Source organism: Salmo trutta, chromosome 23 (assembly GCF_901001165.1).
Source record: "Salmo trutta chromosome 23, fSalTru1.1, whole genome shotgun sequence".
NCBI lineage: Eukaryota > Metazoa > Chordata > Actinopteri > Salmoniformes > Salmonidae > Salmo > Salmo trutta.
Genome location: NC_042979.1, coordinates 23,258,169 through 23,329,215, shown reverse-complemented (window position 1 = coordinate 23,329,215; position 71,047 = coordinate 23,258,169). Strand labels below are relative to the sequence as shown.

General features: G+C 42.2%; 3 protein-coding genes across 11 annotated transcripts; 2 read left to right on the top strand and 1 right to left on the bottom strand.

The window, feature by feature from the left end:
- The first annotated feature begins 11,761 nt into the window (after positions 1–11,761).
- Positions 11,762–22,092, top strand: LOC115159634 (sphingomyelin phosphodiesterase 4). Of its 4 annotated transcripts, none has more exons than XM_029709551.1 (20): positions 11,762–11,780; positions 13,085–13,175; positions 13,324–13,410; positions 13,616–13,752; positions 13,967–14,042; positions 14,168–14,276; positions 14,393–14,445; positions 14,544–14,695; positions 14,905–15,037; positions 15,137–15,208; positions 16,580–16,669; positions 17,380–17,522; positions 17,657–17,747; positions 17,913–18,010; positions 18,184–18,347; positions 18,491–18,696; positions 20,730–20,957; positions 21,047–21,178; positions 21,275–21,403; positions 21,627–22,092. In XM_029709551.1, exons 2-20 carry the CDS (start codon positions 13,137–13,139, stop codon positions 21,927–21,929), a joined length of 2,442 nt encoding a protein of 813 aa, XP_029565411.1. In that variant the 5' UTR covers positions 11,762–11,780; positions 13,085–13,136; the 3' UTR covers positions 21,930–22,092. The 4 variants fall into 4 exon arrangements, with proteins under 4 accessions (XP_029565411.1, XP_029565412.1, XP_029565410.1 ...); XM_029709552.1 differs by lacking the exon at positions 11,762–11,780 and adding an exon at positions 12,383–12,586 and having other exon boundaries at positions 15,137–15,202; XM_029709550.1 differs by lacking the exon at positions 11,762–11,780 and adding an exon at positions 12,383–12,586.
- A 14,621-nt stretch (positions 22,093–36,713) lies between these two features.
- ccdc74b (coiled-coil domain containing 74B) lies at positions 36,714–41,366 on the top strand. 3 transcript variants are annotated; one of them, XM_029709549.1, is made up of 7 exons: positions 36,714–37,679; positions 38,449–38,496; positions 38,723–38,840; positions 38,923–39,142; positions 40,560–40,660; positions 40,760–40,810; positions 40,898–41,366. In XM_029709549.1, the coding sequence occupies exons 1-7, from the start codon at positions 37,394–37,396 to the stop codon at positions 41,031–41,033; spliced, it is 960 nt and encodes a 319-aa protein (XP_029565409.1). In that variant the 5' UTR covers positions 36,714–37,393; the 3' UTR covers positions 41,034–41,366. The 3 variants fall into 3 exon arrangements, with proteins under 3 accessions (XP_029565409.1, XP_029565408.1, XP_029565406.1); XM_029709548.1 differs by having other exon boundaries at positions 38,711–38,840; positions 38,926–39,142; XM_029709546.1 differs by having other exon boundaries at positions 38,711–38,840.
- Positions 41,367–42,301: 935 nt separating this feature from the next.
- LOC115159632 (mediator of RNA polymerase II transcription subunit 15) lies at positions 42,302–69,488 on the bottom strand. Of its 4 annotated transcripts, none has more exons than XM_029709542.1 (18): positions 69,316–69,488; positions 68,238–68,325; positions 68,107–68,158; positions 67,966–67,992; positions 67,694–67,849; positions 52,434–52,756; positions 51,981–52,247; positions 51,631–51,753; positions 48,431–48,541; positions 46,703–46,827; positions 46,439–46,569; positions 44,459–44,593; positions 44,309–44,372; positions 44,158–44,224; positions 43,783–43,943; positions 43,383–43,549; positions 43,023–43,121; positions 42,302–42,773 (listed from the first exon to the last, which is right to left on the bottom strand). In XM_029709542.1, exons 1-18 carry the CDS (start codon positions 69,471–69,473, stop codon positions 42,637–42,639), a joined length of 2,391 nt encoding a protein of 796 aa, XP_029565402.1. In that variant the 5' UTR covers positions 69,474–69,488; the 3' UTR covers positions 42,302–42,636. The 4 variants fall into 4 exon arrangements, with proteins under 4 accessions (XP_029565402.1, XP_029565404.1, XP_029565403.1 ...); XM_029709544.1 differs by having other exon boundaries at positions 46,439–46,566; XM_029709543.1 differs by having other exon boundaries at positions 52,434–52,753.
- Positions 69,489–71,047: the final 1,559 nt, after the last annotated feature.

Sequence of the window (71,047 nt, the reverse complement as noted above, 5' to 3'; positions counted from 1 at the left end):
ATGTAATTTCATAATAGAGATGGGGAAAAAGCGTATTATACAATAAATACTAATGCTCTACCATGATAATGTAACCTCCACTGCCATACATAACCAACTTGGCACCCTAAATTGTTTCCCATTTTCAATGCCATTTTCAATGCCCTTACTGTGCAGGGAGAGAGAAACTACTGGAGTGAATCTCAGTCCATTATCAGGCAGGCTTCTCTCCAGGTAATTTTTCTGGCAACCAAGTAATCCCAATAGACAGAATGGAAAAGAAAAATGTCATATTTCTTTCTTCACTTTTTAATTCATGAGTCTTCTCCCTTATCAGCTCATGGGAGTCCTGACCTGTTTAACTTCCTGCAGGCATTCACATTGTGTGTGGGAGTTAACCCCCCCACTGACGTTGTACAGTACCAAGTTCCCCTCCACCCCCCAGGGGACTGATAACACGTCACATATGCAGAGATGCAGTATGGGGATTGGGGACAGGGCTTTCCAAATTGCTTTCTTAAATTTGATTAGCATTTCACCACCTCCACTCATCTCTGAGCATTATGGGGGCAGGCCACAGCCTCGTTGTTCTCTGCTGTGTTCTACGTACATTATGTCTGGATTGTTTTATGCTGGGGTGGGATAAGGTGGGGACTTGAATTTGCACCGATACGGGTTAAATACCAACACATGTGCAATCTATACTATGAGTGTGATCACTGCATCTACATACATTTGTAAAATACATTCTCATTTCCATCACTCTGTAATGGATGTAAAATCAAATAAGACACAGTCTCTGATTAGATGTGAATGGACTAATCAAATGGCAGTGGGTTAATTGCACTGTTATTGAATGTAATGCAATCAAAGCAGAGTAGTTAAAATATCATTAAGATGAGGTTTGGATTGTGGATGGACTTTTGGTCGGGACCATAACTCAGGGAATTGATCATTTGAGATGTGAGGAAGCAAGCTGCCAGGCAACGATGCCAATGAATGATAGATCATTGATCAGAGGGATCTGGTCACTGTTGTACTGTACATGTATGCACATCTGGGATCAAGACTTGTCAAAAACTTTTTTTGAATATAATATCCCCTTTGAGTCTACTGACACGCCGGTGTGTCAATTTAATTGGTAGAAATAAAAAGATCCCCATCTAAATCAGAGCTCCAGAAGTATTGGGACAGTGACACATTCTTTTTTTTTCACTCTGTACTCCAGCAAAGGATTTGAAATGATACATTGACTATGAGGATAAAGTGCAAACTGCTGTTCTTTAGGCTATGGCCTAAAATAAATTCATTAATATGGTCAGAATGTTATACTTTGTTGCATAGGCTACTGGATTTATGAAAATAAACAGTTCTAAAACATTCAGATCTGGTAAAACCTGACATTTGGTTGTTTCAATTTAAAAAATACAATTTATCACATGACAAATCACATGACATTGTGATTTTAGAGACACAAAGTAACAATAGTTTATGATTAAAGGGACCAGAGTCCATCTGTTACCATCATCATTGTCATGATTTACATCATTCAAAATCACCAAATAATGTATTTAGAAGCCCACTAGGCTACTAACTTGTTGTCATTAAATGTCCTGGATAATAGAAAGGAAATACCTTTGGGTGTTCCTACAACAGCCTAGCCTATCCTACACAGTCACGCAAAGTAGCTGACCTCGGTGTCCAATCCCATGCACAGAAACATATGAAAACATTAACGCATTGCCTTGATGCCTTCTCTGTTAAATATTTTAGACCCTGGTGGTTTCTCTGTTAAATCTTTTAGACCCTGGTGGTTTCTCTGTTAAATCTTTTAGACCCTGGTGGTTTCTCTGCTAAATCTTTTAGACCCTGGTGGTTTCTCTGCTAAATCTTTTAGACCCTGGTGGTTTCTCTGTTAAATATCTAAGACCCTGGTGGTTTCTCTGTTAAATATCTAAGACCCTGGTGGTTTCTCTGTTAAATATCTTAGACCCTGGTGGTTACTCTGTTAAATATTTTAGACCCTGGTGGTTACTCTGTTAAATATTTTAGACCCTGGTGGTTTCTCTGTTAAATATCTAAGACCCTGGTGGTTTCTCTGTTAAATATCTAAGACCCTGGTGGTTTCTCTGTTAAATATTTTAGACCCTGGTGGTTTCTCTGTTAAATATTTTAGACCCTGGTGGTTTCTCTGTTAAATATTTTAGACCCTGGTGGTTTCTCTGTTAAATATCTTAGACCCTGGTGGTTTCTCTGTTAAATATCTAAGACCCTGGTGGTTTCTCTGTTAAATCTTTTAGACCCTGGTGGTTACTCTGTTAAATCTTTTAGACCCTGGTGGTTTCTCTGTTAAATATCTAAGACCCTGGTGGTTTGTCTGTTAAATCTTTTAGACCCTGGTGGTTACTCTGTTAAATCTTTTAGACCCTGGTGGTTACTCTGTTAAATCTTTTAGACCCTGGTGGTTACTCTGTTAAATCTTTTAGACCCTGGTGGTTACTCTGTTAAATATTTTAGACCCTGGTGGTTTCTCTGTTAAATATCTAAGACCCTGGTGGTTTCTCTGTTAAATATTTTAGACTCTGGTGGTTTCTCTGTTAAATCTTTTAGACCCTGGTGGTTTCTCTGTTAAGTATTTTAGACCCTGGTGGTTTCTCTGTTAAATATTTTAGACCCTGGTGGTTTCTCTGTTAAATCTTTTAGACCCTGGTGGTTTCTCTGTTAAATCTTTTAGACCCTGGTGGTTTCTCTGTTAAATATTTTAGACCCTGGTGGTTTCTCTGTTAAATCTTTTAGACCCTGGTGGTTTCTCTGTTAAATATTTTAGACCCTGGTGGTTTCTCTGTTAAATATTTTAGACCCTGGTGGTTTCTCGGTTAAATCTTCAAGACCCTGGTGGTTTCTCTGTTAAATCTTTTAGACCCTGGTGGTTTCTCTGTTAAATCTTTTAGACCCTGGTGGTTTCTCTGTTAAATATTTTAGACCCTGGTGGTTTCTCTGTTAAATATTTTAGACCCTGGTGGTTTCTCTGTTAAATCTTTTAGACCCTGGTGGTTTCTCTGTTAAATATTTTAGACCCTGGTGGTTTCTCTGTTAAATATTTTAGACCCTGGTGGTTTCTCTGTTAAATACTTTAGACCCTGGTGGTTTCTCTGTTAAATCTTTAAGACCCTGGTGGTTTCTCTGTTAAATCTTTTAGACCCTGGTGGTTACTCTGTTAAATATCTTAGACCCTGGTGGTTTCTCTGTTAAATCTTTAAGACCCTGGTGGTTTCTCTGTTAAATCTTTAAGACCCTGGTGGTTTCTCTGTTAAATCTTTAAGACCCTACTGTAATCTGTAGACAATAGCAGATAATCAACATAAATGTAGGGGTATTGGATTGGATCTAATGTGGATCAAAACTGTCTTCACTGGTGTAACAAACAACACATTAACATATTCTGGACATTCTTTCTGAACACTGTTTTCTGGACTGGATTCTTTTGCATCAAGTGCTATATCACAACAGCTGTTTGTCACTTGACTGTAATCAGCTGATGATGGTTGACAATATCACTATGCCTAACAAACAGCTGGATACGTGCATCCAGCAAGTAGGTCTATTAGCCTAGGCATTGCCTATTGAAGAACAACGCACGTTAGGAGACTTGGTTAGAAGCATTAGATTTTGCAAGAAAATAGATTTTGCAAGTTTTCACAGGGTAACCTGAAATATCAATATTAACATTTGATAAATCGGTGCTGCCATTGATAGCACACCATCTCATGGACTCAGCAAGACTTGTTCCGCTGATAGGCCAAAAGTGGTTGTTCAGATGATTAAGATGATGATTAAGCTTTCAGAACACCTAGCCTATTGGTCAATCAGCTCACAGTCGTCTGGACACTTTGCTATGTGCAGTGCAGGTCAGTCATATTCCCGTCTCCTTTTCACAGTGGTGTAAAGTGCTTAGGTAAAAATACTTTGAAGTACTACTTAAGTCATTTTTGGGGGTATCTGTACTTTACTATTTATATTTTTGACACCTTTTACTTTTACTTCATTACATTTCTAAAGAAAATAATGTACTTTTTACTCCTTACACTTTCCCTGACACACAAAAGTACTCGTTACATTTTGAATGATTAGCAGGACAGGAAAAGGGTGCAATTCACACAATTATCAAAAGAACATCCCTAGTCATGCCTACAGCCTCTGATCTGGCGGACTCACTAAACACACATGCTTCATTAGTAAATTATGTCTGAGTGTTGGAGTGTGAACCCCTGGTTTTCTGTAAATAAAAAAAAACAATAAAATGGAGCCATCTGGTTTGCTTAATATAAGGAATTTGAAATGATTTGTACTTTTACTTTTGATACTTAAGTATATTTTAGCAATTACATGTACTTTTGATACTTAAGTATTTTTAAAATCAAATACTTTTAGACTTTTACTCAAGTAGTATTTTACTGGGTGACTCACTTTTACTTGAGTCATTTTCTATTAAGGTTATCATTACTTTTACTGAAGTATGACAATTGGGTACTTTTCCAACACTGCCTTTTCATATCGAAAAAATGCAGCTGGTAGCATACTGATATGACTTTACATAGGCTGTCGGTGCCGATCACTATAGCCTAATACTCTAATCGATGGAAAGATTTAGTGTGCTGCGGACAAACAGCGTGCAGAAGCTCTAATAATTAACCTATTCTAAAAACATGAATCACAATGTGCTTGAAATGAATGAATCAGCACTCCTTGCTAAAGCCAATCATGATGTTTGAGTAGGCTAAAGGCCTATTCAAGTAAATCATAGGCCTAGTTTTATTATATTGATAATTAGATGATATAGATCAAATTGAAAGAACATTTACTATAACAGGGTTGAAAGCTGTATACTGTGCACGTTTTTATTAATGAATTAATGAATGCGTTAGTAGGCTTGTTTTTCAAGATGTTCACCCAACCCGGATTTATTTATTCTGTCTAAAAGGAAGAATTATATATATTTTTTTATACAATATTCTGCCCATATAAACAAATGTATATACAATATTTTGCCCATATAAACAATCATGCACACGCAGGGGGCGCGCGGACAAAACAGTCGCCGACAAAGGAGTTTGCTTCTGCTGCAGCCTTCGCTCTAAACTGTAACGCATTGCGGCGGTGCTTCGCTTTTGACCTACGGGCAAATCGATCATCACGTCAATTGAGATCATACTGGAGACCATCATTTCTACATCTACAGTGATTGGACCTGCTCTAATGTTATACGGGAAAGACATTTTAAGCGCAAATATATTGCTACGGATAGCTAAAAATGTATAGCAGAGTACAATTAAGGTCAAGCATCAGAGGACCTTCATTAATTAACGGACAGCTAATTAAGGACTAGAGTAGTATTGTCGATGATAGAGAGTTCATTTATGGTCTTCCTTTTTTTATTGATTGACAAAAGAAAATAAATGTAGACAGAGAGAGGCCAAATGGTTTGGCCCCTCCAGTTTATCAAGTCTGGTGTGGGACTTGGAGACAAAAGCAGCTCAAGCAGGAAATGCACCACCGTTTTGTAGGAAACAGGTGGCTTTACATTCTCCAGATTCACACCTGAAACCAATCAGGTCACATAAGCAATTAATTCAAATGGTCTAATAAATAAAGTGTACATTTCATGACTACATTACGTTTTTATGACAACTTATCATCAAAGATGATGCTAAAAACATAGCATAGCATAGTAGAATTCAGGTCAAGCATAGAATCTTCAATCATAAAACGAGCAGCAAATTAATAATTTTAAGGACAGGGGTGGTATTGTTGACAATACAGAGTTCATTTATCCATGTCCTTTATTATGGTCTGTATTTTTCCATTCATATTGATTGACATATGAAAACAAGGCAACAGTAAACATGTCGCCCTCCACGAATGATGCAGCCCCCCCCCCCCCCGGGCCAATTGAGAGACTTTTGTAAATGCCGTATTTCTATGGCAAAGACGACTCATTCACCCAAGTGTTGTCAAAATTGGGCCAGTGCTGTCTGAGATATTGCGTGTGATGAACGGACGGAGACAGATCCACAGTCCCCTCCCTGATTTCATCTTGGGGTACAATATGGAGCTAGAGAGAAAAATAGAGGAAGGGAGAGGGGGGGTCCACACTAACCGATGGTTTGGCTCCTCTCCAGGTGATCTTGGTCACAGAGTGGTCAAGAAGGTGACATCCATCAATGGGAACAGAAAAAAACACCCCTAACTGCCCGACTCCTCCCATCGCAGCAGCAGCAGAGTGATGATAGCCTTGTCTCAAATAAAGGACGATCCATTGGTCTGATTTGTGGCCGGCGGAGTAATTTCACTACCGGTCTTTGCACTGATAGATGAGGCCCCGTTTGATAAAGGGTTGATTTGCCACAGGGGCAATAGGGATGGAATTACAGCGGTCACCTTTATTTTGTCCACCCCTCAATCCCAAGTAAAACAGGTCTGAAAAAAACTATGCGCAGACCCAAGCAGGTTAATTGCAATATAGCTCTCTTATTATCTGTGCCAGAGACAAAGCCCCCACCCCAGGTTTGTTGTCTCTTTTTATGACTTTAAAGTAACTGTCCAGTGTTTCCAGATTTCTATGAAATATTACCTATAATTAATTACAATATGAGTGAAAACATTTTCCTAACAAACATTTTTTTATTAAGTATGTGTTAAAAAGCTGCTTTTCTGTTTTGGTATTGTGTGGGCGTAACCCAACAACAGAATTGTGTGGGCGTATACTGGTCATAAAAAATATTAATGCGAGTAGACCACTAATTGGCCAACTCATCCTCATCAGGATGATGACAATAGCAAGCATTTTTGAAACCGTCTGTTTGGGCAGCTGAGAGAGCAGTGTGAGGAGGGAGTTAAATGGCGGAAGTGGATGTTGAGTTCGAATCAAGCAGCGCGTCAAGCAAAGTTGGTGAAGATGAATGTTCTGAATGGACAACAGTTGTCAAACTGGAACAAAAAGGAAACTGACTAAAATTGGAGTGGAGGATACAAGTGTATGAATCATAATGAATCGCTTCTTGTTGGAATGCGTTTGTTGAGTAAGGATGAGTATGTAGGAGACGCGTTTTAAGGTGTCAAAAATGGTGAAGTATGCGCTGGGAAAAATGGAGTCTGTCAAAGTGACCAGGAGTGGTCTAATTTTGATTCATTGTATTTCTGAAGAACAGAGGAAGATTGCAGTGGGCCTCAAAATAATCTGGACAACAGAAGTGTTGTGCTTTGAACTATGGAGTAGAGCACCCGTCAAAGGAGTCATCTTAGGGGTGATGACACCTTATGTTCAGGTTGAATACCTGAAGATAATTTATGGTGTGGTTGGTGCCCAGCATCTGACCTGCTCGGTGAATGGAGAAAAATAACAAAATGTCAGTCCTGTTATTTTTTGATAAAGAGCACCTAGCTATGCTTGTAAAACTTGGTTATTAAGTAAGATAGGCTGTAAGAGCTTTTGTCCCCAAACCACTGCAGTGTACAGATGGACATAGTATACTGAAGAACGGTGTGTGAAGGACGACAGTGTTGCAATTGTCGTGGGGATCATGATCCTGAGTTCCTGGAATGACCTGTAAGGGTGAAGGAGATTGAGATGGCAAAAGTTAGAGCGATCAATCAAATCCCTTATGCGGAGGCGATTTTAAATAATTGAGAAAACAAGTGATGCTAGTGAAGATATGGTCGTGGATGCACCACAGTCTGTAGTAATTGTTTGCTGCCAGTCAAAAGATAACATGTGTGTTAAAAATTTGGATGTTGTGGCTTTGATTGCCACAGTTATAAACTGTACAGCTCAAGTCTCAAAGAAGTCTGAGAAACTGAACATTATTGTGGCTGTGGCAGAAAAGGTTTTGGGACATAAGGATTTTACATCTGAAGCCCCTTTGAGCCTGTGTAGGGATCAGATCTGTAAACATTTTTACAGAAAAGTTGTTTGATTTAGTTTATTCAATTTAAATCCGGCACAGTAGGTGGCGGGATGCACATTAAATTGTGCGATCACCAATACACCATAGAAGAAGAACTGTCTTATTTGAGATACAAGTTTGAGGTGGGGTTTTTTGTGTTTTGTTCTCCAATTTAGGATGAGTCAAGAACATTATTTGGGTATGAGTTAACATAATATGAATAAGATTTTCACTTGACAGTTACTTTAACAAAAGAGGAGGGGGAAAAATTGATATTTTTGTTATTGGATTATAGTTTGACAGGTGAGTTAACTTCACAGTCAACACAAACGTATGTTGTTCCATCAATCCTTATGAGATTACTGTAATGAGGTTACTGTAAAATGCTGTTTGACTATCATTCCACTCCTTGCCCTTCCTGTCATGCAAAACATCATTGTCATATAACAGAGAGTACAAGGAGTGGAATGTTAGCTAAATAGACTGGTACTTAGGCTAGCCTAGATGCTAGATTTTTCACATGACACTGGAATAACCTTTTTGCTGGGCTAGTAGTAGACTAGGCCTATTTAATATTGTGTGCTGTCACATCCCACTGGGCACACACTGGTTGAATCAAGGTTGTTTCCACGTTATTTCAATGAAATGACGTTGACCCAACGTGGAATAGATGTTGAATCAACATCTGTGCCCAGTGTGGTTTAATTAAAGTTGCTTATTTATTCATGCTCAGATTAAAGCTCAGTATGTGTCAGAAATGGTGGTTCTTTACATTCATGCTTAGACCATGTCATTACGTTGCTTATTTTGCACAAAATTACCTGTTTCTTTGTAACATTTCTACCGCTACTCACTATCTTGAGAGTTTTACATTGAGTGTTCTTCTGGGGAGCGCACTAGCACGCCTGTCTCATCCATTAGTTTCCTGTGTAGTGCGTGCATTGTTGGGATAATCCATTCTGAAATGTCAGTGACACAATATTACGTTTTGTGCTTATTAAAATGTATTATACTATTTCCACATTATATTTTTTTATGTAAAATTTAAAAAATGAGAGTCTTGTTTTGGGATGTCTTTTTGTTTCATGTGTGGATCCACCTGTCGTTGGTATAGGCCTATCCTATCTAAAAAATAACATTTCCTTTTTCAGCCATTTGCTTTTTCTTGTTAGTCATCATTTGCACTGTGGGCCTACAACACTGGAAATTATTATTATTATAAAAAATCTATATTTTTGATAACACTCCGCCTGCGGTCCAACTGTGTGCTACAAAACCCAACTAACTAGGCTGTTGGGTCTTCTATCTTAACAATTACATACACAACATGAACTGCAGTGTGTGTACGTGGTGTGTGTCTAAAAACAACATTGAAATAAGCAGGTTAGTATTCATATGCAGAATACAATAATGGCATATTTGGAATGTCTCTGTCTTTGTGTGTGCCCTCTCCTCATTGATTCTCATTCCCAAAAACGTTTTTCAAACCTATGCAACTAAACCAACGCAATCAAAGTGCACAGAATTGGTTCTCATTATTCATGAATACCATGCATACATACAGCTTCATTCATCTGCTTTCATTTCACATTTAAGTGGTGCCTTCCATGAGGCCAATTAGCATTTCTGTCATAGAGGAAGCAGAGGAACCAGGCCAAGGCCTTTGTTTCTCAACACTGTTGCTAAGGAACCTGTTAAAATGTTTTATTGAAAAGGTGAAAAGGTATTGCTCACAATGCCACACGGGGTCTTTGTAGCCAAAAATTGTTCTCTCCGGGATGCCATAGGTTAATGGTGACTTGGTCACACATTAGTGGTCATGGCTAGAAGGGATAAAGCTTTTGTCAAATTAACTAAAAAGTTGCATTTATTTTGCATTGTAGCTAACCCTAATCCTTTTCCTAACCTTAACCTAATTATCCTAACCTGATAGATTAATTTTCCTAACCTGCTGCGTAAAATCCAACTGCTATAAAAAGTCAAATCTGACAAAAGCTGTATCCCATCCAGTAAAAACCCACATTAGTGGTATTATGTAAATGGAGAGAGGGGGGTTTGGAGTTGAGGGAAATTAATCTGATTATTATTATATTCATGTGCTTGCCCTCTACTGCCATATGTATTATCACTGATCATGGGCCTTTTATTTTCCTAATCGGGTTATATAGTAATAGTATATTAAATTATGCTCCAAAAGGACAGAGAGTCATTGGACCATGGGATACATACAGTACCTCATTCAACTTTTTGTGAGCATAAATACTATAGGTGATCTCTTTTTAGGGGATATTTGGTGTTTAAATGTTGTATTATCCTGAGAAATCTGGTTATTGTCCTGTAATCCTGTTTGTTTTTGCATTATCCTTATGAACAAATATAATCATTAAATGTAAAGAGTCCCTTTAATCAGAGGTATTATCAGATCAGATAAGCCCACATCGGCATCCACAGAGAAAGACAGGAGCTTATTGAACGCCGAGACCGGGATGCGCCTGCAATAACGCTCTGCAGTTTAAAGTGATGAAATTAGAATTATTAATCAGCCATTGATTAATCATTTTGACACACTGCCTAATTTCCCGGCAGGACAGGGGACTCCAAAGGGTATTTGTGAGGGATGCGTGCACTTAAATCAAAACAGGATGTAATATGATTTGTAAGGCTGTTCCGCTGGGATTTAATACTCCATTAACACAGGGGCATGTCACTATAAAATTAAAACACATAAAGATACACACAAACCAATAGTTATGCCACATACTAGGCTACACTAAGCACACTTAACTTTGCACTTGCAAAAAGCATACTTTGCACCTATCTTGATTAAGTTTAGTTTCTTTCAGTCAAGGGGTTTGAAAAAATCTACTATCCATGATGATTGATTCACCTGATTGATTGTTGATATACTTAGAAAGTTTATGTAAATGAAACAATATTTAACAGTAAGTCAGGGCTAAACTGCAGCATTTGGGGCCCAGGGGCCTTTTTTTAGGAAAACAGATTTTTTTTAAATTGGAGGGGAGACAGCTAACTTTGTGCATTTCAACACATTTTGTGTAGAAGAAATGTGCCGTTTTATAATGCTATTCTACACATTTTGTATTGAGGCTATGAGAAAATGTAGCAATTTTAAAGCTCATTTCCAGCCATTCTACACTTTTTGCCATGGGTCAGAGAAAAAAGTGTGCTGTTTTATAGCTCATCTCATGCTATTGTTCACATTTTGCCATGAGGCTAAGAGAAAATGTATCAGTTTTAAAACTAATTTCCTGCCATTCTACACATTTTGCCATGAGGCTAAGAAAGAATGTTGAGCTTTTAAAGCAAATTTTCTGCAATTCTACACATTTTGCTATCATACCTCCTGGGGGCCCACAACATTTCGGTAATCCCACCCTGCAGTAAGTAATATTACTTTATCACAATTCCATGTAGCCTATGAACCAGCTTTCATCCTCGACCTAGGTTCCTGGAGTGCCGCAGGATTTTGTCCCAACTATACACCACACCAGAGCAACTGAGCTAATTGATCAGTTCAGTGATGGCCTAATATTCAACACACCTGGTCTTCCAGGTTGGTTAAATCAAAAACATGAAGTGCCTGTGTAACCGATGTGAAATGGCTAGTTCGTTAGCGGTGGTGCGCGCTAATAGCGTTTCAATCAGTGACGTCACTCGCTCTGAGACCGCGGCTTTTGTGGTGCGATGGGTAACGATGCTTCGTGGGTCTCAGTTGTTGATGTGTCGCTGGTTCGAGCCCAAATTGGGGCGAAGAGAGGGACGGAACCTACACTGTTACATTGATGCTGTTGACCCGGATCATTGGTTGCTGCGGAAAAGGAGGAGGTCAAAAGGGGGGTGAGTGTAACCGATGTGAAATGGCTAGTTCGTTAGCGGTGGTGCGCGCTAATAGCGTTTCAATCAGCGACGTCACTCGCTCTGAGACCTGAAGTGGTTGTTCCCCTTGCAAGGGCCGCGACTTTTGTGGCGCGATGGGTAACGATGCTTTGTGGGTGTCAGTTGTTGATGTGTACAAGGGTCCCTGGTTCGAGCCCAGGTTGGGGCGAAGAGAGGGACGGAACCTACACTGTTACACCTGCAGCACTCCAGGACCAGGGTTGCCTAACCCTGATATAGAGGATAGAGGCCTCTAGTGGCCAAAAGGTTGTACTAGCATGGGCAGCGCCATTGAGGGCTTCTAACGTAGTCAACTGGGTGAGACTTCCAACTTCATTAGCTGATACCTCCGGGTGACCCTGTTGTTGGAGTCATGTCCAACCGGGTCATCAGGAGGGATCAGCCTATTGTGAAGAAGAAACTACTTTTAAAATGGAGATAGCATGGGCAGCGCCATTGAGGCTGTCACATACGCTATAATGGCACAGATACAAAGATGAGTCCTCTATCTATCTCTATGGCCTAGGTCTACTAAAACTTTTTGGAGGTGGCAACACTGCCATCTACCTACAAGATTGTACCTGGCTCTTCCTTCAGCCACGATCCACACTGGAGCGCGCGTTCCACATCCTTTAGGGAAATGACACAATTTCGCTTCGCTATGCTGTTTCTGATAGAAACGCGGTAGATTGGAACCCATAGATAGAACGAGGAGCTATACACATATTTGATGAACTGGAAAGGCTGGCCATTTTTTGTCGAGGGAGGTAAGAAACATTTTAAGTTAATCCAGTGCATGTTGAGATGAGGCTATTTTGAAAACAAATTGCTTTGTCAGCCCGTAGCATTGTTAGCTGCTGCCTGCCACACTGTCAACTGGGTTAGCCGCTAAACTAAGCCAGCTAACGTTAGCTCACAAGCTGATGGCAGTACAGAAAGCTAACTAATTACAGTTGGCTGGCTGGCTAGTTAGCTAGCTAGCTGGCAAGCAAACGTTTAGTGCTAGCCTGCTGATGTTAGGTAACGTTAGTTATCCAGCGCAAAACTATGTAATTACGGGTGGTTATAGTTTCAGCCACGTTTAAATTTGATTGGCTTATTGGCTATCTTGCTTCCGGTGTTTAAGCGTCTTTTAGCCATATGTGCTCCTCGCTGGGTAGCTAGCCGGCTAACTGTAGTTAGCTATGCTTCAAATTTGTTTGATATAGATCATCACAATATCAACAAAGCCCCCCTGAACCATTTCTGTATTGTTGTCTATCCAGGTGTCAATTGGATTCTGAATCGTGACCCCGTCTCGTCTAACTTGAATTTTCTATGGCCGGCCCAGCCATGCAACAGCCCAGTTTCCTTCTGGTTAGTTGTATTGTGTTGCTGCTCGTCATGAGCAACGTGTGAACTTCTTGTTGCCTACTTGAACAAGTCATTGTCACATAATAGCTAGCTTAGTACCGTGGCAGCAGTAACTGTTGTCAGCAGTAATGATGTTGTCTTTTCTTTACAGGCCAACCTGAAAATTGACTCGACCACCAAGCCTTTTCTCCAGTGTTGCCAGGAGCTGGTGAAGATCATTGATGACTACCCTGCGAAGGTACAGTTTGTCTGTATAAACCAGTGTTGTTTATACAGACGGGGGGCAGTGGAGGAAGAGCATGTTTCAGTCAATAGGTCAGATCATCAATATCCAACTATGTCAATGTTTAGTCAGTCAGCATGTCAGCTTTGTGCCTGAACCTGGTTCAACTCAACCATGTTACCTAATCACATTCATCCTCAGTTAATATCTCTCTCTGCAGGAGCTGCACCTGATCTTCCCCTGGCTGGTAGAGAGTGTTTTTGGCAGTCTGGATGGCGTCATCGTGGGCTGGAACTTGCGATTTCTGCAGGCATGCAGCAATCAGTACAACATCGTCATGGACTTTCTCAATCCTAGGTATTCTGTCATCCTATGTCTGTCTTTATGTTCCTATGTCTTTCGGCATCCACAGAGAAAGACAGGAGCTTATTGGTCGAGTCAATTTTCAGGTTGGCCTGTAAAGAAAAGACATCATCATTACTGCTGACAACAGTTACTGCTACCTTTATGATGTTGCATTTTAGAAAAGCAGTAATTTACTGACTTAATTATGATCTCATGTGATTTTCAGTGGTCCAATGATGAAGCTTGTGTACAAGCTTCAAGCAGAGGACTACAAATATGAAATACCAGTCAGCTTTCTGCCTGTAAGTCGCATCTCTTTTTAAACGTAACTTTTTTCTATTTTTTTTTATACATAGCAAAGTCTTCCACAACTTATTTTTTACACTAACCACTTTATTTATTTTTTCTCCCCCCCCCGCTCTTGCAGGGTCCTGTAAAGGTGTCCATACAGGAAGGCGTCCTCCCAGATTGCCCACTTTTAAACAACAAGCTGCATTTTCCTCTGTCTGGTCTGCAGACACTCAGCCTGGCACTTAGTATCCTTACCGCCCAAACTCACTCGGCCCTCGCTTTCTCAAAAACATTGTTGACAATGTATGTTTGTGATTTAGTATATTTTATAGTCTGGTGGTATGTCCTTAACCCTCTTCAGATCCCTTTGAATATTACATGTTTATGTTTGCCTCCAGTCTCATCACACCAAAGGTAACAATGCTCAACTGTCATTATAACAATATCTTATTTTGTGATGCATGAATCAGACTATTATTTGACCTCACACAAGTGTGTTGATGTGTTCTCAGAACTACTCTCTAGGACAGCATGTGAGCAGCTTGGATAGTGCATACTTTGTGCTAGTGGACACCTACCTCAAGTATTTCCTCCCTACAGAGGGCAGTGTTCCCCCCTCTCCATTCACCAACAAAAGAGGCTCTGTGTCTCCACCTGCTCCCAGGTACTCTACAGTGGGGATAGAATCCAAAGTCAGATGTGACTGAGAGCACTAACAGGGTTGTGATCAGTCTGGTGATAACATTTGAAGGATGCTACCTGAACTTGTCAAATAAGAGCAAATACTTTCTTATTCCTTTGCCTCCTTTTAGTTTCTCTTTCCTTCCTAATGCTAGGAAACTCAGTGCGCACTGTCATGTCTTTGGTGTCCAGGGCTCCCAGTGTGCCTTTTGCAGGGTATGGCACCCACAGCACCAGCCTCCTTAAGCGCCACATATCCCATCAGCCCTCAGTCACTGCTGACCCTGCAGCCCAGGAGATCTGGAGGTCAGAGGCATTACTACAGGTGAGCCTCCTTCATCCTTTGTCAGCCATGAATGGATTTGGTGTGACTGTCAGTCAGGTGTTTAGGGAATTGGGAATAAAACGTGTGTGTTATCCTCAGGTGTTTGTGGAGATGTGGCTGCATCACTACTCCCTGGAGATGTACCAGAAGCTGCAGTCCCCCCAGGTGAAGGTAAGAGCATGTCACACATGGCCCTTCCCACTACCAGGCGCAACCCCCTCACCTGCAGCACCGCACGGCTGACTGGCTGATCACTACTGCCCCCCCCCCCCCCCCCACTTGAACCACAGCAGGGCTCACCCCATCGAGTACCATGATTGGCCTTCCTCCACCCCCACTGACATTTGCCTCACATGGTGATCTGCATCAAATCAGCCTGTCCCCTGGCTTTCACAACTGGGACACAAAACGGGTCCCACTGTATTCTTTTTAACTAGAGGGGAATATTTATATCTGAATAAGATGTGCACTCTCACCTGGGCTATAGAAATGTGATTTGTAGCCATCTCCTTTTTCACTGCATAGGTATACTGTGTATTATTATTTTTTTCCGAATGCATCTTTGAGGGTAACTGGAAAATCAGACGGGGGGGTCTGGCTTTAGTTTGTCTTGACTATCCTTATTTGCATAGATTATGCAACATGAATACTATCAAAATGATCAAAGTTCAATGTCAAACCAATCAAAGGGCATGGGATCAGGCATTTCTAATTTTATCTGAAAGGCAGGCTTTTTGTTTGGAGGATTTTCTTTTGTTGCTGAATTATTGGCATATGGGCAACTGCAGTGCAAATTAACTGCACTGATTTTTGCATGTGTATCTGGTAGTAGTGCTTTTGCTTCTGTCAGACCTGTGCATGCTGTCTGTGGCTCCATTCACTGTTTCAGTACCCTTCTGTTGTTTATTTGGCTGTTGGGCTGCTCAGCTGGTTGTCATCTCTACATCAGTTCAATATAATCTAGCCAACACTTTTTCATTATTCATACACCTCTCAAATCCCCAAAGCCGTACAAGCCATATTCTTCCCATCCCTGCTATCACCTAGTAGCCTAGTACGTATACCATCTTCTGTTAGAATGTATAGTTAAAGTATGTGGTCCTCCATAGTGTAAGAGATGCAGTACTCCCTCTCCCCTCTAAAAAAAAAAAAAAAGTACCGGTCATGGCCATTGGACCGAAACAATCCTTTTACCTTTGAACTGTTTTTCCCACAAACCTCTAACAAATGTTTTTAACCATGTTTTGTGTCCCTCATTGTAGAGATGAATGGTTTTTATCCCTCCTGTGTTTGGTGTGAAAGGGCTACTACATCACTCTAGCTGCCATAGCATTGTGTTCATGTGGTCAATATATTTCTGTTTGTCTTTATCCTTTGTTGTTTCTACTTGTTTTCTCCTATTTTTGGTCTTCACCCCTTTTTCTTTGTGGATGCACCCTATCCTTTCTATTCTCATGTTCACCTCTTCACTCTCTCTCCTATTTCCCCCACTGTAATGTTGTTTCCCTCCTCTTCCTCCCCTGGTTGTGATGGGTCGTACAGCTGGCGCTGCTGCAGTATCGCCTCAGTATGTCCAGCATGCCGTGCCAACCCCTGACCACTCCTGGCTCTGGGACCCTCGACACGTACCAAGTACTTTTCCCTTTTCATTCAATCCCACTAGGCTTGCTGGAGGTAAACCTAGACCCTGAAGACAGAGTAGCGTTAAGGTCTAGGGTACTTCTCTTCAAGAAAGCATTTGAATGCTGTTACAGTGCATTCTATAAAACCAACTGCCTGAACGCAACCAGTCAAAGACCTATCCTTGGATGGGCCCCATTTTGACAGCACATCATTTTGACATGGCAGACCATCTCACAGAATATGGCCCATAGAGAAATATCCTTGAAAGGAGAATTTGAAGAGATTAACATTTTAATTTGTGCGTGTGTGCACGCACCCTTTTTTCATTTAAAGCATGTCTTGCTATGTTACTATGTGGTTAATGTGTGTACCATTTGTCTTTCTCATTTCACATTTTTCCGTTCTGCGCAAAAAATACTACAGTATTCAAAACATCATCAACCACATTGCCCTAAATCAATGAATTCATCATCAAATTGTCTACCTCATTCTAAGAATAATGGGCCTGAATCTCAATTTAAATTATGTGCCTGTTTCTGAGCTAGACACATTGAATGCCTTTTCCAGATAGGCTTTTTCAACAGCAGGGTCATTTGAGAAACAGTACCAGGAATAGGGGTTATGTTCCAAGCCTGCAGTGTGATTGGTTATTGTTATCCGAGAACCTTATGATTGGCTGCTGTCCCTGTGGATTTGTGTATGACTGGCTGCTGTTTCAGGAGCCATTCACCCCGACAGAGGAGCACGTTCTGGTGGTTCGTCTCCTAGTGAAGCACCTCCATGCCTTCTCCTGCAGCCTGAAACCTGAGCAGGTCTCCTCCTCGGCTCACTCCCACACCAGCCCCCTGGAGGAGTTGAAGAGGTGAGCTGAGCAGTGAGCACCACCAGGGTCAGACATTAGGGTCGACATTCTCTCAAACTTTACTGTAACTTTAAATGGTCTGGATCTAGTTTGGCCTATAATTCACTATGGCCATGTCGTTGGTCTGTCTCTAGGGTGGTGGTCCATCGTTTTGTCCAGCAGAAGCTATATGTGTTCCTCCAGCACTGCTTTGGTCACTGGCCTTTAGATGCCTCCTTCAGAGTGGTAGGTATCACAGCTCAATCCTCAACCTTCCCACCTTGGGTGAGGTGTTGGTGTCAATCACAACTTCTCATTGGGTCCAACCAATACAACTCACCACCTCTATAATGGAGATAAGAGCACACAAACATTTTTATCTCTAAAGCACCACTGTATCTCTACGTTTAGGTGTTGGAGACGTGGCTTAGCTACATCCAGCCATGGAGGTACACAGGAGAGAAGACCAATCCTCAGACAGACCAGAACAAAGGTGTACCTGAGAAATGGTGAGTTATTTGTTGGATCACCAGATGGGTCAGGCTGAATAAATGTTTGCAGTGCTTCCTTCCTTCAAGTCTTTGACTCTGAGGTACTGACAAGGAATTGGCTGTTTGTCTTATTGCTTCCTCAAATTTTTATATTTGTCTTCCTAACCAGTTTTTCTCAACAAAAAATTCAGGAGCTTGTTTGTTCAGGAGAACCTGCTCATGTACACCAAGCTCTTTCAGGGCTTCCTAAACAGGGTGGTACGCACAGACCTGGTCAACGTCAAAAATGCACTAATGGTCTTCAGGGTGGCCAAAGTCTTCGCTCAGCCAAACCTATCAGAGATGATTCAGAAAGGTAAGGACAAAAACAGTCACCCAGCCTTATAATACTTGTGATGTATATGCACTAATAGTAATGGTCCAGCTACAGTAGTCTGAGCTGTCACTGCCCTGTCCTAATGTAATTCTCCTGTCCTTCCACTTCCTGTCCCTCCCCAGGAGAGCAGCTGTTTCTGGAGCCGGAGCATGTCCTCCACCACCGGCAGCACCGGTGCTTCCTCTCGCCGGGCCACGGTGGCAGCTTTTTATCGGCCCGGCAGCCTGTGGTGACAGACAGGGTGTTCAGGGTGAAGAGCCACGTGTATGGTCTGGAGGGCCAGGACTGTCAGTATAAACAGATGTTCGGCACGGAGCTGAGGGGCACGGTGAGTGGAGCAGAGGGGACCATACTAGCGATCGAGTTAATTTAAATTCCAGATAGTTTGCAAATCCCAGTTCTGAAATTGAGCCCAACTTTGGGAGAAAAGATCTGAGATTTCTAAGCACGCCACTAGTAGGCTAACATTAGCCACCAGCTATCAGCACAATCTGTGGATTTGATTGAATTAGCTTGGCTTACTCTTCGCTGAGCGAATATTTATTTTATTTTTTAAATCTTTTTTTAATATATTGTATTTTTATTTATTTTTTTAAACCGCAATGTCTTATTTTTCCGCTTTTAAACAACTAATTGACCAACGTCAGTTAAATTATTTGAATTCCATTTCCTTTTTTTATTTTGTGAGCTCAATGCGCACATTGCACAGTTTCTCTAGAGATCAATCAAATCCAGCCTGAACTGTGTGACGTAGGGAGTTGTACTTTCAAACAGGCCAATATTCTACATAGTTTTGTGCATTAAAACATGATAATTAACTACAATGACCATAATCCATTGTGCATCTACTTGTCCAGTCTGTTTCTTTTATGCCTGCTATGGAAGAGACAAAGAATGTGCGATTGTAAGGTGATCTAGAGTGCAGCTGTTTCGTCGAGGTATCTCTACCTGAAAATACATGATCTAAGTGATTGATAGTTGGTATTCAGCAGTCATAAAAGTATACCTTATTTACTTTGAAGAAGTACAAAATTGTGATTTGTCAGACAGCATAGGCAGCAGCTCTATAGAGATGACTTGGAATTAAATAATAAAGTCATCAAAAAATGTAATACACCTGAAATATTTGAGTAATGTGAATAAATGATGGTTAAGTGATGAGCAGTAATGGTCAGTCACTACCGTCATGGGACTTTTAATTGTTTTATTATGTGTTACTGCATTCAACCCAAATTATCTAAATGGAAAACCAAGATCATCTTTTTTAAATAATCTAACTGAACTGACTTCAAAAAGCACTAATCACTCAGCACTATTTACTGTTCACTAATTGTATTAGTTAACTAGTCTCAGTTGGGTAAAATGGAAGGTTGGGGGGGGTATTATATTGATATGACAAGTATCAATATGCTAGTCGGCTGTACCTGCAGCAAAACGTCAGTATTTATCCTCTATAGCTCGAGCCAACATGTGTTCAGCACTTTCATTTCCATGACTCAAAACAAATTTTTATTATGGATGTCTTGTCCCTCTGTAGCAGACATATGAGTGTACAAAACATTAGGAACATGCTTTTTCCATTACTGACTGACCAGGTGAAAGTTATGATCCCTTATTGATGTCACTTGTTAAATCCACTTCAGTGTTGATGAGAGACAGGCTAAAGAACCATTATTTTTTTTAAGCGTTGAGACAATTGAGAAATGGATTGTCTGTGTGCCATTCAAAGGGTGAATGGCCAAGAAAATTATTTAAGTGCCTTTGAACAGGGTATGGTGGCAGACACACTGGTTTGAGTGTCAAGAACTGCAACGCTGCTGGATTTTTCAAGCTCAACATTTTCCCATGTGTATCAAGAATGGTCCACTGCCCAAAGGAAGTCCAGCCAACTTGACCCAATTGTGGGAAGCATTGAAGTCAACATGGGCCAGCATCCTTGTGGAACGCTTTTGACACCTTGTAAAGTCAATGTCTCGACGAACTGAGGCTGATCAGAGGACAAAGGGGGGTGCAACACAATATTAGGAAGGTGGTCCTAGTGCTTTGTATAGTGCGCAATATATTTGGAACATAGAATCACAAAATTGCAGTATCAAATCGCAATACATATAGAATCGCAATACATATCGTATCTGCACCTAAGTATCAAGATAGTATCGTGAGGTCCCTGGAAATTCCCAGTGCTAGTAAAATGAGCTAGCTACATTCTGCGAGATTAGATCTCTCTGTGCTGCACTCTGTGTTGCTTGCTGACTGTCTTGGTAAGACTACGTTCTTGTTTATCACAAGACCCAACCGTCTAGGCGTGCCCTTTGTCTTAGATGGACCAAATATAAACGTTGTCATCCTCCTTTGGTGTAGGTCTTGAAGCTCATTCAGATCATCGACCAGGCGAGGCAGACCGCCAAGAAGATATCAGATCAGTCAGCTGAGGTGGCGGCCAACAACTCCTTCATGTCCTGGTTTGGAATGGGCTCCCCTGACCTCAACTACACCTTCAATGGAGGAGAGGTGGATGACACCGGGGCGTGTGTTAAGACCCATGAGTTTCTGGAGAGGTCACTGGACTACCTCTGTCAGATATTTCGGGTAGGTTTACACATCACTTTTCCTGAACATTTAGCATGAGCTAATGCAGACTTAATTCCTCAACTCATGCTGTGTTTTGTCGTCTACAGCTGAATGCAGGACAACTGTCTCAGCTGATGGCTACCCTAGGCTCTGGTCAGGACGATGGGAACTCCAAGCAGCTACCAGACTCTGTTCAAGGGGAGAAAGGACTCATCCTCACAGACCTGGGCCGGATGCAGGTCAGACTACTTATTCAACTTTAATAACCCAACATCACATATCATAAGGGATGTATGCATCTCTCACACACTGTTAAATATGTGATGTTTTTGCAGGTCATCAATGGACTGCGTAGATTTGAGATAGAGTACCAAGGGGACCCGGAGCTTCAGCCCATCAGGAGCTATGAGAACGCCATCCTGGTCAGACTGTTCTTCAAGATCTCATCTCTGGTGAATGAGAGGGTATGTGACATGCCAATTCTTTGCGATTTGCAAAACTGATAACCTGTCATTTCTATTTGACTGTGAGACCTCAGCAGTGCTGTTAAGTATCATGATCTATTCTGAAATATGTACATCTGTTGTATACACCCAAAAGATGAACTAAGAGAATATGGGTTTTCATAGAAGTCAGAGTTCTGTCTGTTTTGGCCTGTCATAATTGTTGCCTCTCTCCCATCCAAAGTTCGGAGGTCACATGGATGCTCTGTGCTCGCGGTCGGACTTCCTGGGCCAGTTGGGACGGCACTACCTGGCCAGCCCCGAGGCCGCGGCGGATGGCAGGAGCCCAGAGACGCGAGTAACAGCGGAGAGGAACCGACGGCCACGGCTAAGCCTGCGCATGCTGGCGAGCTACAGAACCCTGCTGATGCTTTTACTGCTCTACCTGTTTGGGGCACTGTTCTCATCCGGCCCCATGTCCAGCACACTGCTCATCCTTACAGGAGGCTTTCTCTACGGACTCTTAAGTTGCCCTGTTTGGAGATAAACTCAAGTCCCAGTAGCAGGAGAATGAAATGGCTTTTTTTGCCACTTGCCTTCATGCTTGGCCACCTATTGTGATAAATGTTGTTCCTTTTTAATCTTGTAAATAAATGCAAGCGCGTTGCTGTTTGGATGTTTTTATGCTAAATAAAAAAATGTAAGCTGTTTTACTGGTTGATATGTAAAGGATAGTTCGATTTCAAATTCTAACAAGATATTGAATGTTTGTCACTTGAACAATGACAGGATGGTGGTGATTATCCTCAAACTACAAGATTTACAGGTGTAATAAAGACTTGCACTAGTATTCTTACCTCAATGGGAAAGGAAAATGTAGGTTTCTGGCAAAAATAGACATACCTGAACGTATTTATTTTTCATGAGCTGGCCATAAACGATTACTGTTAATGTTGCATAGTTTTAGGAAGGTCTAGAACTGACCTTTTCTTGTAAAAAAAAAAAAAAAAAAAGTTATAAATTGCTGAGGTGTCCTCACTTGAGGACACAAGCACAAATAATATGAACATTATTTGTACTTGAAATACAATATCAGCATGTTAACTGTAAAATCGCCTAAATAAACTGCACTATCAATTTAGGAGTCTACAATCTCACCATGCTCAACCTGCTCGCAGTGCTAGAGGCATCACTAAAGACCCGGGTTCGATCATGGGCTGTATCACAACCGGCCGTGGACTGGAGTCCCATAGGACGGCACACAATTGGCCCTGTGTCGTCTGGGTTAGAGGAGGGTTTGGCTGGGGGCTTTACAAGTAGGCAAACATTGTAAATAAGAATTAGTTCTTAACTGACTTGCCTAGTTAAAAAACAAAATGTTTTATGATAGTGGCGACCCGTCATTCAGGGCAGATTAGCCCAACTTGTTTAGCAAAAAAATAATTGGTCTTGTATATTATTTTGCCATTAATGTGTCACATATCAGTTTGCAAACCAATGTAAAATATATATATACATTACCGTTCAAAAGTTCTAGTTTCACCTACAAATATTCCATGAAAACATACATGAAATGAGTAGCAAAATGATAAATATAGTCAAGATGTTGACAAGGTTATAAATAATGATTTTTCTATTAAATAATAATTGTGTCCTTCAAACTTTGCTTTCGTCAAAGAATCCTCCATTTGCAGCAATTACAGCCTTGCAGACATTTGGCATTCTAGTTGTCAATTTGTTGAGGTAATCTGAAGAGATTTCACCCCATGCTTCCTGAAGCACCTCCCACAAATTGGATTGACTTGATGGGCACTTCTTACGTACCATACGGTCAAGCTATTCCCACAGCAGGGTTGAGATCAGGTGACTGAAAGATGTGTCGGCATCGATTAATTGTCTCTGGCCCCCTCCCAGTTAGGGGGAGTGATGAGCTCTACAGCAGAGTCTCACAACTCAATCGCTGGTTGAAAACTGTTTTCTGCCCCTCCCAAAAGATAGAATTTGTAGATAATTGGCCCTCTTTCTGGGACTCACCAACAAACAGGACCAAGCCTGGCCTGTTGAGGAGTGACGGACTCCATCCTAGCTGGAGGGGTGCTCTCATCTTATCTACGAACATAGACAGGGCTCTAACTCCTCTAGCTCCACAATGAGATAGCCAGCCTGCCAGCTAGCCTGCCAGCTTAGTGGAGTCTGCCACTAGCACAGTCAGTGTAGTCAGCTCAGCTATGCCCATTGAGACCGTGTCTGTGCCTCGACCTAGGTTGGGCAAAATTAAAGATGGCGGTGTTCGCCTTAGCAATCTCACTAGTATAAAGACCTCCTCCATCCCTGCCATTTTTGAAAGAGATTGTGATACCTCACATCTCAAAATAGGACTACTTAATGTTAGATCCCTCACTTCAAAGGCAGTTATAGTAAATGAACTAATCACTGATCATAATCTTGATGTGACTGGCCTGACTGAAACATGGCTTAAGCCTGATGAATTTACTGTGTTAAATGAGGCCTCACCCCCTGGTTACACTAGTGACCATATCCCCCGCGCATCTCACAAAGGCGGAGGTGTTGCTAACATTTACGATAGCAAATTTCAATTTACAAAAAAAAAAAGTTTTCGTCTTTTGAGCTTCTAGTCTTGAAATCTATGCAGCCTACTCAATCACTTTTTATAGCTACTGTTTACAGGCCTCCTGGGCCATATGCAGCGTTCCTCACTGAGTTCCCTTAATTCCTATCGGACCTTGTTGTCATCGCAGATAATATTCACATTTTTGGTGACTTTAATATTCACATGGAAAAGTCCACAGACCCACTCCAAAAGGCTTTCGGAGCCATCATCGACTCAGTGGGTTTTGTCCAACATGTCTCTGGACCTACTCACTGCCACAGTCATACTCTGGACCTAGTTTTGTCCCATGGAATAAATATTGTGGATCTTAATGTTTTTCCTCATAATCCTGGACTATCGGACCACCATTTTATTACGTTTGCAATCGCAACAAATAATCTGCTCAGACCCCAACCAAGGAGCATTAAAAGTCGTGCTATAAATTCTCAGACAACCCAAAGATTCTTTGATGCCCTTCCAGACTCCCTTTGCCTGCCCAAGGACGTCAGAGGACAAAAATCAGTTAACCACCTAACTGAGGAACTCAATTTAACCTTGCGCAATACCCTAGATGCAGTTGCACCCCTAAAAACTAAAAACATTTGTCATAAGAAACTAGCTCCCTGGTATACAGAAAATACACGAGCTCTGAAGCAAGCTTCCAGAAAATTGGAACGGATATGGCGCCACACCAAACTGGAAGTCTTCCGACTAGCTTGGAAAGACAGTACCGTGCAGTATCGAAGAGCCCTCACTGCTGCTCGATCATCCTATTTTTCCAACTTAATTGAGGAAAATAAAAACAATCCGAAATTTCTTTTTGATACTGTCGCAAAGCTAACTAAAAAGCAGCATTCCCCAAGAGAGGATGGCTCTCACTTCAGCAGTAATGAATTCATGAACTTCTTTGAGGAAAAGATCATGATCATTAGAAAGCAAATGATGGACTCCTCTTTAAATCTGCGTATTCCTCCAAAACTCCGTTGTCCTGAGTCTGCACAACTCTGCCAGGACCTAGGATCAAGGGAGACACTAAAGTGTTTGAGTACTATATCTCTTGACACAACGATGAAAATAATCATGGCCTCTAAACCTTCAAGCTGCATACTGGACCCTATTCCAACTAAACTACTGAAAGAGCTGCTTTCTATGCTTGGCCCTCCTATGTTGAACATTATAAATGGCTCTCTATCCACCGGATGTGTACCAAACTCACTAAAAGTGGCAGTAATAAAGCCTCTTGAAAAAGCCAAATCTTGACCCAGAAATTATAAAAAACTTCGGCCTATATCGAATCTTCCATTCCTCTCAACATTTTTGGAAAAAGCTGTTGCACAGCAACTCACTGCCTTCCTGAAGGCAAACAATGTATACAAAACGCTTCAGTTTGGTTTTAGACCCCATCATAGCACTGAGACTGCACTTGTGAAGGTGGTAAATTACCTTTTAATGACGTCAGACCGAGGCTCTGCATCTGTCCTCGTGCTCCTAGATCTTAGTGCTGATTTTGATACCATCGATCACCACATTCTTTTGGAGAGATTGGAAACCCAAATTGGTCTACATGGACAAGTTCTGGCCTGGTTTAGATCTTATCTATCGGAAAGATATCAGTTTGTCTCTGTGAATGGTTTGTCCTCTGACAAATCAACTGTAAATTTCGGTGTTCCTCAAGGTTCCGTTTAAGGACCACTATTGTTTTCATTATATTTTACCTCTTGGGGATGTCATTCGAAAACATAATGTTAAATTTCACTGCTATGCGGATGACACACAGCTGTACATTTCAATGAAACATGGTGAAGCCCCAAAATTGCCCTCGCTAGAAGCCTGTGTCTCAAACATAAGGAAGTGGATGGCTGTAAACTTTCTACTTTTAAACTCGGACAAAACAGAGATGCTTGTTCTAGGTCCCAAGAAACAAAGAGATCTTCTGTTGAATCTGACAATTAATCTGGATGGTTGTACAGTCGTCTCAAACAAAACTGTGAAGGACCTCGGCGTTACTCTGGACTCTGGACCCTGATCTCTCTTTTGAAGAACATCAAGACTGTTTCAAGGACAGCTTTTTTCCATCTATGTAACATTGCAAAAATCAGAAACTTTCTGTCCAAAAATGACGCAGAAAAATTAGTCCATGCCTTTGTTTCTTCTAGGTTGGAATACTGCAATGCTCTACTTTCCAGCTACCCGGATAAAGCACTAAATAAACTTGAGTTAGTGCTAAATACGGCTGCTAGAATCCTGACTAGAACCAAAAAATTTGATCATATTACTCCAGTGCTAATCTCCCTACACTGGCTTCCTGTTAAGGCAAGGGCTGATTTCAAGGTTTTACTGCTAACCTACAAAGCATTACATGGGCTTGCTCCTACCTATCTTTCCGATTTGGTCCTGCCGTACATACCTACACGTACGCTACGGTCACAAGACGCGGGCCTCCTAATTGTTCCTAGAATTTCTAAGCAAACAGCTGGAGGCCGGGCTTTCTCCTATAGAGCTCCATTTTTATGGAATAGTCTGCCTACCCATGTGAGAGACGCAGACTCAGTCTCAACCTTTAAGTCTTTACTGAAGACACATCTCTTCAGTAGGTCCTATGATTAAGTGTAGTCTGGCCCAGGGGTGTGAAGGTGAATGGAAAGGCTGGAGCAACGAACCGCCCTTGCTGTCTCTGCCTGGCCGGTTTCCCCTCTCTCCACTGGGATTCTCTGCCTCTACCCCTATTACAGGGGCTGAGTCACTGGCTTACTGATGTTCTTCCATGCCGTCCCTGGGAGGGGTGCGTCACTTGAGTGGGTTGAGTCACTGACGTGGTCTTCCTGTCTGGGTTGGCGCCCCCACCTTGGGTTGTGCCGTGGCGGAGATCTTTGTGGGCTATACTCGGCCTTGTCTCGGGATGGTAGGTTGGTGGTTGGAGATATCCCTCCAGTGGTGTGGGTGGGGTTATATCCTACCTGTTTGGCCCTGTCCAGGGGTTTCATCGGATGGGGCCACAGTGTCTCCTGACCCCTCCTGTCTCAGCCTCCAGTATTTATGCTGCAGTAGTTTGTGTCGGGGGGCTAGGGTCAGTCTGTCACATCTGGAGTATTTCTCTTGTCTTTTCCGGTGTCCTGTGTGAATTTAAATATGCTCTCTCTAATTCTCTCTTTCTTTCTTTCTCTCTCTCGGAGGACCTGAGCCCTAGGACCATGCCTCAGGACTACCTGGCTTCATGACTCCTTACTGTCCCCAGTTCACCTGACCGTGCTACTGCTCCAGTTCCAACTGTTCTGCCTGCGGCTATGGAACCCTGACCTGTTCACCGGACGTGCTACCTGTCCCAGACCTGCTGTCCCAGACCTGCTGGAACCCTGACCTGTTCACCAGACGTGCTACCTGTCCCAGACCTGCTGTTTTCAACTCTCTAGAGACAGCAGGAGCGGTAGAGTTACTCTCAAAGATCGGCTATGAAAAATCCAACTGATCCTTACTCTTGTGTTACTGACTTGTTGCACCCTCGACAACTACTACGATTATTATTATTTGACCATACTGGTCATTTATGAACATTTGAACATCTTGGCCATGTTCTGTTATAATCTCCACCCTGCACAGCCAGAAGAGGACTGGCCACCCCTCATAGCCTGGTTCCTCTCTAGGTTTCTTCCTAGGTTTTGGCCTTTCTAGGGAGTTTTTCCTAGCCACCGTGCTTCTACACCTGCATTGCTTGCTGTTTGGGGTTTTAGGCTGGGTTTCTGTACAGCACTTTGAGATATCAGCTGATGTAAGAAGGGCTATATAAATAAATTCGATTTGATTTGATTTGACTGTGCTGGCCACTCCATTATAGACAGAATACCAGCTGACTGCTTTTCCCCTAAATAGTTATTGCATAGTTTGGAGCTGTGCTTTGGGTCATGGTCCTGTTGTAGGAGGAAATTGGCTCCAATTAAGCGCCGTCCACAGGGTATGACATGGTGTTGCAAAATGGAGTGATAGCCTTCCTTCTTCCAGATCCCTTTTACCCTGTACAAATTTCCCACTTTACCACTACCAAAGCACTCCCAGACCATCACATTGCCTCCACCGTGCTTGACAGATAGCGTCAAGCACTACTCCAGCATCTTTTCATTTTTTATGCATCTCACAAATGTTTTTCTTTCTGATTGAATTGAATTCATTTTGACCAACAGACATATCCGAACACCTCAGACTTAGATTTGTCTGTCCATAACACTTTTTTCCAATCTTCCCCTGTCTAATGTCTGTGTTCTTTTGCCCATCTTAATCTTTAATTTTTATTGGCCAGTCTGAGATATGTGTTTTTCTTTGCAACTCTGCCTAGAAGGCCAGCATTCCTAAGACGCCTCTTCAATGTTGACGTTGAGACTGGTGTTTTGCGGGTACTATTTAATGAAGCTGCCAGTTGAGGACTTGTGAGGTGTCTGTTTTTCAAACTAGATACTCTAATGTACTTGTCCTCTTGCTCAGTTGTGCACCGGGGCCTCCCACTCCTCTTTCTATTCTGGTTAGAGACAGTTTGCGCTGTTCTGTGAAGGGAGTAGTACACAGCGTTGTACGAGATCTTCAGTTTCTTGGCAATTTCTGGCTTGGAATAGCCTTCATTTCTCAGAACAAGAATAGACTGATGAGTTTCAGAAGAAAGTTCTTTGTTTCTGGCCATTTTGAGCCTGTAATCGAAATCACAAATGCTGATGCTCAAAATACTCAACTAGTCTAAAGAAGGCCAGTTTTATTGCTTCTTTAATCAGAACTACAGTTTTCAGCTGTGCTAACATAATTGCAAAAGGGTTTTCTAATGATCAATTAGCCTTTTAAAATTATAAACTTGGATTAGCTAACACAATGTGCCATTGGAACACAGGAGTGATGGTTGCTGATAATGGGCCTCTGTATGCCTATGTAGATATTCCATACAAAATCAGCCGTTTCCAGCTACAATAGTCATTTATAACATTAACAATGTCTACACTGTATTTCTGATCAATTTGATGTTATTTTAATGGGCAAAAACAAGGACATTTCTAAGTGACCCCAAACTTTTGAATGGTATATATACAGTACCAGTCAAATGTTTGGAAACACCTACTCATTCAAGGTTTTTCTTTATATTTACTATTTTCTACATTGTAGAATAATAGTGAAGACATAAAAACGATGAAATAAAACATATGTAATCATGTGGTAACCAAAAAAGTGTTAAACAAATCAAAATATGTATTTTACATTTGAGATTCTTCAAAGTAGCCACACTTTGCCTTTATGACAGCTTTGCACACTCTTGGCATTCTCTCAACTAACTTCATGAGGAATGCTTTTCCAACAGTCTTGAAGGAGTTCCCAGTGTCAGTGTCACCAGCAAAGCACCCCTCACCATCACACCTCCTCCTCCATGCTTCACGGTGGGAACCACACATACGGAGATATCCATTTACCTACTGTAAGTCTCACAAGGACACGACGGTTGGAACCAAAAATCTCAAAATTTGACTTTTCAGACCAAAGGACAGATTTACACCAGTCTAATGTCCATTGCTCTCCTTTTTTGTGTCCTTTAGTAGTGGATTCTTTGGAGCAATTGGACCATGAAGGCTTGATTCACACTGTCTCCTCTGAACAGTTAATGTTGAGATGTGTCTGTTACTTGAACTCTATGAAGCATTTATTTGTGCTGCAATATCTGAGGCTGGTAACTCTAATTAACTTATCCTCTGCAGCTGAGGTACAGTTGAAGTCGGAAATTTACATACACCTTGGCTAAATACATTTAAACTCAGTTTTTCACAATTCCTGACATTTAATCCTAGTAAAAATTCCCTGTTTTAGGCCAGTTAGGATCACCACTTTATTTTAAGAATGTGAAATGTCAGAATAATATTTATTTCAGGTTTTATTTCTTTCATCACATTCCCAGTCAGTCAAGTAAACATACACTCTATTAGTATTTGGTAGCATTGCCTTTAAAATGTTTAACTTGGGTTAAGCATTTTGTGTCGCCTTCCACAAGCTTCACACAATAAGTTGGGTGAGTTTTGGCCCATTCCTCCTGACAGAGCTGGTGTAACTCAGTCGGGTTTGTAGGCCTCCTTGCTCACACACGCTTTTTCAGTTCTGGCCACATATTTTTTATGGGATCGAGGTCAGGGCTTTGTGATGGCCACTCCAATAACTTGACTTTGTTGTCCTTAAGCCATTTTGCCACAACTTTGGAAGTATGCATGGGGTCATTGTCCATTTGGAAGACCCATTTAAGACCAAGTTTTAACTTCCTGACTGATGTCTTGAAATGTTGCTTCAATATTTCCACATAATTTCCCTGCCTCATGATGCCATCTATTTTGTGAAAAGCACCAGTCCCTCCTGCAGCAAAGCACCCCCACAACATGCTGCTGCCACCCCCGTGCTTCACGGTTGGAATGGTGTTCTTTGGCTTGCAAGCCTCCCTCTTTTTCCTCCAAACATAACGATGGTCATTATGGCCAAACAGTTCCATTTTTGTTTCATCAGACCAGAGGAAATTTCTCCAAAAAGTACGATCTTTGTCCTCATGTGCAGTTGCAAACCGTAGCCTGGATTTTTTTATGGCGGTTTTGGAGCAGTGGCTTCTTCCTTGCTGAGCTGCCTTTCAGGTTATGTCGATATAGGACTCGTTTTACTGTGGATATAGATACTATTGTACCTGTTTCCTCCAGCATCTTCACAAGGTCCTTTGCTGTTCTGGGATTGATTTGCACTTTTCGCACCAAAGTATGTTCTTCTCTAGGAGACAGAACGCTTCTCCTTCTTGAGCGGTATGACGGCTGCGTGGTCCTATGGTGTTTATACTTGCGTACTATTGTTTTTTACAGATAAACGTGGTACCTTCAGGCGTTTGGAAATTGCTCCCAAGGATGAACCAGACTTGTGGAGGTCTACAATTTATTTTCTGAGGTCTTGGCTGATTTCTTTTGATTTTCCAATGATGTCCAGCAAAAAGGCACTGAGTTTGAAGGTAGGCCTTGAAATACATCCGCAGGTACACCTCCAATTGACTCAAATGATGTCAATTAGCCTATCAGAAGCTTCTAAAGCCATGACATCATTTTCTGGAATTTTCCTAGCTGTTTAAAGGCACAGTTAACTTAGTGTATGTAAACTTCTGACCTACTGGAATTGTGATACAGTGAATTATAAGTTAAATAATCTTTCTGTAAACAATTGTTGGGAAAATTACTTGTGTCATGCACAAAGTAGATGTCCTAACCGACTTGCCAAAACTAGTTTGAAATTTGTGGAGTGGTTGAAAAACGAGTTTTAATGACTCCAATCTAAGTGTATGTAAACTTCCGACTTCAACTGTAACTCTGGATCTACCTTTCCTTTGGCGGTCCTCATGAGAGCCAGTTTCATCATAGCGCTTGATGGTTTTTCGACTGCACTTGAAGAAACTTTCAAAGTTATTGAAATTTTCCACATTGACTGACCTTCATGTCTTAAAGTAATGATGGACTGTCGTTTCTCTTTGCTTTTTTTTTTAGCTGTTCTTGATATAATATGGACTTGGTATTTTACCAAATAGTATTGGTATTTTACCAAATTTTACCAATTCTGTATACTACTCCTACCAAGTAACAACACAACTGACTGGCTCAAACACATTAATCAATCAATCAAATGTATTTATTAAGCTCTTCTTACATCAGCTGATGTCACAAAGTGCTGTACAGAAACCCAGCCTAAAACCCCAAACAGCAAGCAATGCAGGTGTAGAAGCACGGTGGCTAGGAAAAACTCCCTAGAAAGGCCAGAACCTAGGAAGAAACCTAGAGAGGAACCAGGCTACGAGGGGTGGCTCTTCTGGCTGTGCCGGGTGGAGATTATAACAGAACATGGCCAAGATGTTCAAATGTTCATAGATGACCAGCAGGGTCAAATAATAATAATCACAGTTTTTGTCGAGGGTGCAACAGGTCAGCACCTCAGGAGTAAATGTCAGTTGGCTTTTCATAGTCGATAATTCAGAGTATCTCTACTGCTCCTGCTGTCTCTAGAGCGTTCAAAACAACAGGTCTGGGACAGGTAGCATGTCCGGTGAACAGGTCAGGGTTCCATAGCCGCAGGCAGAACAGTTGAAACTGGAGCAGCAGCACGGCCAGAAGCAGCACAGCCATTAAGAAGGAAAGAAATTCCACAAATTAACTTTTAACAAGGCACACCTAATTTAAATACATTCCAGGTGACTACCTCATTAAGCTGGTTGAGAGAATGCCAAGAGTGTGCAAAGCTGTCATCAAGGTAAAGGGTGAAGAATCTCAAATATAAAATATATTTTGATTTGATATGAATATGATTCGTTTAACACTTTTTTGGTTGAACCCTTGAATGAGCAGGTGTGGCGAAACTTCTGACTGGTACTGTATATCATTGAGTTAATAAAGTCCCATACAAACGTTGTCTCTTTTTTGCTTTCTTGAGTAAGGCAGCTCTAAAATACAGGTGTTTCAACCTAACTCAGTGCTTTCTGTGGTCGTGGGGCAGCAAGTGGAAAATACGGAGTGTAGGGGTTAGTAATGTTCTCTAGTTGCTCCATGATTGGCTTGGTGTTTTGTCACTCATGGGGACAATACGTCAACGCAGAATCTATGGGTAGAGCTTGAAATTTCAAGCCCCTTGAGTGCTGCCATACAGTTATATTATGAGTGCCAATCCAAGAAGGCTCAAGGTCATTGGCCACAGATAAAATGATGTCAAATCACGTTTCATACTTTCCAAATCTTAGTTAGGAGTCATCATCATGAATCAAGTCAACAATCTACTGGCAAATCCTTTTTAATCCTTGTCATATGAAGAGAAATAATGAAGAGAAATTTTAGATAAAAATGTATCAGTGCTCATCGGCCATTGGACATAAACATTACACAACAAGTTGGAAATCTCAAATTCAACAATGAGTGGTTTGGAAGGAATCAGTGGCTAACTGCAAGCATTGCAAAGCAATCACGAGCCTGCTATTCAGTGGAGTGGGTGTGTGGTCCAAGTCTGAGGTTAAGGCTCTCTTTTCCAAGCTTAAAAGGATAAACATTCGACATTGGCCTTGCTGTCAATCCAGCATGACTTCTGCCATGCTCAAAACAACTGGAAACTCAGGACTTGGACATTTCAGACTTCAGTGAGTTCAAGACAACTGGGAACTGGAAAAAAAACTAGCTCTGACTGGGAAAATACGTTTTGAACGGTCATCCAACTCGGAATTGCAAGTCAGGAACTCTGCCTCTTTCTAGAGCTCCGACCTGAAGATCACTGACGTTGTCGTGATTCGACTTAGTTTTTTCAGAGTTCCAGAGTTCCGCGCCACCTTCCTGTTCAAGTGAGCACAGAACAACAAGGTGAGTTCAAAAATGTCTTGTATGCTGCTGCATAAATTATGTAATATGCCAGGGAGATATGTATACTGTAGCTAAGAAAGCAATACTAAGTGTATGTTGTGTAGTAAGCTGTTAGTAGCCCATGTGCCTCACCCTAATAATTTGGTCCCTTTTCCCCTCATAATTTAACCTACTGTTCTGACTTGGTGGAGCACATGTAGCCTATAGCCTGTTATTAAGAAATGTAATTATCTAATATTGTAAGAGCTTTCATTGTCTGCTTATGTGCCCCCTTTATTTATCCTACGGTTCTAACTTGGTGTACAGGGAGAATACTGTAAGAACAACCCATGTTCTGAATTCTGTCGCTGTACATTTCAAAAGTGCTGAACAAACAGTTATATTGACTATGCCCGTCCTAGCTCGCTCCTTAATTTCTTAATTGAAATTACGGATTGCCTCTTATTTGCTCGTCGTCACCTTATGCCATAGTTTGTACATCTTAATTGACAGTAGAAACCACATTTGTTTAAGCAAGTCAGCCATATCAGCTATGTTTTTTTAAAAGGCTTTTTGCTACCAGTCAAGGCTCAGCTGATAGCCAGTTGTAGTAGTGGTAAGGTGTTGGGACTGCTGTTGGGACTCTGCTGTTGGGACAGCTTTATGTTGGCCCTAACAGTTTGTGGGCACCGTTTGTCACCATTATAGTGCAATGAATGTATTGTTTAGTGTTGTGTAGTGGCTTTGCTGGCATGCATAGATTTTTTTCTGTTTGCCCCACCAAGATTTACATGCTAAAATCGCCACTGATGATAGACATTTTTGCAATCTAAAAGTCATATTCCTATTAACTTCCAGTGTAGTGAGGGCGACTTTATCATGGTGATCCCTCAAGCATTTCTGTATGCTTGAACGCCAATAACTCAGATACACATGAAAACATGAAATTACCCAGGGAATCGATAGAACATCACTCAGATGCACAAAAACAATTTAACGTTCAAAATGGGTGAACCTTTTCTTTAAGCATGAAGTGATTTCGTCCGTCTGTGACCAAGAGAAACTGGTCTTCTTTCAATTCTATGAAATTATTTAGTATTTGTTAATGTGGAGAGCTCTAAATCCGGCTAAGAATATCACAGCGAGATGAAACCACAATGGCTGGACTCGCTAGACTGTCATCATTCATATGACGTCTCCCTGGGCCAAAGATACTTTTAAGGAGATGGGAAACTCTATTGGAATCGTATTACCGGCCATTGTGAACCTTACCCATGCGTTGTCAATGGGCCGCGCGGTTCATTCTGGGCGATTCTGGGACAAGGAGTTCACTCCTCCAAGGAGTGAATGCGAGTCAATTGGACGCTAGCTCAATAACCCAACATTTGCATGAATTACATGAACAAGTACAACATTACAAATATTTTCAGCAATGTGAGATAATTAACTTGTTCTCTGTAATACTGTATAGCATTGAAATCGTGACATTGCATACTTTTGAGGAAAATAGGCAGGTTTCTCAACTCATACCCTGGCCGTCTTCGAGAGGATCAAAACCGTAATGTATAATGGGTAAATTGTGACCGATTGACTGATCTAAAAATGATAATGTAGTTATTTATGATACCATGCTCTAGATAATTGCCAGATAATATAATGTTAATTTCTCTACCGTAAGCCGCCTCTAATGTTGTTTTAGAGAACGTGGCAGTACGTCTAACCAGCATCACAACCGCAGACCACGTGTAACCACATCAACCCAGGACCTCCAAATCTGGCTTCTTCCCTGAGGGATCGTCTGAGACCACTGGCCACTGGCACTCTGGAGAAGTGTGCTCTCTACGGATGAATCCCGGTCTCAACTATGTTAGAATATCTCATTTTAATTCCGGAAGATGGACAATCAAGACTAATAGAGTGAGAGGTGGAAATGCATTGTACCAGAGGCAGGTAGGCTACAGTTAGCGATGCTGGTAGAGGATGATTAACTTGTGCCCCCACACATTGACTCTGTACCGGTACCCCCTTTATATAGCCTTGCTACGACACCCAAAAGTACTCGTTACATTTTGAATGCTTAGCAGGACAAGAAAATTATTACATTTTTGCAGTTTTCAAGAGAACATCCCTGGTCATCCCTACTGTCTCTGATCTGGCGGTCTCACTAAACCCAAATTCTTTATTTGTAAATTATGTCTGAGTGTTGGGGTGTGCCCCTGGCTATCCGTAAATTTAAAAAAAAATAATAATAATAATTGAAATTCATGCCATCTGGTTTGCCTAATATAAGGAATTAGAAAATATTTATACTTTACTTTTGTTACTTAGGTATACTGGCGCAATTACAATTACTTTTGACACTTAAGCATATTTAAAACCAAATACTTTTAGACTTTTACTCTAATAGTATTTTACTGGGTGACTGTCACTTTTACTTGAGTCACTTTCTATTAAGGTATCTTTACCTATACTCAATTACGACAACTTGGTACTTTTCCGCCCCTGTGTAAATGCAACAAGTACTGATACTGTATCATATAATAGCACTCACAGCTTTCCGAGAAAAACGTGTCCGGAAGTCTCGCGATGTTGCTCCTCTGGGTTTACAACTCCCTTGTGTCCTCCTCCCAGAGTGCTAAGAACCTTGGCGTGATCCTGGACAACACCCTGTCGTTCTCCACTAACATCAAGGCGGTGACCCGATCCTGTAGGTTCATGCTCTACAACATTCGCAGAGTACGACCCTGCCTCACACAGGAAGCGGCGCAGGTCCTAATCCAGGCACTTGTCATCTCCCGTCTGGATTACTGCAACTCGCTGTTGGCTGGGCTCCCTGCCTGTGCCATTAAACCCCTACAACTCATCCAGAACGCCGCAGCCCGTCTGGTGTTCAACCTTCCCAAATTCTCTCACGTCACCCCGCTCCTCCGCTCTCTCCACTGGCTTCCAGTTGAAGCTCGCATCCGCTACAAGACCATGTTGCTTGCCTACGGAGCTGTGAGGGGAACGGCACCTCCATACCTTCAGGCTCTGATCAGTCCCTACACCCAAACAAGGGCACTGCGTTCATCCACCTCTGGCCTGCTGGCCCCCCTACCTCTGAGGAAGCACGGTTCCCGCTCAGCCCAGTCCAAACTGTTCGCTGCTCTGGCACCCCAATGGTGGAACAAGCTCCCTCACGACGCCAGGACAGCGGAGTCAATCACCACCTTCCGGAGACACCTGAAACCCCACCTCTTTAAGGAATACCTGGGATAGGATAAAGTAATCCTTCTAACCCCCCCCCCCCTTAAAAGATTTAGATGCACTATTGTAAAGTGGTTGTTCCACTGGATATCATAAGGTGAATGCACCAATTTGTAAGTCACTCTGGATAAGAGCGTCTGCTAAATGACTTAAATGTAAATGTAAATGGTTTAGAAACTCTGCTACACATAGGACCATATGGCATTCACAGGGTGCTTTGTACACCAAAATGTCAGTCGGAACCGGTCCAGACCCGCTCAAAGTCCCCCAAATGGGGCACTTAACATCTAAGAAATAAAGTAATGAAAATTGAATTGAAGATGAAATGATTTGCCTTTATCGTTTCTGTATGCTTGTCTATATGTGATCTTGCAAAGACGAGACAGACATTTACAGTGACACAATGCTGCGTTCGAATGGTAGAATGTTCAGATACGTTTTTATTTCCCGCCACCAGAGCTACGCATTATGGTTGTCATGGCAACGTTGTATGGGAGGAGTGCCTGTCCACCAAGGACAGTGAAAAGGGAAATAAATCGTAGTCGGTAGTGGCTGTGGGTAATCGGTGTATTTTTATTTTTCCTAGCTATCTCGATAAATTGTTTCTAAACTTTGCATATTGTGGAGGTGAACAATCCATTCAACCGGGAACGTTTACGATAAGGGGTAATGGCTGCACGATTATTCTTGCGGATAGAATGACCTGTTGTTGCTTGTTAGTCTAGCTAGCTACTATGTAAGTTAGCTAAGTTAGCTAGCCAGTTTAAAAAAAACTGTCGTGGTGCTAGCTAACCGTATAGCTTAGCTATGTCAGGAAACAGTCTTCCGCCTGTGCGAAATCTACCCCACTGGTCCCGCGTTGGATGTCTTGACAAGCCTTGCTTTCCACAACCACGTCCTTTCCCGTTGAACCACCTTGAACCGCTGTCCGATTCACCCCGTGGGGACAGAGGGGGAGAGGTCTCATCTCTCCGGGACATGGATACTCGCGTTGCATCGCTTCAGAGGAATATTCAGTTCCTGCAACTACAGCACAAGGACACTCTTCAGAAGCTACACGGTGAAATAGATGACCTCAGACGGGAAAATAAAGGTGAGTCAAACCTGTCCTCGTGTCTTTGCTGATGTTTTTGATTTCCAAAAGCGTAGGCAGCAGATTTGTTTGTCAAGGTTTGAGCTTTGTGCATCATAACGTTGCACAGTAACGTTATACATCATGTTACTGAGTTAAAATAGCATATACAATGTATGGCCTTTCCCCTTAACTATACCAATGCCACCATTTAAGCTAGACTACTGCCTTTCTTTCCATACAGCCTAACAGGCCTACATTTTATGGGTAGCCACTAGCCAGCAATAATTTGCATATGATAAAGTTTTCTTTAGTGGAAATCTGTATCTGTAATACATGTTTGTTTGCACGCTTTTTAGCATGATAATCACACAGGGATCTGAGGATGAGGCACTGCTGACAGAGGTGAAACACTATAGCCTAGCGCTAGTGGTTGCATAGTGATACAGTTGTTGAATGAGGAAAATGAAAGGATGGTGAGTATCTCACCGTGGGAGGCGGTGGAATGCAGTATCACTTTACAGAACAGACAAGCTTCTCTATATCGCCTCCGCATCCTATCCCCCCACAAAGAGATATTTCAATCCAGTTAAAAAGAATCACATGGGTCCTCTGTCTTCACTCTGTCAGAGCAGCGAGACACACAGTGCCAAGGTTTCTCAAAGGACCTTGTTACAAGAGCTTATAAACAGCACGGCAGTTGAGGTATGCTGTTGCTGCCACCTGTCATGTCTACTTCTGTTCTGTGTCATGTCTTCTACATGACCTCTCTTTGACTTTGATGTTACAGAGCTGCAGTATAAGCTGATCATGGAGCCTTCAAAGTCTTGCAGAAAAGGTAGGCTTCAATCATCTTTGACAACCTCTATGCTGGAACAAGTGTGCTAGGTCTTTAATCCTCTTGGGACAAAAAAGCATTGGATCTTGGTCTTTCAGATCTGTGGTCGTTAGATATTACTTTTCACAACATCCCTTTAAGTTTCCCATAATATAAATCAATGAACAATGATTGTGTAAGCTTGTGTGGCGCATATGCCTACCTATTGGGGAAGTTATTTCTTTAGGATCAAGCCGCTGGAGCACAAGGCCACCGACACAGGGCAGTGAGGCCCAGACAGAGAGAGTGATCTACCTGGAGCAACCTTTACAAGACACACGCCCATCTCAAGACCCATGGCTCAGGTAAGCATCCATACCTCTACCCCCTAGTTCATCTTCTCCAAAAGTGCCTTATCTAAAAACACTTGTTTGACCCCCATGGAAGCAGTATAGCGGAGGACGGTTGTGTGGCTCACGCCTACACTGAGACCACTGGAGTGGCAAAGCAAGAACACAAGTCAGAGTTGAGGGGAGGCCTCATCACCTCTCTACAGCCCCTCCGGATCCACAGCAGCCCATCCCATCCCCCCCGACCCCCCACCCTGCAGGAATGTGAGGTTATCATACGGCAGCTCTACAACGCCAACAGCCTGCAGTCTCAGGAGGTCAGATGTCATCCTCTGACACATCGATGCTATTGCACAGTCCCTTAGCGTTGGCCAATATAGCTATGGTTTAGAACAGTGGTAACCAACCTTTTCTTAGTCAAGAAGCAAGCAGAGATCTACAGCTCAGATTTAGTTTTTTTACATTAACCTCATACAGTTTTGTAGGAATATGGTTTGGGCAGTAGGTCTAAAACATTATCACAGCATATTGGCTTTATGATTGGCCTGCCAATATTGTTAATCAGACCATATTATATTTCAAAACTCAAACTTTGATAACAAAATATATCAGTTGGTTTAGCACTTGTGAGGCACTGTGGAGCATGAATTGAAATAATTAACTTTTTTATTTTACTGGGCTGATGGTACCTGCATCTGATGGTAAATGAGGTCAAATCACGACGATGGCCGTTCAAAACTATTTTTCCCAACCGCCTCTCACGGTCCCGGCTCTCTCCTTTCTTTCCTTCGGTGAGACTGACCAGAGAGAGGGGACACAGTCTTCCACCTGATGGCGAAACCCAAGTCGCACTGCATCTGCCTCATGCACAAATTCATGTTGTTCCTATGACCAGAGAAAGTTAAATATCCCTTAATATTAAATTCGACACGTCGAGCTGCTAATAATAATAAAACGCAGGGCTATCGATACTTGGCTACTCATTCATTGCAGTTGCAGTCTGAGCAGAAGCGCGAGAAGCGTGTTTTGTAATAGTGTTGTATAAAAAGTGACAGTGCTGAATAGAAACTTAAACATGAACTCCCTCATAAAAACAGCAGCTCTTTACTATATTTGTTGAGTCTCTCTGTGGTCATGGTTTTAAAAGTTATTAAATCTTACCTAGGCTAGTAGCCTATTAAACTTGGCTGTGGCCAGGGTCATGGAAGCTCTAACCAGTGATTTGAGCTATCCGATTGGGCAGCGCAGTAGGTGCACTCGATTTAGTCACAGATTTGCCGGTCCGCCAGGTAGGCGGAGTTTGTCTCATGGGAACACTTTGCTTACCCGGTGCGCAGGACTTTTGAATCAAGTGCACCTACCAGCAACAGCTCAACTCAATTTTAAAAAAGGAGCGCAAGCCTTTATCGTTCGATCGGCTTTTCTACAGAAAATGTTGGTGACCGACAGGAATGCCTTGAAGATCGCGATCGACCCGTTGGTGACCACTGGTTTAGAATGATTCTACTAAAACTGGTCATTTCGTGCAGCAATTAAAATAGATTGTCACATTGTAAAACCATAAACTACATAAATATGTCTTACATTTACAAGGGCATGCATGATTTGTCATTTGCCCAATAGCTAGTTTTCTGACCATGTTCTCCATATCTCAATGTAAAGTTTACATGGAGAACTGACTATCAGTGTTTTTTCAGTGAGGTATCGCTCTCCCTGATGGTTTGTTTCATATAGATTATACGTGTGAAGGCTGTCCTCCGAGACATTGTGTTCAACAAGAAAATCACTCCTGAGAACTACATCATGACAAAGGCCTACCTTGCTGACAGCACCAGGTAAATAGCAGTTTAGTAGGCATCTTTTTCACCTGATTAAGTCATTAAAAAATTTTTTTAAACGGGTAAATTGTACAATACATTTGATTTCCCTCTCAGCAAGGCAGAGAAGTTTCCCCAACTAGCACTTCAACCACTTCCCAAGAGAATGTAAGTGAATCTTTCCTAATCTCTTATACAGAAACATTAACCTTTGTAGTGGAACAGCTATCCTCCATGTCCCTGTACCTTTTCCAGGTCTGGGAACCAGACAGGGGTGACAGAGAGGGTGATCCTCCCAGCCCTCAAACAGCACCTGAGCTCCAGCATCACAGAGAGGCAGAAAAGGACCCAGGCTGTACAGAGGAGCAGGCTGAGGAGAACAGTGCATTGAGAGGGACAAACAGTACAGCAGGCCAGCCGCAGAACCAAAACCTGTTTAAATAAGATCAGGACCGGCTCCTATTATGGCCATTGAAGGACTTCAATTACCACTGAATGAATGTTAACAGTACCTGTCAAAAGTTTGGACACCTACAAATTCCAGGGTTTTTCTTTATTTTTACTATTTTCTACATTGTAGAAAATAGTGAAGGGAAAAGGGGATACGTAGTCAGTCCAACTGAATGTATTCAACTGAAATGTGTCTTCCACATTTAGCCCAACCCCTCTGAATCAGAGGAGCGGGGGGCTACCTTAATCGACATCCACGTCTTCGGCGCCCGGGGAACAGTGGGTTTACTGAGCAAATCAGTTGTCACAACACAAGGTAGATGTGGTATGCAGAATATAGCCCTATTTGGAAAAAGACCAAGTCCATATTTTGGCAAGAACAGCATAAATAAGCAAAGAGAAACAACACTCCATTACTTTAAGACATGAAGGTCAGTCAATCTGGAAAATTACGATTTTTGGTTCTAACCGCCATGTCTTTGTGAGACAGAGTAGGTGAACCAAGAAAGAGAGTGATGGTGCTGCATCAGATGACCTGGCCTCCACAATCACCCGACCTCAACCCAATTGAGATGATTTGGGATGAGTTGGACCGCAGAGTGAAGGGAAAGCAACCAACAAGTGCTCAGCATACGTGGGAACACCTTCAAGACTGGTGGAAAAGCATTGGGGTGGCAGGTAGCCAAGTGGTTAGAGCATTGGACTAGTAACCGAAAGGTTGCAAGATCGAATCCCTGAGCTGACAAGGCAATTAACCCACTGTTCCTAGGCCATTATTGAAAGTAAGAATTTGTTCTTAACTGACTTGCCTAGTTAAATAAAGGTAATAAAATAAAATTCCTAATGAAGCTGGTTGACAGAATGCCAAGAGTGTGCAAAGCTGTCATCAAGGCAAAGGGTGGCTACTTTGAAGAATCTCAAATATAAAATATATTTTGATTTAACACTTTTGGTTACTACATGATTCCATATGTGTTATTTCATGTCTTCACTATTATTCTACAATGTAGAAAATAGTCAAAATAAAGAAAATCCCTGGAATGAGTAGGTGTGTCAGCTTTTGACTGGTACTGTATATAAAGTTAATATTTCAATGTACATACATTTTTATTTCTCCCTAATAAACTTATTTTGGTGTGCCGTTGTTGGTAGGTTGGTCAAGTCAGTTGAATTTCATCTTATGATAAAGGATGATGGGGATGGATCTGGTTAATGAAAACAGGTGAGCAGAAAAGTATTTATTCTTGATAACAAAAAGACAAATTCCCTTACGAGTACATATACACACTTCAAAGCTTTACACAGCAAAGTGTTCAGTTATTGGTTATACATTTTCTCACCTTAGAATTCTTTACTGAACACACCCCAAAATGGACTTTCTCATAATACCATTTTGTGTTGAAGCCTCAGCAGCACACCCTAGTGGTGGTAGGGGAGAGCTGGCGTTCCAGGGTGAGGTAGCCCACCCCTTTCAGTTTGCTCAGTCTGTGATAAGTTATGTTGTCTCCAGCAGAGGTTTGATGAAGAGGTGAGGTGAGTCTTGTCTACGCTGCAGAAAGACAGGCTTGTCTGACACTCTGGGCCCAGGTATTGAGCAGTGCAGTCACAGAGTGCTTGTCTGGGAGCTGTAGGAGTTTGGAGGTCATGTTTCTGTGAACGTTCTTTAGGAAGGGGTTAGCACCTGGAGAGGAAAACAAAGTGATGCATTAATCAACTAGAAAATGCATGAAACCAGAGACTGGCTACTGACATGGCAGTATGGTTAAAAAAGTATAATTGTTAGTTTGCTAAACATTTAATTTGTTACACATTTTAAACTGTAGGTAATATTGGGCAACATTTCATTACAACCAAAGTTAAAGTAGAGTCAATTTGACTAAAACAGGCTCCATAGTTGAGTATGGGTACAGAGAGAGCCAGTGTGTCTTACCATACACTTGCCCATCGTCCGCCCACTGAGGGCTTTGGTCTGGGTAGTCTGCAGGGATGCTGAGCTGGAGAGGTGGCACACTTGGCAGGTTTTTGTCGTCTGGAAGAGAAAAGCAGAGAATAGCATCAGCCATCAATTAATTGTATCTTTGAGGGAGGATAATGTTATTTCCCCCAGCCTCTTAAAGCCCTAAACCAGGGGTCGGCAACAGGCCGTAAGGATTTTCATTTTGTAAAATCAGGAATTCAGCTAGAAATTAGTTTAATTTAGGAAATCTGTTCCCACGAATAAAAAGGGAGACGATCGTGTTTCTATGTAACTGTGGCTGGATCTAGTTGCCTACCTCTGCCCTAAACTCACCTAGTTTACAGATTAGATGCACCGTGCCGTTGTTACTGCAGAATGAGGGGTCCAGGTTGACCAGGAACTTGGCGTTGAGGCGGGCCACCTCCCCCTGCAGAATGTTGGGGATGGTCTGGCGGTCATCCTCCTCATGTTTCCTCTTCCGGGCCACGATGGTGGGGCCCCTGTGGAGTGGAGAGTGGGAGAGAATAGAGATGGGTGTCAGATGACGGCCTGATCCCACTGCTACTGTACTCTTTCACACACTTTCTAAATGCACTGTAGGAAATGAGGATGGTCTTGTATTGATGACAGAGAAGTGGACAGATCTAAAGTAGGGTCGCTCCAAGATGTCAGCCGAAAATCTGTCCACCCTGTAGGGTTTCTGGACATGAAGGAGTTGTTAGGGTAAACTCACGTGATTGGCGGCCCGTGGATGGCTGTCATGGCTGGGGCAAAGGTACGGTACAGGGAATGGTTGAAGACAGGAGAGCGGATGTTTGCCATGACGGCATCCAAGAGGGGCTGGCACAGGTACTGCTGCTTGGTGCACGGCACAGGTGGAGGGGGTGGTGTCGGCTAGAACAAGTTTAGAAAAAAGTCTTATTAATAAGCTAAATAGGGAAACATTTAGTTAAATAGTTGCCAGGGTTTTAGGTTCTTTACAACTAATGATTCACTTTCAATGGGTAACCTTTATGAACTCACAACAGAAAGACATTTTGAGAGCCAAAGAGCAATATAACAGCACAAAGATTTTCACCATGGTTGAAAAACGGGGTCTCACGCTTACCACAGCCATATCATTCTTCAGTTTCTCCAATGCTATCTCACACTTCTGTAAGGTCCTGAGAGGACACCTGCAAGTCAGGGAGAGGAGATGCGTTCTATAACCATTGTTAAGACCAACATGGATGGGCACTGACACACTTGTATTATTTTACCTTGTGCTGGGGTCAGTGAGAATGTTCAGCAGGCTCTTCATCTTACTCAGGTCTTTTTTCCTATCTGTTGGGAACACAAACTCCCTTTAGTGAGTGGGAACAGCCAAGAGTGGACATAAAAGTAAGAAAGAGCATGGCGTGAGTGTATACCTTCGTTTTTGTCTATCTTGTTGATCATCCTGCGCAGCGGCTCGATGTATTTGGAAAGCTGTTTGAGTTTCTCCATGTACTGTTGGTCCTCCAGTTGAGAGGCCCCGACTGGACTTATCACTGAACTAGGGTTCCCTACACATCACCAGACAACCACATGGGACAACAATCAGAATACTCATATACAGTTGAAGTCAGAAGTTAACATACATTTAAACTCAGTTTTTCACAATTCCTGACATTTAATCCTAGTAAAAATTCCCTGTCTTAGGTCAGTTAGGAAAACCACTTTATTTTAAGAATGTGAACTGTCAGAATAATAGTAGAGAAAATGATATTTTTTCAGCTTTTAATTCTTTCATCACATTCCCAGTGGGTCAGAAGTTTACATACACTCAATTAGTATTTGGTAGCATTGCCTTTAAATTGTTTAACTTGGGTCTAACGTTTTGGGTAGCCTTCCACAAGCTTCCCACTATAAGTTGGGTGAATTTTGGCCCATTCCTCCTGACAGAGCTGGTGTAACTGAGTCAGGTTTGTAGGCCTCCTTGCTCGCAGACACTTTTTCAGTTCTGCCCACAAATTTTCTATAGGATCGAGGTCAGGGCTTTGTGATGGCCACTCCAATACCTTGACTTTGTTGTCCTGAAGCCATTTTGCCACAACTTTGGAAGTATGCTTGGGGTCATTGTCAATTTGGAAGACCCATTTGCGACCAAGCTTTAACTTCCTGACTGATGTCTTGAGATGTTGCTTCAATATATCCACATTACATTTACATTTAAGTCATTTAGCAGACGCTCTTATCCAGAGCGACTTACAAATTTCCCTTCCTCATGATGCCATCTATTTTGTGAATTAAACCAGTCCCTCCTGCAGCAAAGCACCCCCACAACATGACGCTGCTACCCCCGTGTTTCATGATTGGGATGGTGTTCTTCGGCTTGCAAGCCTCCCGCTTTTTCCTCCAAACATAACGATGGTCATTATGGCCAAACAGTTCCATTTTTGTTTCATCAGACCAGAGGACATTTCTCCAAAAAGTACAATCTTTGTCCCCATGTGCAGTTGCAAACCGTAGTCTGACTTTTTTATGGCGGTTTTGGAGCAGTGGCTTCTTCCTTTCTGAGCGGCCTTTCAGCATCTTCACAAGGTCCTTTGCTGTTGTTCTAGGATTGATTTGCACTTTTCACACCAAAGTACGTTAATCTCTAGGAGACAGAATGCTTCTCCTTACTGAGCGGTATGACGGCTGCGTGGTCCCATGGTGTTTATACTTGCGTACTATTGTTCGTACAGATGAACGTTTGGAAATTGCTCCCAAGGATTAACCAGGTCTACCAATTTTTTTGATTTTCCCATGATGTCAAGCAAAGAGGCACTGAGTTTGAAGGTAGGCCTTGAAATACATCCACAGGTACATCTCCAATTGACTCAAATTATGTCAATTAGCCTATCAGAAGCTTCTAAAGCCATGACATAATTTTTTGGAATATTCCAAGCTGTTTAAAGGCACAGTCAACTTAGTGTATGTAAACTTCTGACCCACTGGAATTGTGATAGAGTGAAATATAAGTGAAATAATCTGTCTGTAAACAATTGTTGGAAAAATTACTTGTCATGCACAAAGTAAATGTCCTAACCGACTTGCCAAAACTATAGTTTGTTAACAAGAAATTTGTGGAGTGGTTGAAAAACGAGTTTTCATGACTCCAACATAAGTGTATGTAAACTTCTGACTTCAACTGTACATTCAATTTGTGTATAAAATATACAGGGGCACTGAGAATGGGCTTGATTGGGCTTCCAATATTTGGCAGAACAGGCAAATGGGAAACTAAAGAAGCTCCATACAAATCAACATTCTACATAAAGACAATTAAGAATGTCAACTTTAGTAAGGAAAACAATCATAGGTGAGGTATGAGGCTTAGGGGCTTAGAACCGCACCTCTGCTCCAATGAGGAGTTAGGACATTACCTGGAGTGTTGAGAGGTCCTGGGGAGGGGACACCATAGTTCTGCGGGGTGCGTGCGGTGGCTGGGCTATGTGAGGGCTGGGGGGACGGGCTAGGCTGGAAGCCCCCCGGCGACGGTGTGGGACCAGAACTGCTGTGAAGAAACACAATACAGGGTCACAGTTGGCACCAGAGAATGTCATTCCATTTCAAGACTACACCTGAAATAAAACTTTCAAATTCCATATTCTAGTCAATTGGAAAGTGAGCATGCAAACTTTGCTCACCTGACTGAGTTTGGCTGGGAGGATGGGGGCTGTGGCGATGGCTGTGGCTGGGGAGGGGGGGGCATGGACTGGGGTGTCTGCACCTGTACCGGCGAGGGCGATGACATCATCTGGTGCTGCTGCACCTTTGGAGGAGGTGAAAAGAAAAGGGAGCTCACATTAGAGGAACCCAAGTAACTGTTCAGCTGGTTGGAAGCTGCATCACATTACCATCCAACCTTAATAGCAGGGGGAAAAACCTGCTTCAAGCCATTACGCCGATCAGGGCTTGAGTGCCTACTGATGAAGATAGGAAGAAAATATAATTGAGTGTCTTGTTGGTACTTACCAAACACAACAATGAATACTGGCCAGATGCCCTGATACTTAGCAAAATAATACACTACATTTCCAACAAAATCTAGAGCTGAGCGATATGGACAAAAATCCATAATGCGATAAATTGACCAGTGTTTTGCGAAATATGATAAATCATTACTAAATTATTATTTTGTGGGGAGGTGCTAGAGTTGGGCGATATGTACAAAAAGTCATTGTGATAAATGTAACTATTTTGCTGGATAATAAATACAACTATAAAAAAAAGATGGACAACTACTTTACATTAGCGGCAGGGCTCTAGACCAATTTCTTCTAGTACCCAGTAAGACAACAGACGGTAGCTTACGATTAAAAAAGTAAGCTATTTCATCTAACATATCCAGGGAATACATGATTGTTATTTGGATGTGCAACCTGTCAAAATAGGATCCAGCCTAGGATTAGCCTATCAGATTTAATTTTGCCTCTGTGCACATCGGACTACACGCTAAATATGATATTGTTGCTATATAGATTCATTAATTAGCCTACATGGCTATCAGTAAATGTAGGCTAATGTCCTACAAAAACTTTCCAGCGCTAGGCCTAGGCTACTTGATGTAGGCCTATTCACTGCAAATGGCGCGTTCCACTCTTTGGGCGCATCGAAACCATATTGGCCTACAGCCTACTCCGGTTATAAAGTGGTGCCATGACCTCAATATTAAGAGGTGAGAAATAAATTATATACTCACAGAAAGCTGTGACACTCCTCTCTGGAACTGGAACAGTAGTTGCTTTAAAAACTGTATTTTTCCCACAATTGCATTTTGAGAAATGGTCATATACTTATGCTTCTCAGAGTGCATCTCCCCCTCCTCCGTGTCACAGTGGGGAGAGGGAGTGGCTCGCTCACACAGCAGCAACAGCAAAACAGGGACAGGCAGATACTTTCATAGCAGATAATGCATAGGCTATTACTGTGGGGAAAAAATAGTTTCAGAACAATCTACAGCAACGTTGTGTAGCAAAACCACAAAAAATTACAGACGTACGCAAAATGCTTCGGTAAGAGGAAGGCAATGTCTGTGTCGTTAATTTTGGGTTTATTGTCCCAGCTCTAAGGCCTACCCTTCATGGATTATAATTCGGAACCTGCTTGTAGAAGGTACAACTCTCTTTTCATGAATCAACTACATACTGAGCATGAGAACAGACATTCACTATCAGATCTAATTCCACTGGTCTGTGTAAGGAGCAGGAGTGGTGGTTTGGGTAGAGTTGGGAGATTAGAGGGGTAAGAGGGGGGTAGGGGTAAGAGTTGGCATAAGGAAGCACACCAGAGGGACATGGTTTTAGGAGAGGTGGTGGTCATCATAGAGGTCAGGGTCAGAGTACTGCCTGGTCACTCTACCCTGGCGTAAATACCTGTGGTAACTGCTGTCCTCCCACGGCAGCAGAGTTTGGAGGTATGACGGGGTTCGAGGCAGCGCGGGGCAACCGGGGCGGAATTTGCATCCCAAGGCGGGGCATCATCATCTTGGAGGAGGACAGAGGGGACAACAGACATGTCACAAGCAAAACAAGAAATGCAGTGCATCAGCGGAAATGAGGCGCATGCATGCACAACAACACATTTGCACACGCATATGCAAGCCAGCTCCCAGGAACAACTCTTATGAGGTACACAAGAACAAACATATGCACGCACACTCATTGACACACATCACACAGTAACAGTTAGTCATATCTTTAACCCTGGTGTGAGACACACAGCCTGGCAGTGTTACCATGACAACAGTGATGAGGCCTGCCGCAGCCAGTGGGAACATGCTCCCTCTTTATTCACAAGGCCAAACTATGCAGTGTGTATGACAATTATTTAAATGGATAGGGAAGCACAGAAGGTAAACATCTGTCAAATGACTACAAATAACAGATCATCATTTTTGGTAATCTAGTATATCTAGCTTTAAGTATTTTAAATGGCCGCCAATGGTGAAACCTCATTGTTCCCCCCAGTAAGAGGCTTGACAGTGATTTCCCAACCGTGTCTATTGGTCAATTGGATGAGATGGTGGGGGTCCTTCAATAATTGATGATGCCATGTCTTTGCATCTAAGTAGCACTAGTAGATGTAGCAGCTGAGTTAAAGGATATATTTGGTTTGCAGGACAGAGTAGGCATGCAGTTACAGCATTCATTGCACAAACAGCACACATGCATGAAGGGGGACCAAGACATTCTAAAGTAGGTCTGAGGTATAATAAAGAGACATCCTCTGGGAGAGAAACTTTAATTTCTCTCAGCAGCCCACCAGTGGGTTTCATTCTGAGAAATCTTCAATAGGGAGGAGAATTAGCATTGGGGTGAAGAGGTCTCCATTAATTCTAGTTTGGTAGAGAAAAAAGGGATGGGGAAGTGTCTTGTGGAAATGAATCCTAGCTCTATCACTCTTTTGCCGGGAAGCGATAAGATGAGTACCAAGCCAATCAGGGAATTCTCAAAAAGCACCATACAGTGCCTTCAGAAAGTATTCATGCCCCTTATTCAACATTTTGTTGCATTACAGCCTGAATTCTAAATGGATTAAATATATTTCTCAACCATCTACACACAATAATGACAAAGTGAAAACATGTTTAGACATTTTAGCAAATGTATTGAACATTTTACACAGCCATATCTAATTAACATAAATAAGTATTCACACCCGAGTCAATACTTTGTATAAGCAGCTTTGGCAGAGATTACAGCTGGGAGTGAAAAATGTAACTCGGACACTCAGGAACATTGATCCACCATCTAAAGTGTAATGAATAAATTCACCATGCTCAAAGGATATTCAATGTATTTTATATTTTTACCCAATTACCAATAGGTGCCCTTCTTTGTGAGGCATTGGAAAACCTCACTGGCCTTTGTGGTTGAATCTGTGTTTGAAATTCACTGCTTGACTACCCCACACATACAGATAATTGTATGTGTGGGGTAGAGATGAGGTACCGTAAATTCCGGACTATAAGCCGCAACTTTTTTCCCACGCTTTGAACTTCGCGGTTTAAACAATGACACGGCTAATATATGGATTTTTCCCGCTTTCAAATTTGTGGGTCCTGACAGCGTGGAGCATTTTCAAAAAACCCACTATCATCAACGGGTTTCGAAAGGCTGGACTGCTGCGTGTTGAAGAGGGCTCAGCGGGGGATTTGCCTCCGGATGAAAGTGACGAGAGCGACAATGAAAACGATCCAATATCGGATGAAGCAATTCTGAGGCTATTCAACTCCGACACCGAAGGAGATGACTTCAGTGGTTTCAGTGCACAGGAGGAGGAAGATAGTGACCAATGACTTTCTTGATAGGCTACTGTTTACTGCAAATTTTTTATTTTTTGTTACAAGCTGTGTTTCGTTAAAGCCTATTTATTTTTGTTACAAGCCACGTTTCGTTAAAGCCTATTTATTTTTGTTACAAGCCGTGCTTCGTTAAAGCCTATTTATTTTTGTTACAAGCCGTGTTTCGTTAAAGCCTGTGTAAAGTTAATTTGTTTCAATGTACCGGTAGGCACCTGCGGCTTATAGACATGTGCGGCTTATTTATGTTCAAAATAATATATATTTTTTTTAATTCAGTGGGTGCGGCTTATATTCAGGTGCGCTTAATAGTCCGGAAATTACGGTAGTCATTCAAAAATCATGTTAAAGAATATTATTGCACACAGAGTGAGTCCATGCAACTTATTAGATGACTTGTTAAGCAAATTATTACTCTTGAATGTATTTAGGCTTGCCATAACAAAAGGGTTGTATACTTATTGACTCAAGACATTACAGCGTTTCATTTTTTATTAATTCATAAAAATTTAAATAAACATAATTCCAGTTTGACATTATGGGGTATTGCGTGTAGGCCAGTGATAAAAATATAAATTTATTCAATTTTAAATTCAAGCCGTTCCAAAATAAAATGTGGAAAAAGACAAGGGGTGTGAATCCTTTGAAGGCACTGTACATGCAAATGACAACCAACTAAATTGATTCCCTGGGTTACGTAGGAGATTCATCAATCTGTTCAAACCAAAGAACCCCTAAGTTGCCATTATATGAATTGATGCAAACTTAAGTCTCTCTAGCTAATGCTATGTGATATAACAACCACTACTACCTTCTGGCTATGGCAGCAGCTTAAGTATGGCAACAGGCAAAGAAAGCTAAATATGGTCAAAACAGTACTGCCATAACCAAGCAAAAAGGCAGTAACTGCTCATTTAGTGAAAAATGTGTTAATGTAATTTTTGCTACATTAAATGCTTAATCATGTGGACAAGTATCCTGCCTCTATTGTATTGTGTTTTGGAGAAAAAAATGGGGGTCATGTTAGCAGTAACTGCATAAAGTTACTGTGAAACCAAGGTAAATAAAATCAATTTTTTTCTCAGTTCCACACTATGTGCAGTTACTGCCTTTTTGCTTGGTAGGGCAGCGTAGAGCTTGCGGCCCAAAATTCTATCAACCCTGTCGTCATTCCAAAACGGGAAAATCTGAAAGCATGCACTCGCTCCAGGCCAGGCTCAGTGACCAGTGGCGGTCAATCAGTCCCACCACACCAGCTTGCAGTGCTCTTACCTGGCCAGGTACAGCTGCCGCTAGCTGGGCCTGAGCCGCCGCCTGTTGGGCTTGCTGTGCTGCCTGCTGGGCCTGCTGGACTTGCTGCTGCTGCTGCTGTTGCTGCTGCTGCAATGCTCTAGCCTGGCCACACACAAAGCACACACACATACAAAGAACACACGGCACATACACACACATAGGGAAGCAAGCAAGCAGAGGGGTGTGTAAACAAGTTACTGGAATAGGTGTGTTATCCCAGATACTATAGATTATGAATTTAGAGTGGACAACAAAAGGTCACCACTATTCTACAGAGATTGAACTAAACTTTAAGTTAATCTTTTTCAATAACACCACCTCTGCTTTACCTGCAAGGCTTGGATCTTGAGCTGCTGCTGTTGCTGCTGCTGCTGACTGAGCGAGCTGATGGGCACATGCTGTGTGGGGGCCATCTGCCCAGCCAGAGACTGGGGCACCATGCCCTGCTGCTGGGAGTGGGGGGGCAGCTGGGTCGGCTGGGGCTGAGACTGAACCTGTTGCTGCTGTTGTTGCTGGACCATGTGCTGGATGGACTGTGCATGCTGCTGTTGGAGTTGTAACTGAATCTGCTGTTGCTGGTGCCTTGATGGGTGCATCTGAAGACAGGTGGGGAGGGTGTGTGTAAATACTTAAGATGCAGATTATTTGAAACCAAAAAAATATTTTATTCTCATGTCATATTACCAAAAGATAAACCAATTCAACTGCCTTATTACATGTCTCTGTTTGCTTTTAATTGTACATCTAGGCAGGCTATCATGGCAGGGCTTTTACGCTTATACCTGGTTCTGTTGTTGCTGGTTTTGGGCCTGCTGCTGCTGCTGGTTTTGGTGCTGCTGTTGGAGCTGTTGGTTCTGATGGTGTTGCTGCTGTAATTGTTGCAGCTTCATCTGCTGCTGGACCTGAAACTGCTGCTGCTGTATGGCTGTCTGTTGTTGCATTGCTGTCTGCTGCTGCTGCTGCATGGCCGTCTGTTGCTGTTGTTGCATGGCTGTCTGTTGCTGCTGTGCCTGGAACTGCTGGAACTGGATGGACTGCTGCTGGGCCTGCTGCTGGGCCTGCTGCTGGGCAATCTGCTGCATCTGCATCTGCCCCGGACCTCCTACTACAGGGAGGATGTGGACAAAACAGACATCCTCCAGCTGAAAACTTAGGGAAAGCGCTGGAGGAAAAGCCCTACACCTGAGAACACAGAAATAAGAGTCTGGAGCAGTGCATGTAAGCCGAGTTTGGCAGTTGGACACCCTGCTCATTTCACAGAGCGCTCCACGGCTTTTCCCGCGCTCCAGTCAAACTGTGCCCGCTCAGCTCCCACTCATCTCCGCTCACATGCTCTGAGCCTCACGGAGGACACAGAAATATGAGTTTGGAGGTCCCTGATACAAAATCAAAATGTCATGACTGGTAAGCTACTGATCCAATTGTTTCTGTGGGCTAACAGACAGAATTCAAATAAGTAAGGGATAATCAATGAGGCGCTATGCGTTCTATGGAAAATATTGAATGATGTGGAAGGTGTGTTCCTCATTTAAAAGTTGCATCATACTGCAGCACCGATTGCAGTGCATGACGTCATAGTATTTTACTGTCAGCCATTGTTGCCGTTAATGCCCTTAATGCTTGTTGAAGCCACCAGAGGGCATCTTTGAGGGTGTCTTCACGAAGCTTGTTGGCGCTTGCTTACTTTCCTAAATAATCTTACATAGGTCCATGCAGGCCAGACGTTTTGATTGCTATTCCCTATCTGAAAGAGCATAACAAGTTAATGAATTTTGTTGACATGAAGCAACCATAGCCTCAGCTACTATAGCACAGAGAAATACATGCTATTCTGTTCTTTTGAAATAAATTGTCTTAGTATTGTTTTTTTTTTAATTACCTTAAACAAAATATTAATGGATTTCTTTGTGGTTGTGTAAATTAAATGTATTTATAGACTGGCAGCTATTGGTAGGCTACTTGTTGAGTCCTGGCTATTCTACTGTTAATATGCATAGCGCACAGCAGACCTTCATGGAGCTTTGATGAAATGCTCAGTAAGTTGTCTTTTATGATATTTATCTTAATGTAGTGCTTGAGTGTAAATGCTTGAGTGTAAAATACACATATTTCAGTAAATTCAGGGACAGGTGGGTTTAAGGTTTTTAATGAAATGAAGTTATTGAAATGACATGGAGCTGTAAGCCTAAGAGTCCTGTTTACTGTAGCTGTTTTAGCGTAACTTACTTATTGGCATAATGGCCTACTTCAATATGCAGTATATCAATCAATCATTCCTGCATGTCATCACACAGCATACCAGTCAACCATGTATTTAAATAACTAAGGGACCCTTGAATATTTAAACAATGAATAAACCGCAACATGTGGCTAAAGCGATTTAATTCACGATTGCATTTGACTGTTTTTAATATTGGCTATACTACAGACTTTAAAACATTTTTAACTATATGGGATTGATTATAATTTGGTTGTAAAGTATTATTGTATTTGTTGTGCTGTTTATACTGTTAGAAATGTAGCTTAATTAAATTGATTAATATTATGGTGTTTCTATTCTAAGAAAAACGAAAATGCATTTTACATTAGCCTATGTAGGCCTCAGGGTTTCTGTTAGGAAAATATGGCGCTGTACAACGTGACCGGTCGAGAGTAGGTCTAGGCTACTAAGTGACTGCAAGAGAAGAGCAAAATAATCCTAACATTTCCACAGCCTAATTGTAGGCTAACTAATATTCAAACGAAGATATGATTGATTTATAAAGACCAGTCCCCATGCATGTCTAAAAGCAGCGCGAAACGGTGCAGAAATAGTTGACCACACGTGGGTAGGCTATTGCTTCAAATCCTATTATAACAGTTGCATGACTTTCAGTATGCAACAATTTGTTGCCTTCAATTGCATTAGCCTACTTTATTCCACTATTTCTGTCATTCAGTGATTTATTCCCATAGTAATTCGTTATGGATCCATCCAGATGTGGTTAGAAAACAGTGCATGTGGTGGGCTATGCAAAGAGATGGGTGAAGTGACATGCCTCGCAAACATCCATTAATACATTTAAAGTCCCTAAACTCAGCAAGAGTATTGTCCTGCTGATAGCCCATCAAGGGTGGATGCCTTCTTATGTATTCCAATTTATTGGAAAGGCTGCTAAACCATTTACACCTGGCCCACAGTGTTATTGCGTACTTACAGTACAGTGCACTTTCACGCCATTCTCCACCTGACTCTACCAATGCCACCAGAATATTCTTTCAATTGTTGTTATCTATTCAGTAACATTCCACAAGTAAATGTAATAAATATAACACCTACATTAAATAGCTCTGGTTTTCGCCATCAACTTGTTAATTTAGCAGACATCACATGCGTATATTCAGCAAACACATATTTTAAGAATATAAGACCATTTTCATTTCTCTTAGAATAAAAACCATACAGTGTAACAACAGTTTTAGTAAGTAATAAGCTACGGTCAAGTAACAGCTTTTTCTGACAAAGTAGAAACAAAAAAAACTTTTTTGTGTGTGTGCGTGTGGGACAGAAGAGCAATTCTTACAGTATTGTTCTGAATTCAAACACTTCATCATCCTCATCAATCAGCTCATTAAAATTCAATTGTAATACATTTTGTCACTCCCGTTCAACAACTCCAAATTGCTTTTGCATGTGCTCCAAAGGGATAACTTGAAATAACATGATATAGGTTCATTAAATAATCCAAAGGAAAAATGTGATAATGTATTAGCCTAGTGGCTATACAGTACACCTACTCATTCAAGTTGTATTTTTATTTTTTACTATTTTCTACATTGTAGAATAATAGTGAATGCATCAAAACTATGAAATAACACATATGTATTCATTTAGTAACCAAAAAAAGTGTTAAATCAAAATAGATTCTTCAAAGTAGCCACCCTTTACCCTGATGACAGCTTTGCACACTCTTGGCATTCTCTCAACCAGCCATCCCCTCCGAAGCCATTCTTCTGGGATATAAGGGTGCAGTGAGATACCCTATGGGTTGGACGATACTTTTCTCGTCAATCATCTTGAAAAAAATGTATACTTACAAACTGAAAATCAACCAAAGTCAGCCTTTAAATGCTTTATCTAAATGTTGAAAGTGCGTGGGCAACGGAGAGAAACAAAATAGTGCAGTTTGAGGCCATGTGGCGGAGAGTGATACAGGCGCTGGAGATGGGGGTGTGAGCAGGTGGGTCTGGGCAAATGTGATGTAGTTGTCGTTTGTATGTGCCGAGGCTATATGACTGCACCATCAACTTATTTAGCAGACATCACTTGCTGCTTATATTCAGTCAACAGATATTTTAAGAATATAATGGAATATAACTGAACATCTGTGTTTCACTTAGAATAAAAACCTTAGTTTAACCTCACTAGGGTAAGGGGCACTATTTTCACCTCCGGATGAAAAGCGTGCCCAAAGTAAACTGCCTGGTACTCAGGCCCAGAAGCTAGGATATGCATATAATTAGTAGATTTGGATAGAAAACACTCCAAAGTTTCTAAAACTGTGAGTATAACAGAATTGAAATGGCAGGCGAAAACCTGAGGAAAAGCCATCCAGGAAGTGCCAGTGTTTTGTAATGGCTGTTTTTCCAATGAAAGCCTATCCACCATTTAAAGGGATAGGACCCAGATTGGGTTCCCTATGGCTTCCACTAGTTGTGAACAGTCTTTAGACATTGTTTCAGGCTTTTATTCTGAAAAATTAGGGAGAATGACCAGTTTCAATGAGTGGATAGTGTGATGTCCCCAGAGCTCTTTGCTCCGCGCGACCGAGAGCGCGCCTTTCTTGTTTTTCTTTTATATTGACGACGCTATTGTCCTGTTGAAATATTATCGATTATTTAGGCTAAAAACAACCTGAGGATTGATTATAAACATCGTTTGACATGTTTCTATGAACTTTACGGATACTATTTGGGATTTGTGTCTGCCTCTTGTGACTGCATTTGAGCCATTGGATTACTGAACAAAACGCGCCAACAAAATTGAGATTTTTGGATATAAAGAGGGACTTTATCGAACAAAATGAACATTTATTGTGTAACATGGAGTCTTGTGAGTGCAACCATACGAAGATCAAAGGTAAGCAATTTTTTTTTTAAAGCCTTTTTGAAATCTGACACGGCGGCTGGATTAACAACAAGTTAAGCTTTATTTTGATGTATTACACTTGTGATTTCATGAAAGTTCAATAGTTATAGTAATTAGTAGTAACAATTATCAGTTTCTATTTGGTTTATATCGACAAATCATTGACAGCATTCATTCAGGTAGACACCCATTAACGCCTTGGGACCAAAAAGCATAATCAGCGCTCTATCTCCCCCTTGCGGTGGTCTGGAGCAATGAAGCAGTGGCGCAGGGTAACGTACTAAACCACAAATTACCTTTAAGTCCTGCGGCATAATCTCGAAAGTTTTAATTGAGGAACCACTGTAAACTTCCACGGGGTTTAATTATTTTCCAGAGAACGCAGAGCCTCGAGTTGATTATCCCTTTTATACCATGGCTATAATTTAAAGTGGAACTCGCAGCATTTTAGCAACATGAAATCTTGTTCAAATCTGTTCATATACACCCCCGGGAAGAATATGACATTTTAAGACAAGCGAGAATTTAGATATATTCATTTTCATAAATCCATAGAATGTTTGGGAACAAAGTATAGCATTTGTGAAAATTATATAGCAATATAGAGTGGTAAAGCGGTCGTGCGTTTGGGCAATTAATAGACACTGCAGTAAATAAAACCTAAAAAACATCTGTCTTGTCCAAGACCGGAGTCTAAGCAAACTGGTGCGCTATAGCCAATCAGAGCTACAGTGGGCCTATATGCAAATAACCCATTTGCCATACGGGCCCAATATCTTTCACTTTGAAATGGACTGTGTTTACAGGCAGTAGCAACAGCTACACAACATACACCTGAATAGATTTCACAGTCCTATTGATCAAACCACCATGAAAAGTTAGGCTCTCTCCCTCAGTTGCCTATGCACATCAACAAGATCAACAACTAACGCTAGCCAGAGCAAGACTAGCTAAAATCTAGAGGGAACAACAGATAAACCCTCTCAAACATTTTCAGCTAGTTGGCCGTCAAAATTTCACAGATAAACGATGGGGAATAGTGGCGTGGAATAATTGACTACTCGTCCTTCTGCAGCTTGACTGCCAATGCATGTTTGTCCCAACCCACATTTTGACGACTGAATGGGAACTTGCCAGCCCACCCATTTGATCGATGCCAAATACATTTGATTGACAATTAAGAGATATGCCTACTGTTGTGACGACCCTCCCACTCTGTCTGCCGAATTCTCTCTTTGCTTGTGTTTTCCTTAATAGGATGTCGGTGGGCGGAGCCGGGAGGGTCGTCAGCGAAATGGGACACACCTGGGCTCATTGGTCCGAGGAGGTGAGTACAATTGGCTGTGTAACTCAGTGGGAGATTAGGGTAGGGTCGTGACAGTAGCTACCTGGAGCTATAGTAATTTTTTTTTTTGCTCTGTTAGGCTTAGCGACATATTTCACTTTGGAATACGTTGGGCATGGTTATTTTGTTTGTTATTTTTGTGTGGTGTCTGTGGACTGAGCAGTTGTCTCAGGGGCACATCTGTGGCTTGGGGGAATCTGCCAGTGTGCTGGGTGGTTTATTTCCTTGCCAGCGGGCTACGGTGCGTAATTACCCACTGCAAATCTGCACGAAGACTAGGGTTGAGTTACTGTAGGTTTTGGGGAAGCTCCATATATATCTCCTCTCTCTTCTGTGGTGCCCAGTGTGATTGTAATTTCTCTGGTTGTGGTCTGGTGTGCTCAGCAGAGGGGAAGAGTGAGATATTTGATTTTTTTTCTATTTTCTTGTGACTATGGCGTACTACGTAGACGAGTTCATTCGCTTTCCATCAGAGGAACTGTAAGAATGATGTACTAAAGAACAGCTGTTGAAGGTTGCTGAACACTACAAGGTTGAAATTAGTGATAAATGTCAAATTCTATTAGGTTAATATTGAAGGCCAATCTGATGGAGTGGTATTCTTGAAGTTCCCACTGGGGCAGCCTCTGAGGACTCGCTGTCTCCCCGTATTGTTAAAATGACCGCTCCATCGGTTAGTCCTAGTAGTCTTTTTGAACAGCAGAAAGAACTGCTTCTGTTACAGTTAGAGCATGATCGTGAAAAGTATGAAAAGGAATTGGTGTTTAAACCGGATTTGGAGTGTGCTCAAATATAGCTGCAACAAGAGCGGTTAGAGTTGGTTAGGGAAGGAAAGCTCTCAGGGGAGTTTGCTCTGGGAAGGTGACCCAGATGTACCTAGGGGTCGTTCCTCTTTTGGTCGTGCCCCGGACACATTTGATATTGTTGAGAACTTACGGTTGTTGCCTCAATTTAATGAAAAGGACCCTGAGACATTATTTCCGTTGTTTGAGCGTGTTGCTGACGCTAGGAGTTGGCCTGATTCTGACCGCACTTTAATGTTGCAGTGTGTGCTGACTGGTAAAGCGCAGGATGCGTATTCAGCTCTTAGTGTTGCTGACAGTGTCAGTTATAAGGTTAAAACGGCTGTGTTACAGATTTACGAATTGGTTCCTGAGGCTTACCGCCAACGATTTAGAACTTTAAAAAGGGATGATAAACAGACTCGTGTTGAGTTTACATGAGAATATCTTCACTGTTTAATCGCTGGTGTTGCGCCTCTGCAGTTATGACTTTCCAAGGGCTGTGTGATCTGATTATGTTAACGCAATTAAAGGACACTATCCCTGATCATATAGCCATGTACATTAACGAACGAAAAGTTAAGACTGTCGCTGAAGCTGCGGTTTTGGCGGACGAGTATGTTTTGACTCACAAGTGTCTTTGCAGAGCCACGCATTCGGAGTGAGTGGGAACGTTCGGAGCGATTTGGGCCTCGCTCACCGAGATACTTTGGTTCACGGGCAGAGTTACATTCAACTAGGGTTGAGCCTGACTCCTTTGGTCAAGAGTGTCACTACTGTCAAGGTTCAGGTCATTGGAAAAACGAATGTCCGGTTCTCAGGGCTAGGGGTAAATTCAGTACATGTGCTTACGTTAAATCTAAGCCTACGGCGTTAGCTGCGCCTGTTCCACATCAGTTCACTCCTGACACATTGTCTCATGCCCAGGGGCATGTGAAAGTCCATATTGACCCAGACTATTTACCTTTCATTACGGAGGGGTTTGTGTCTGTTAGGAAGTAAGAACCTAGTGCCAGTGAAGATCCTGAGACACAGGTGCCTCTGAATTGTTTGTTGGAATCTGTGTTACCCTTCTCTGCTGAGACTGATTCAGGGAGTAGTGTTCTAATTAGGGGAATAGGTTTGAACACTGTTAGTTCCATTGCATTAAAAACTAGAGGTCGACCGATTAATCGGAATGGCCGATTAATTAGGGCCGATTCAAGTTTTCATAACAATCGGTATTTTTGGACACCGATTTGCTTTTTTTTTAAAAAACCTTTATTTAACTAGGCAAGTCAGTAAACACATTCTTATTTTCAATGATGGGCCTAGGAACGGTGGGTTAACTGCCTTGTTCAGGGGCAGAACGACAGATTTTTACCTTGTCAGCTCGGGGATTCAATCTTGCAACCTTACGGTTAACTAGTCCAACGCTCTAACCACCTGCTTTACATTGCACTCCACGAGGAGCCTGCCTGTTACGTGAATGCAGTAAGAAGCCAAGGTAAGTTGCTAGCTAGCATTAAACTTATCTTATAAAAAACAATCATAATCACTAGTTAACTACACATGGTTGACATTACTAGTTTATCTAGCCTGTCCTGCGTTGCATATAATCGATGCGGTGCGCATTCGCGAAAAACGACTGTCGTTGCTCCAACGTGTACCTAAACATCAATGTCTTAAAATCAATACACAAGTATATATTTTTAAACCTGCAAATTTAGTTAATATTGCCTGCTAACATTAATTTATTTTAACTAGGGAAAATGTGTCACCTCTTGCAACAGTCAAGGTATATGCAGCAGTTTGGGCCACCTGGCTTGTTGCGAACTGTGTGAAGACTTTCTTCCTAACAAAGACAGCCAACTTCACCAAATGGGGGATGATTTTACAAAAGCGCATTTGTGAAAAAAGCACAATCGTTGCACGACTGTACCTAACCATAAACATCAATGCCTTTCTTAAAATCAATACACAGACGTATATATTTTTAAACCTGCATATTTAGCTAAAGGAAATCCAGGATAGCAGGCAATATTAACCAGGTGAAATTGTGTCACTTCTCTTGCGTTCATTGCACGCAGAGTCATGGTATATGCAACAGTTTAGGCCGCCTGGCTCGTTGAGAACTAATTTGCCAGAATTTTACGTAATTATGACATAACATTGAAGGTTGTGCAATGTAACAGGAATATTTAGACTTAGGGATGCCACCCGTTAGATAAAATACGGAACGGTTCCGTATTTCACTGAAAGAATAAACGTTTTGTTTTCGAGATGAGTTTCCGGATTCGACCATATTAATGACCTAAGGCTCGTATTTGTGTGTTTATTATATTATAATTAAGTCTATGATTTGATATTTGATAGAGCAGTCTGACTGAGCGGTGGTAGGCACCAGCAGGCTCGTAAGCATTCATTCAAACAGCACTTTCGTGCGTTTTGCCAGCAGCTCTTCGCAATGCTTCAAGCATTGCGCTGTTAATGACTTCAAGCCTATCAACTCCCGAGATTAGGCTGGCGTAACCAATGTGAAATGGCTAGCTAGTTAGCAGGGTGCCCGCTAATAGCGTTTCAAATGTCACTCACTCTGAGACTTGGAGTAGTTGTTCCCCTTCCTCGGCATGGGTAACGCTGCTTCGAGGGTGGCTGTTGTCGATGTGTTCCTGGTTCGAGCCCAGGTAGGAGCGAGGTGAGGGACGGAAGCTATACTGTTACACTGGCAATACTAAAGTGCCTATAAGAACATCCAATAGTCAAAGGTATATGAAATGCAAATCGTATAGAGAAATAGTCCTATAATAACAACTACAACCTAAAACTTCTTACCTGGGAATATTGAAGACTCCTTAAAAGGAACCACCAGCTTTCAGATGTTCTGAGCAAGGCACTTAAACATTAGCTTTCTTACATGGCACATATTGCACTTTTACTTATCCAACATTTTGTTTTTGCATTATTTAAACCAAATTGAACATGTTTCATTATTTGAGGCTAAATTGATTTTATTGATGTATTATTAAGTTAAAATAAGTGTTCATTCAGTATTGTTGTAATTGTCATTATTACGAATAAATAAATCGGCTGATTAATCGGTATCGCCTTTTTTTTGGTCCTCCAATAATCAGTATTGGCGTTGAAAAATCATAATTGGTTGACCTCTAATAAAAACTGATGTTGGATTGTGGACTGGTGATGTTGTTGTGGGGGTGTGTCCTTCGTTGCCTATTGAGGGTACCGACGTTATCCTTGGGAATAACTTGGCTGGTGAACATGTATGGCCTGTCATGTTTCCATCTCTAGTGGTTTCCACTAAGCCGTCATTTGTAGGGATTCCTGATGAGTGCGCAGAGTTTCCCAGAGGTGTTCTCTGCGTGTGCAGTGACGCGTTCTATGAGCCGTGGCAACCTGGTCACTGCGCCGGCTAACGAGAATACCACAAAGAAGTCTGTCACTGCTTTCCCTGTTATCCCGTTATCTGTATCCCGCTCCGATCTAATCAATGTGCAACGGATTGACCCCACATTAGAAGGGTTGCGTGTGGAACAGTTGGGAGATGTCGCCCATGGCTATTCTCCAAGAGGACGTTCTGATGAGAAAGTGGGTGTCTCATGGTAGTTGTTTTCTGGGGGAGGCGATTACCAGTTGTTGTACCAGTTAAGCTTCGTGAGTTGGTGTTGACTTCCCACAACGACGTTGCTGGACATATGGGTGTGAGGAAAACCTACAATCACACATTAAGACATTTCTTTGGCCTAGGTTAGAGGGATGTTTCTGAGTTCATCAACTTGTCACACCTGTCAATTAACTGGTAAACCTAATCAAGCTAAGCCGGTACCACTGTTTCCTATTCCTGTACTCAGCCAACCTTTTTGAGTATCTGACTGTGTTGGTCCTCTGCCTCGTTCTAAAAAGGGTAGTAGTTACCTGTTCACTAATGTCAGACCACTAGGTTTCCTGCTGCCTATCCTCTCTGGTCTATCACAACTAAGTCTGTGTTAAAAGCCTTGACTCAGTTTCTCAGTTTGGAATCCCTAAGGTCATTCAGAGTGATCAAGGATCTAATTTCACCTCCAATCTGTTTGGTCAGGTTCTCCAACAGCTCCATATTAAACACAATTTGTCTAGCGCCTATCACGTGCAAAGTCAAGGAGCACTGGAACGTTTCCATCAAACATTTAAGTCTTTGTTGAGAGCTTATTGTACTGAGATGGCTTGGGAGAAGGGGTTGCCTTGGTTACTGTTAGCCGCTAGGGAGGTTTCACAGGAGAGTACGGGTTTCAGTCCAAATGACCTTGTTTGGACATAAGGTGCGTGGACTTCTATCAGTTCTCCAGGATGATTGGAAGTCCCCTCAGTCCCTGTTATCGTATGTGTGTGATTTCCGACAACTGTACGCCGCTGGTGAAATGGCTAAAGAGAAGCTATCATCTTCATAGGAGAGGATGAAGGGCATATTTGATCGGCGAACTGAGCCTCGTCACTTTAGTCCAGGTTCTTGCTCTGCTGCCAATCGTTGGTTCTCCTTTTCAAGCCAAGTTCCATGGTCCATATACGGTGGTGCGCCAGTACACTGAGCAAAACTATTTAGTTGCCACACCAACTGTGCTATGTAAATTTTTAAACCCTATTATGCACGTTCCTCTGAGACTGAAGTAGGAGTCTACAGAGGACGGTAAACCTGTTCTTTTGGCCGATACCGTTATTGCCCTGGGTTCTTGTCATGCTAGGTTGATGGGCGGAAAGAGATGGTTGGTCTGATTCAGAGATTTCCAGGTTTGTTCTGATACACCTACCCATACAAACTTAATAGAACATGATATTGACATTGGAGATGCTGACCCCATTCGTCAGCGGTTCTATAGAGTTTCTTCAGAGAAACTGCGTTGTCTGGATGCTGAGGTCAGGTACATGCTGGAAAGTAAGATGTCAGAGCCTAATTTCCCCAGTTGGGCTTCTCCCTGTATCTTGGTCAGTAAACCGAATGGGACAAACAGATTTTGTACGGCCTACCGGAAGGTAAACCGTGTCACTAAACCAGATTCATTTCCTCTTCCTCGGATGGAGGACTGTGTTGATCAAGTCGTCGCAGCTAAGTTTGAGCAAATTTGACCTGTTAAAGGGCTATTGGCAGGTGCCACTGATGAGTAGGGCATGTGAAATCTCTGCCTTGATTACACCCTCTGGTCTGTACTCGTATTCAATTATGCGTTTCGGCCTGCGTAATGCACCTGCCACTTTTCAGCGACTTATGAACAGGGTTGTCTCCGGTCTGGCCGGGTGCGCTGTTTATCTGGACGATGTAGTGATATATGCAGATACTTGGGAGGAGCATCTGTCCCGTATTCAAGCCTTGTTCGACCGCCTAGCTGTGGGTTGCTTCACAATCTGGCTAAATGTGAGTTCTCAGGCGACCGTTACATACCTTGGAAAGGTGGTTGGGCAGGGTGAAGTGAGTCCTGTTCGGGCTAAAGTGGTAGCTATTGATGCTTTTCCACCAACTACTAAAAAGGAACTGATGCGTTTCTTGGGAATGAATGGTTATTACCGTAGTTTTTAAAGGAACTTCTCTACTGTGGTTGCTCCCTTAAATGTTATTTTGTGTCTGGTATTGTCCTGTTATGTCGCTCCTGTCTGTTCCCTTCTGGTCTCGTTTTCTTTCCTCTTAAAGGTTGCTTCCTGTCCAAAGGTTGCTGAGGTCTGGGGAGGATGAGGTTGGCTGGGGCAAAGGGACGCAAAGGCTGGATTAATTTGTTGTGTGACTGGTATGGTGTTCCGGGGTCTTTGTTGACCCTCCCACTCTGTCTGCCGAATTCTCTTTGCTTGTGTTTTCCTTAATGGGATGTCGGTGGGTGGAGCTGGGAGGGTTGTCAGCGAAATGGGACTCACCTGTGTCCCAGGATAAATGCACCTCTTCCCCATTCATTGAGGAGACTCTCTCCATGCAGACACAGATTTTGGTTGTGGCATTTTTGTGGCTGTTTTTGGTTGTTTGCGTTGGCACCTTTCAACACCCCTCATTATCACATTAATGCACGCAACCACTCACTTACACTACTGACTACACACACACCATTGTTAATTATATGTGGTTTACTTTAGGCAATAACAAATTTATGTATTTAACTATCTCCACGTTGTCTCCTTGTTTGTTACGTGCTTTGAGCCGGTTCGTGACACTGTGGTTAAGTCGTTCTAAGTTCAGCTTAACTAGATAGCTAGCAAAGCGATTCACATTTCTTGCTAGCTAACCAAATGCCACCTGCATCTCTAGCTGTAGCTACCCAAAAACAGAGAGAAGTCACTCACCCACTCCTCCAATGACATGACATCCTCCAAGCAACTAGCTAATGTTACACTTTGTGATTTTTTTTAGCTAGCTACATAAATATATATTTTATTTCACCTTTATTTAACCAGGAAGGCTAGTTAATAACAAGTTCTCATTTACAACTGCGACCTGGCCAAGACAAAGCATAGCAATTCGACACATACAACACAGATACACATGGAATAAACAAAAGTCAATTATACAGTAGAAAAGTCTATATACAGTGAGCGCAAATGAGGTAAGATAAGGCAATAAAAAGGCCATGGTGGTGAAGTAATTACAATATAGCAATTATACACGAATGGTAGATGTGCAGAAGATGAACATGCAAGTAGAGATACTGGGGTGCAAAGGAGCAAGATAAATAAATACAGTATGAGGTAGGTAGATGGGCTGTTTACAGATGGGCTATGTGCAGTGATCTGTGAGCTGCTCTGACAGCTGGTGCTTAAAGCTAGTGAGGGTGATATGTCTCCAGCTTCAGTGATTTTTGCAGTTCGTTCCAGTCATTGGCAGCAGAGAACTGGAAGGAAAGGCGACCAAAGGAGGAATTTGCTTTGGGGGTGACCAGTGAGGTATACCTGCTGGAGCATGTGCTACGAGTGGGTGCTGCTATGGTGACCAGTGAGTTGAGATAAGGTGGGGCTTTACCTAGCAGAGACCTGTAGATAACCTGTAGCCAGTGGGTTTGGCGACGAGTATGACGTGAAGGCCAACCAACGAGTGAACAGGTCGCAGTGGTGGGTAGCGTATGGGGCTTTGGTGACAAAACGGATGGCACTGTAAATAGACTGCATCCTATTTGTTGAGTACAGTGTTGGAGGCTATTTTATAGATGACATCGCCGAAGTCGAGGATCGGTAGGATGGTCAGTTTTACGAGGGTATGTTTGGCAGCATGAGTGAAGGATGCTTTGAGGCGATATAGGAATTCTAGATTAAATTTTGATTGGAGATGCTTAATTTGAGTCTGGAAGGAGAGTTTAGTCTAACCAGACACCTAGGTATTTGTAGTTGACCCGCTATTTTAAGTCAGAGCCGTCCAGAGTAGTGATGCTGGGCGAGAGGGCGCGGGCAGTGATCGATTGAATAGCATGCATTTAGTTTTACTTGCATTTAAGAGCAGTTGGAGGCTACGGAAGGAGAGTTGTATGGCATTGAAGCTCATCTGGAGGTTAGTTAAGTGTCCAAAGAGGGGCGAGAATTATAAAGAATGGTGTCGTCTGCGTAGAGGTGGATCAGAGAATCACCAGCAGCAAGAGCGACATCATTGATGTATACAGAGAAGAGAGTCTGCCCGAGAATTGAACCCTGTGGCACCCTCATAGAGACTGCCAGAGGTCCGGACAACAGGCCCTCCGATTTGACACACTGAACTCAATCAGTGTGTCAAATCGGAGGGCCTGTTGTCTGGACCTCTGGCAGTCTCTATGAGGGTGCCACAGGGTTCAATTCTCGGGCAGACTCTCTTCTCTGTATACATCAATGATGTCGAAACCAGACTGCAACATTTCAGCAGCCTGGATAGGACTGTCTGTCTGTCTACAGTTTCCCTGCGCTGTAAGCTCTAAATGGGACTCACGAACGCAGCGCAGTTGACGTTGAATTCAACGATGCAAGCGCATCAGCCTGTAGTTTCATAAAGTAGATGACTCAACTGTTGCCTCCTTTATCCTCGCTTGTGTGCCGTAGTCGGCCCACAGGCTTTGTGTTTGTTACACATGTGCGCTAAGCTATTATCCACGTTATGACTGACTTTTGATTGTAGTTACATTCGTCTGTTTTTGTTCAAAATATTGAGTCATTGAAACAAACGATGCGCCCCGATTGGGTGGAGGAAGCAAACAATGTACCAGGCCATCTGATTTACAACCTGATAGCAATATTTTTTGAACTACCAAGTATTGGTGAATCATATTGAACTGCATCCATCTATTCTGCCAACAATGCCTTACTGTATGTCATGGAATTTATGTCAAATGTAACCTATTTTTAAAACCTCACAAACTGGGAATTTTATTTTTGACTGGTATGATTGTTTCATATCTGCAAAGTATATAGTTAAAATGCTGTCAGTTCCACTTTAACACATTTGCTGAAAGAAATGTGTTCATTTGCAGGTAGAAATGTGTTCAACATCCACTGAAGTAGCTAGCAAGTTTACTAGATAGCTATAGTAGTTGCCTTGCCAACCAAACATACTTGCTAGTTTAGCAAACCAAACCATCAGTCATAGCCTGCTATTATAAAAATCTAATAATACCAATGTTTTAAATTCAACTTTTGCTTTCAAAAGCAGCCCAAACAGAACATGTGAGAATGAGCTATAGCCATTGAATTCTACCGTGCGTTAGTGAAATAATGCAGGCTCTAGAATGCCCTTCAAGCCAAGCAAAAACGAGTATTCAACAACGCCATGGTATAAACATGAAATAATGTGAGAAAATGAAATAGCTTCAGAGTTACACTCACTCGATTGAGGATTTCCAGCCACTCCTGCCATGGCATGCTGACCCATTTGCATCTGCCCCATGCCACCCATGGGCGCACCAGGTGGCCGAGGCCCCATACCGATGCCCCCTGGAACCCCTGGAACACCTGGGAGATTTGTCAGGGCATTCATGGGATCTGGAAGAGGGGAGGCAATGTGTACATTTACACATGTGCAATGGCATGTGTAGCTATGTAGATATTCTTCTGAATGTATTTTAGTAACGGAGAACATGTTTTGCAAAATAACACACCAGGACCACCTCCTTGCGCCTTTTTATCTGCAAAACAAAACAAAGTCCATTACGTAACTCGACTTGATAGAATAGCTGTCTCGAGAAATATGAATGAGCTAGACATACATAGTAGATAGAAAAAGTATGTGGGGTACGTACGAATGTCTCTGAAATGAATGATCAACCTTGCTACCAGGGACAAGTATTCTTCCTGTTCAGAGGTAGACAATAACACACTTAGATGAGAGATGGCCATTATTTAACAAATGTAAATTAAACCGTTCACTCACTCTAGATTTGGCTTTGACATAGACATGGTTCTCCATATCATTGCTGGACTTCGTGTGGGCAGTCCCAGCCTTTCTCATCGCCTCTTCACTGAAAAAGAAGAAGCGATTCAGAGAGTTTGCCTGCTGTATTTTGCTAGCACACATGCCAATGATATTAGTTACATTCCTGGCAGATAAAGTGCATTTTATTCCAAGTGAGGCCAAGCAGGAATGTCACTGGGGTCTGTTGTAGCTAGCATCCTGCTAACTAACGTTAGCTGGCTACATAGCAGGGGCGGATCCAGGAGCATGGATTTTGTGGGGACAGTAGAGTGGAAAATGGCTAGAGACAAGTGGGAACAGGGATAGGTCAATGAGTGACATGCTTCAGTAAGCTTGGATTTTTAGCGTTTGTAGCTATGGTTACCAACTGTACAGCAGAGAAGTATGTGTGAATACGAGATATGACTTCAGGAGAGTTACAAGGTGTGTTGATGTCCTGTCCTCGCAGGCCATTGTCCTGGGGTAAGGCGAGATAGGGTTAAATCGGGTAGTGGGTTTTAATGAGTAGGTTTATCCCCCCCCCCCCCCCCATTTTGTGTATCAAATTATAATGGCTTTATATCCCAATCTAGTTGGTGGCAGTAATGCAACATAAATTGGATGCCAACCGCCGTTAAACCTCTCCGAAGAAGTTACATAGTAAGCAAAGCCAGCGAAGGCTATAGAAACTAGCTAGTTTAACTAACCATTAGCTGAAAGCCCAAATAGCTAAACGTCTCAACTTCTCAGGAAAAAAAACTCTAACTAGCTAGGCATTTATGGCAAATACGGACACATGTAGCTAACTACATCAACCCCGATTAAGCTAGGTTAACGGCCTCATAACAAGCATGTTTCATAGCTAGCTGGCTAGTAACCAGAGCAGCCGCTAATGGGCTGATCCATAAAGCCAACTAGCGACTGCCCCGGCTAGCTGCTAACTCGTTAGCGCTGACTGAAGTTGTGGTGAGTTAGCTAGCCACTGTAGTGATAATAGCGGAGTAACTAAAATATCACAACGTTTACAAACAGTATTAATAAAACATAATTGTCTCACATTTGTGCAACAACTTTCTGTCGGAATGCAGGGCTTCTCCAGTCGCTATCTGGTCCTGGGACCTCCATTGCACACTTCTTCTTCGTGTAAATTTCCGGCAGACTAGACGCTGTGTTGCGTATTGCTGCCTTTCGGCGGTCGGAGTGCGGATTGCACATTTTGGTCACGGGAATGGGGAAATCTTAAATTGCTCTACCATCTAACCCTGCACCTATACACTATCCCAAAAACCCACCACCCCATCCCACTACTTGGCCCTAAATGGTCATGCCAGGCTGTCGATCTGGGAGGATGGAACCCCTTCTCTCAACTTCCTGTAGATCTTATGCACTAAAACCTCTCACACCCAAAATATTTATCTGCTGCTGCAACCTTGGAGAGGAAAAGGCGCAACGCTTGCTCACCATAAAAATACATAGTTTTATTAGACAAGTTTAAAAGATTGACGCTTCAGCCTTCAATGGCCTTCAGAATAATAACAAAGGGAATGAACAAGTTCATATAGGGCATAGGAAAGACCATTAGGGGAAAAAACTATGCTGCTGCAACTACCACAGCTATCTCCTGTGATTCCCACTCCATCAGTACAGTGCAGTTGATCACCATGGCTATAAACACAAGAAATCCAACCTTACTAAAACTCTCTCTTCAGGCCTACTCACTGGGGGGGGCTCACAGTCTAATCACTCACGCTTGGGCTATCCTCTACTCTCTTCGTTGCCTCAGCATAGGAAACTTACTGCCACACTTGAACTCTGGCAATCTCAACCTGTCTCTCTCTCTCTCACAGGGCACTTCGGATCCCCAGCTGCATGGGTGCCCCCACAGTTGGCACACAGTGCTTTCTCTATCCCAACTGTACACTCCCTCTGACTATGTCCTCCTGCACATCTCTCACATCTTGGGATCTCCCTTCTACATATTGCTGCAACATGTCTGAATCCTTGGCACCTAAAGCACCGTAGAGGTTTCATAACAGAGTAGCAACTACAACCTAACCTGAACTCATCAGATAGAAACTCTGTGTCAAAGATCTACAAAACAGACAATTTATTCTCAGTCTCACCAATGCCACTGAGTCTATGGATCACCAAACGGCGGGCGTCACAAACACCAGGAATGTTATTTTTCCTTTGAGCCACCTCTACACTCAACGCTACCCCACTGAACACCCCTTTGAGCGTTGCCCTGTTCACATTTTCATAAATTCAAAGAATGTTTGTGAATGACGTATAGTAAGGCATTTGTGAACATTCTATAGCAATATAGAGTGGTAAAGTAGCGTTTGGGAAATTAATTAAATAACATGATTCATCATGGCAACAGGAGAAAAAAGGTCTCAAACCTACTTCACACCAGTTGAGTTAGAAATATTAATGAATGTGTATGCAGAATATGAGTATATATTTAAGAAAAAAAGCCATACAGTAGTAGCAGCAAAAGCACGTGAGCTGGCGTGGCAAAAAAAATGCTTTTATCTTGAGTGTTCCACTTATTCAACATTTTATATAGTGTCTGTGTTATGCAGGTGCAACCCAACAGGCACAAAATGTACTTGGCAGCAACTGAAGATGAAATATAAAAATATACTCCAAACAGGTAAGGTATAATTTCATTACAAGCAATTGTGATGTTTAGCCTACCCTACTGTCGTGTCTTTGGCATCATTAAAACTGAAGACCTATCGAATAACTCTCTGTAATTATTATTATTATTACGCGATTAAACTGAT

What these genes read in the sequence shown, in the direction of transcription:
- LOC115159634 (XM_029709551.1), top strand. Translation starts at nt 13,137, where the DNA reads ATGGCCGGCCCAGCCATGCAACAGCCCAGTTTCCTTCTG. An exon ending in AACAGCCCAGTTTCCTTCTG is followed by an intron (nt 13,176 to 13,323) that starts GTTAGTTGTATT and finishes TTTTCTTTACAG; the next exon opens with GCCAACCTGAAAATTGACTC. An exon ending in GGTCAGAGGCATTACTACAG is followed by an intron (nt 15,038 to 15,136) that starts GTGAGCCTCCTT and finishes TGTTATCCTCAG; the next exon opens with GTGTTTGTGGAGATGTGGCT.
- ccdc74b (XM_029709546.1), top strand. Translation starts at nt 37,394, where the DNA reads ATGTCAGGAAACAGTCTTCCGCCTGTGCGAAATCTACCCCACTGGTCC. An exon ending in CCTCAGACGGGAAAATAAAG is followed by an intron (nt 37,680 to 38,448) that starts GTGAGTCAAACC and finishes TTGATGTTACAG; the next exon opens with AGCTGCAGTATAAGCTGATC. An exon ending in ACAGCCTGCAGTCTCAGGAG is followed by an intron (nt 39,143 to 40,559) that starts GTCAGATGTCAT and finishes TGTTTCATATAG; the next exon opens with ATTATACGTGTGAAGGCTGT.
- LOC115159632 (XM_029709542.1), bottom strand. Translation starts at nt 69,473, where the DNA reads ATGTGCAATCCGCACTCCGACCGCCGAAAGGCAGCAATACGCAACACA. An exon ending in CGGCAGCTGTACCTGGCCAG is followed by an intron (nt 48,542 to 51,630) that starts GTAAGAGCACTG and finishes TCCTCCTCCAAG; the next exon opens with ATGATGATGCCCCGCCTTGG. An exon ending in TCCCAGCCAAACTCAGTCAG is followed by an intron (nt 46,570 to 46,702) that starts GTGAGCAAAGTT and finishes GTTTCTTCACAG; the next exon opens with CAGTTCTGGTCCCACACCGT.